The sequence below is a fragment of the Triticum aestivum genome, chromosome 6A (assembly GCF_018294505.1).
Source record: "Triticum aestivum cultivar Chinese Spring chromosome 6A, IWGSC CS RefSeq v2.1, whole genome shotgun sequence".
Taxonomy (NCBI): Eukaryota; Viridiplantae; Streptophyta; class Magnoliopsida; order Poales; family Poaceae; genus Triticum; species Triticum aestivum.
Window position 1 is genome coordinate 242,574,330 of NC_057809.1, and position 72,089 is coordinate 242,646,418.

General features: G+C 44.0%; 1 pseudogene; it reads right to left on the reverse strand.

The window, feature by feature from the left end:
• Positions 1-4,965: 4,965 nt before the first annotated feature.
• Positions 4,966-59,337, reverse strand: LOC123129584 (uncharacterized; annotated as a pseudogene).
• Positions 59,338-72,089: the final 12,752 nt, after the last annotated feature.

Below are 72,089 nucleotides of genomic sequence, written 5' to 3' on the forward strand. Positions count from 1 at the left end.
TGTAGTTCCCAAGTTTCATGTTACCTTTGACAAGAATAATTAGTATCCCCCAAGGGCCGGCTCAATACAATGTGATGAGTCGGGTCTTCAATAAGGCGAGTTAAAAATGACCTTGCATTAGCCCCCAAGTGTCATGGTGCATGCTTGCAGCGACATGGGACTTCCATATTTGATATAATCATGATTTCAATAATGTGATTTCAATAATGTAGCCCCCAAGTGCCGGGTCATGTGCATGCAGCTACTCGGGACTATTCCTTCCATTGTAAAATAAAACCATATCCATTGTCCAGATGATGTTGCTGAAAGCCTTTGCATATTCAATATTGAACCATGCTCTATGCCACTGATCAAAAATTCATCTGATTAATCAGTTAATGAGTCAGTTAATCGCTACTCGTAAGGCGGCCGAATCGAATAACACCTATTCGTCATGTTAACTTGCGAGGTCGATTAATTGGCCTATTAGACAAATTAATCGGTTGTTAGGCTAATTAATCGCTGATGGACCATTAACTTGTGAGCAAACAAAGCCCAAAGTTTTGGCTCGTAACCCCTCAGATCCCCTTCTCGCTCCTCAATAGATAGGGTTCGACCAAACAATAGCATATTTTGGTATATTACATAGCTGAGAGCATGAGAGTATGCTCTAATACGTAAAAAATTAGATATATATATTAGCTAGTTCCTATTTAATCTATCAATTAATGGTCGAACGATTAATCCAGTTAATAGGTCGATTCACCGATTAATCGCTATTCCCAAGCAGGCCGAGTAGCTACCAGTTACCAGTTTCTTGAACAATGCTCTCTGTTGTGAGCCGGTGTTCTTGGATAAATAAATAATAGCCATTGCTCTGAAGCGCTTTGAAAACCTCAATCATAATATTGGTTATTGATAATCATAATAAAAATCCAGCCATGTTGGCTATTAAAGATTTAAATACTTTATCTGTTGACAAGTAAATCCGGAGTTAAATACCCGGTGGCTTTTGGCCGATGGCAACTTAATGCGCATCCATTGTACTCTGGGATTTTTGTAACCCGGCGGCTTATAGCCTTTGTAAACATCAAGAATTGATAACCCTTTATGTAAGCCATAGATCTGCCTGTTATGCACAAAGTTTAAACAACATATGCGCTGGCGACTTATCATCAAAAGCCAGGGCGGGTAACAACCCAAACATAATATTGTTGGGGAACGTAGCAGAAATTCAAAATTTTCCTACGTGTCACCAAGATCTATCTATGGAGAAACCAGCAACGAGGGGAAGGAGAGTGCATCTACATACCCTTGTAGATCGCTAAGCGGAAGCGTTCAAGAGAACGGGGTTGATGGAGTCGTACTCGTCGTGATCCAAATCACCGGAGATCCTAGTGCCGAACGGACGGCACCTCCGCGTTCAACACACGTACAGCCCGACGATGTCTCCCACGCCTTGATCCAGCAAGGAGAGAGGGAGAGGTTGAGGAAGACTCCATCCAACAGCAGCACAACGGCGTGGTGCTGATGGAGGAGCGTGGCTATCCTGCAGGGCTTCGCCAAGCACCGCGGGAGAGGAGGAAGGAGAGGGAGGGCTGCACCAACGAGAGAGATCTAATCGCGTGTTATGAGCAGCCCCTATGCCTCACTATATATAGGGGAGAGGGAGGAGGGTGCGCCCCCTCTAGGGTTCCCACCCCTAGGGGGGGGGCGGCAGCCCTAGATGGGAAAGGGGAGGCGGCCAAGAGGAGGTTTCCCTCCCCCCCAAGGCACCTAGGAGGTGCCTTCCCCTTGTGGGACTCTTCCCTCCTTAAAACCCTAGGCGCATGGGCCTCTTGGGGCTGGTGCCCTTCGCCCATGTAGGCCAAGGCGCACCTCCCACAGCCCATGTGGCCCCCCGGGGCAGGTGGCCCCACCCGGTGGACCCCCGGGACCCTTCCGGTGGTCCCGATACAATATCGATGACCCCGAAACAGGATTTCCTATATATAAATCTTTACCTCCGGACCATTCCGGAACTCTTCGTGATGTCCGGGATCTCATCCGGGACTCCGAACAACATTCGGTAACCACATACAAGCTTCCTTTATAACCCTAGCGTCATCGAACCTTAAGTGTGTAGACCCTACGGGTTTGGGAGACATGCAGACATGACCGAGACGTTCTACGGTCAATAACCAACAGCGGGATCTGGATACCCATGTTGGCTCCTACATGTTCCACAATGATCTCATCGGATGAACCACGATGTCAAGGACTTAATCAATCCCGTATACAATTCCCTTTCTCTATCGGTACGATACTTGCCCGAGATTCGATCGTCGGTATCCCGATACCTTGTTCAATCTCGTTACTGGCAAGTCTCTTTACTCGTTCCGTAACACATCATCCCATGATCAACTCCTTGATCACATTGTGCATATTATGATGATGTCCTACCGAGTGGGCCCAGAGATACCTCCCCGTCTACACGGAGTGACAAATCCCAGTCTCGATTCGTGCCAACCCAACAGACACTTTTGGAGATACCCGTAGAGTACCTTTATAGCCACCCAGTTACGTTGTGACGTTTGGCACACCCAAAGCACTCCTACGGTATCCGGGAGTTGCACAATCTCATGGTCTAAGGAAATGATACTTGACATTAGAAAAGCTTTAGCATACGAACTACACGATCTAGTGCTATGCTTAGGATTGGGTCTTGTCCATCACATCATTCTCCTAATGATGTGATCCCGTTATCAACGACATCCAATGTCCATGGTCAGGAAACCGTAACCATCTATTGATCAACGAGCTAGTCAACTAGAGGCTTACTAGGGACATGGTGTTGTCTATGTATCCACACATGTATCTGAGTTTCCTATCAATACAATTCTAGCATGGATAATAAACGATTATCATGAACAAGGAAATATAATAATAATCATTTTATTATTGCCTCTAGGGCATATTTCCAACAAATATAGTCTTATGCAATTATGGAAAAGACTAGAATTAAGGCCATCAAAGTCAAAATATACTGGCGACTTAAAGTCCAAAGCCAGGGCGGGTTATCAAACCTTGCATGTTCATATAACAATTAAAAACATACTTGTAGGATTGACTCATACTGCCGTCTTACATCACCATATGTAGTGAGGGTGATAATCCAAATATTAATAAGCGCGCGATTCCAATGGCGCAATCCAAAGTATATTGGCGACTTATCGTCCAAAGCCAGGGTAGGTTATCAAACCTCGCATATTTAAAAACATACCTGGAACATTGGCTCAAATCATCGGCTTACATCGCCACATCGAGTGAGGATGACAACCCAAGTACTCATAAGTGCATAATTCCAATTGCGCAATCAACATATACTAGCGACTTAACGTCCAAAGCCAGGACGGGTTATCAAAACCATAGATATGCTCAAATATGAGTCATAAAGATTAAGCCTACATGGCCTGAATTGTGTTAAACCATATGTTAATATGGAACAAGGATATGAATCCAAACAATGTTCAGAGAAAATAACAAATCAGAAAAACAAGGCTTTCATAGGCCGCCACGCCAAAATTTCAAGTGCTTTCATGGGTAGCACAATCACTAAGTTAATCCTTCATTCAAACCTCTAAGCCGGGCCTCGCATGACCAACCGCCATTTTAATTTTGACAAGTTTAGGGTCTTTATAAGATTGACTATCAAGAGTACCGCGGGTCATTCCAGGATTACCTGGGCGGAGTGGCAAGCATACAAGTCAGGATAAACCGGATTTTTGGTGAATACACCTGGCATCCAAGTCAATCACGAGGGTAAACAAAGCTTTGTTCATTGAATAGAAAGCCCCCAAGTAACCCTTAATAAGCCATTAAGGCAGGATACCTATGTTTGAACTGCGCACTGCAGCAAGTTCTCTTTGGTAACCATTTAATTTGGGTAAAAACCCCCAAGTAATTTGCAATAAGGCATATAAGACGGATCAAAAGGGTAGTCATAGCTATGCTCAATGAGCAAGAAGCCCACCATGTAATTTGTAACAAGGTGTGCAAGCCGGATCAAGAGGGTAGACACAGCTATGCTCAGTGAGCAGGAAGCCCCCAAATGACCTATAATGTGATAAGCCAATAAGGCAGGATGCCTATGTTTGAACCGCGCACTGCAACAAGTTCTCTTTAGCAACCTTTAATTTTTCTTAGAACTCAAACTTGCGAGAGATGAATTCCTCCTGAACTAGATGTTGAGCCGGATATTGAGAGTTCAAAACATTGTGAGAGAGAGATTTCCCTTGAACTGGATATTGAACCGGAATCTTCTCTGATAACCCGGAACGCTTCCATTGAGCCGAAACTTTTAAATTGCGAGGCATTTTTTAAGCCGGAAATTTTCTGACGGCCTCTAAATTTTCATCCATGTAGCAGTAGCCCCCGAGACCGGGTTACTTCCCTCCAATTGACCCGGGGTTCTTGAATTTGCTAATGCTGGCAGGATTTGGTAAGTCATGTCTGTATAGCCCTCAAGTCTTAAGACAACTCGAGGAGTTGTCTTGAGATTCTCCATACTTGATCATGATATAAACCTGGTATGAGTCATTCAACAACTCAGGGACATAACGGTCCCTTTTGCAGTAGACAACTTGTCCTGATATGTCAGGTCGAAAATTATTCGCCGCGAAGTTGATGATCACTACGGTGAAGCTGAAATCGATCACGGCGAGTCGGCTGTGGGAGCAGACAAATGATTCAGCCGCGGTGTTGTAAGCCGGTGCAGACAGGCGAGTCAATCACAATCATGGTTCCGGTGAGTTGATGTAAATCGGGCCGCAAGGGCGGCGGTTTAAGCTTGTCCATGGAGCAGCACAACACTGATAAACATCTGTGCAGAATAATGCTGTCGTGAGCTCCATACCCGCGGTATTACACCACTCTGGAGTGAATAACCATCCTGATGTACTTAGACAACAGAAAATCCCGTCATGTCTGCCATGAACATGGATCAATTTACCCTGTGGATAAAAACATTAACAGCACCGCAAAAGCATGTCCCCCTTCGGTCTGCCGGGTCAACCCCTTTTTTGTATTTTTTGTCGGATGAACACGGATACCAGTGCTTGCTTTTCTAGTCCGCCGGGTCAACCACCTTTTTCTTTTGTTTTCCAACATCGGGTGGTCTGAGAATTCTCTGTGTTCCAATATCCAGAGGTCAAATCCACACACGAACGGCACCGCAAAAGCGTGTTCCCCTTCGGTCCCATACAAATTTGTGGTTTTTACTCCTCACGTAGAATGACCAATAGGCAGCAATTTTCCATCTTTGGGTATAGTCTGCTGTTTTATATAATCCATCATTATAGATACCCTCCTCCAGGTAATGGTCAAAATCCCAATCATAGCCAATGATCAGCTCTAGCAATCTTCTATGGTTGCGGAAGGGCATTCTTGCCAGCCAAATAATCCATGGGAAACATTTTGTGGACCTTCCCCAAAAATCCTCATAGTGCACTGACTGGGTTGACTTATTTGATCATATAATGATGGTCTGTGGCTACTCCATCAACCTTAGAAATTTATCTGCAACCTCCTCAAAACTACTCCCTTCATTCGAAAAAGTTTGTCCCTCAAATGGATGTATTAGTATCAAGTTAGTGCTATAAGTACATCCATTTAAGAATCAAGCTTGGGACAAGATTTTTCGGACAAAGGAGTACTAGTTAATGAGGCATCAGTGACAAGTTCTGACTTGGAGGACATGTCAGACTTGGTGCTAGTTGTAGCTAGTTCTGATCCACGTGTGCTAAGGCCTGCACCACGCAACTCAACAATCCATGTATCAAAACCCTTGTGTAGACATAAGACGAGCAAAGATTGAATCCCACCGCATTAATGTCTATTCCGGACAGTAGCATCGGTGGGTGGTTTCTCTCTGGCGCCTCCAAAGCACGAACCGCCACTCAGTGCCCAGCATGAGCGTGCAGTGCAGCTCGTCTGCCGTGCAAATCGCGGGCTTCACCCCCGCATAATCACACGCCACGGCCGCAGCTTACGGCAGAAGCGGAGCGAGGCGGAGGCACCGTGGAGGCAGCTCGGGACTGCGGGGGAGAGGTCGCGCAGCAAGGCTTCAGGACCGGCCCGAAGCAACGCCCTGATGATGGCGGCTCATAAACGGCAGGCGGCTCAAAGACAGCCGGCAAAGGCGACTTGCGGCGGAGAAGGCGGGTCAGCAACCAGGGCGGCTCATCAGCCATAATAGACAGGTACTGAAAGCGGGAAAGCGACAGCTTGAACCAAGCAAACGGGGACGCGATGACGGTGAAGCGGCTGATTCGAGGCAGGGACGTGAAGACGACCACGACAGAGGCGGGCCACCGCGAAAACGGCCGTGAAGGCCGGGCAGCTCACGACGCATGGCGGCTCGCCAGCTGCTCCAGCGGGATGAAACCGTCGAGGCGGCTCTAATGCGTGGGCGTGCAGCGGTCCAAGACGGATAGCGTCTCTCCTATGCGGGACGACCCAGTGGACAACCAGGCGGCTCAGGCGACTCCAGCGACTCTCCGGCGGTGGCTCACAGCAGGTTCAAGGCGGGCGGTGACTCGGACGCGGGCTCGATGGCGAGGCCGGCGGGACAGCGGGCCAGTCCGATGAGAACGAGGCAGAGGCGGCGACTTTTTGCGAGGTTGAAGCGGCTCACAAACTTGAAGTAGGAGCGGCTCTCCTATGCAGCACTTTAGGAGGCTGCGGAGGAGGGCGGCGCGGTCGTGCCGGCGAGCTCACAGCGGCGAGGCACGGCTCACGGCGGAGACTGACAAGGCACGGAGGCGGAGCAGAGGTGCCTCGAGGCCGGGCAGCTCGGAACGATTTCGAGCAGAAGTAGCCGGTTGTGGTGGAACGTCAGTACAAGCTGGCTAGGCCAAGGCAGAGGCGAAGCCATGGCTGTGGAGGTGAGGGTCAGCCCAAAGCGAAGCTGCAAAGGGCGATTTCAGAGGCGACGGAGGTGGCACAAAGCCGGACCAGATCCGGTTGACTCTCTGCTTCATGAGAGGGAAGTGGCCACTTCTGAAATTTTTGCTTAAACTATGAACCGTTGTGTCGGCTAATTCTGATTGGAAACAACTCTTCAGACTTGATTTTTGCATATCTTCGGATTGGACGCATCTATTTCGGCGAATCCCTGTTGATTCTGCAGAAAGCGCACATGCCGGGAACGATGGCAATGTTAAGTCCCCGGGCCGTACGAAAATAACCTTTTCATGATCTGTTTAACTAAACACACACGACGTTGTTCCGCCGGATCATGGTGTTTCTCGATGGAAATCCGGTCGGTTTCACCGACGCGCAACTGCTTTAAAAATTGATATAGGCTTCCATTGGATTGTCTGTCCATCTTGTCAACTCAGCAATTTTGCAGTGACGCACCCGACGTAAGCCTAATCTCTTTGAATTCTTCTTTATCCAATTGTTCATGAGCTTCTCGATCCTTGAAAAAAACCCCTTCAAAAACTCAACACCACCGTGCGTAGGTTCCACGATGGGCGTCAACTATCATGAATTTGTCACGGCAGATGTCCTTAGTGTGAGGATGTAATGTCTCGGATGAAACATTCCATAATTGTAACTTAAACTCTTGCCATTTCCAGCAATGTTATATGTTATATCCTTCATGGTTGGGTTTTGTCCTTGTTTTGCATTTTGTTCATGTCATGCATTTCATCTCTTATCATCATGTGCATCTCATTTGCATTCGTGTTCGTCTCATGCATCTGGTCATTTTCCCCGTTGTCCGTTTCGGAATCCGACACTCACACATGCGTCCGTTGCATCTCTCAGATCTCGTCTCGTGAGCGGGAGAAAAACGTTCTCGGAATGGACCGAGATTTGTCGAGTGGCATTGGTACATCACCGGTAGGCTTCCTGTCAAATTTCGTTCCATCTGAAGGTCGTTTGATGCCCCAACGGTTAACCGTGTAACCGCCAAAATCCCTCTCTCTTTACAGCCCAACACCCCTTCATAAAAGCCCACTAGCCCATCTAAACCCCCTCCTTATTATCCGTCGTTGGATCATGATCGTGTGGGCGAAAACTGCACCTCATTTGGACTCTCCTAACTCCCTCTATCTATAAAAAGGCCTCCCCCGTCCAAATTTCGGACGAAACCCTAGCCTCCTCCTTCCTCCCGCCGCTGGATGTGTCCACCCCGTGTCGGACATGTCCGGCCGCGCCGCTCGAGCCAATCGTGGCCTACAACATCGCCCCGCCACCGTCTCCCACCGCGCGCCGCCGCGGGCCCGCGAGCCCAGATTCGGCCCGAACCGTCCTGCGCCCACGCGCCGTTCACCGCCGCCCGCATCTCCGCCCCACCTCTCGGCGCGCGCTGCTACCTCTTGAGCACTGCATTGGTTTTCCCTTGAAGAGGAAAGGGTGATGCAGCAAAGTAGTGTAAGTATTTCCCTCAGTTTTTGAGAACCAATGTATCAAACCATTAGGAGATCACGCTCGAGTCCCACGCACCTACACAAACAAATAAGAACCTCGCAACCAGTGCGATAAAGGGATTGTCAATCCCATCACGGTCACGTACGAGAGTGAGATCTGACAGATATGATAAGATAATATTTTTGGTGTTTTTATGATAAAGAGAAATAAAGATGCAAAGTAAAATAAACGGCAAAGGAAATAACTAAGTGTTGGAAGATTAATATGACGGAAGATAGACCCGGGGGCCATAGGTTTCACTAGTGGCTTCTCTCAAGAGCATAAGTATTACGGTGGGTAAACGAATTACTATCGAGGAATTGATAGAATTGAGCATAGTTATGAGAATATCTAGGTATGATTATGTATATAGGCATCACGTCCGCGATAAGTAGACCGAAATGATTCTGCATCTACTACTATTACTCCACACATCGACCGCTATCTAGCATGCATCTATAGTATTAAGTTCATAAGAACAGAGTAATGCTTTAAGTAAGATGACATGATGTAGAGGGATAAACTCAGGCAATATGATATAAATCCCATATTTTTATCCTCGATGGCAACAATACAATACGTGTCAGTTCCCTTTCTGTCACTGGGATCGAGCACCATAAGATTGAACCCAAAGCTAAGCACTTCTCCCATTGCAAGAAAGATCAATCTAGTAGGCCAAACCAAACTGATAATTCGAAGAGACTTGCAAAGATAAACCAATCATACATAAAAGAATTCGGAGGAGATTCAAATATTGTTCATAGATAAACTGGATCATAAACCCACAATTCATCGAATCTCGACAAACACACCGCAAAAGAAGATTACATCGAATTGATCCCCAAGAAGATCGAGGAGAACTTTGTATTGAGATCCAAAGAGAGAGAAGAAGCCATCTAGCTAATAACTATGGACCCGTAGGATGAAGTAAACTACTCACACATCACCGGAGAGGCCATGGAGTTGATGTAGAGGCCCTTCGTGATCAATGCCCCCTCTGGCAGAGCTCCGGAAAAGGCCCCGAGATGGGATCTCTTGGGTACATAAGGTTGCGGCGGTGGAATTAGGTTTTCGTGGTGCTCCTGGATGGTTCGGGGATACGTGGATATATATATAGGAGGAAGAAGTACATCGGTGGAGCATCGAGGGGGCCATGAGGGTGGAGGGCGCGCCCGGGGGGGGGGGGGGGTAGGCGCGCCCCCTGCCTCGTGCCGTCCTCGATCGTTTCTTGACTCCCACTCCAAGTCTCCTGGATCACGTTTGTTGAGAAAATCACGTTCCCGAAGGTTTCATTCCATTTGGACTCCGTTTGATATTCCTTTTCTTCGAAACAATAGGCAAAAAAATAGCAATTTGGGCTGGGCCTCCGATTAGTAGATTAGTCCCAAAAATGATATAAAAGTGTAAAATAAAGCCCATTAACATCCAAAATAGATAATATAATAGCATGGAGCAATCAAAAATTATAGATATGTTGGAGACGTATCAAGCATCCCCAAGCTTACTTCCTGCTTGTCCTCGAGTAGGTAAATGATAAAAGAAGAATTTTTGATGTGGAATGCTTTCTAACATATTTTTCAATGTAATTTTTCTTTATTGTGGCATGAATGTTCAGACCCAAAAGATTCAAGATAAAAGTTTAATATTGACATAGAAATAATAATACTTTAAGCATACTAACTAAGCAATCGTGTCTTCTCAAAATAACATGGCCAAAGAAAGTTATCTCTAAAAAATCATATAGTCTGGCTATGCTCTATCTTCACCACACAAAATATTTAAATCATGCACAACCCCGATGACAAGCCAAGCAATTGTTTCGTACTTTTGATGTTCTCAAACTTTTTCAATCTTCATGCAATATATGAGCGTGAGCCATGGATATAGCACTATATGTGGAATAGATGGTGGCTGTGGAGAAGACAAAAAGGAGAAGATAGTCTCACATCAACTAGGCGTATCAACGGGCTATGGAGATGTCCATTAGTAGATATCAATGTGAGTGAGTAGGGATTGCCATGCAACGGATGCACTAGAGCTATAGGTATATGAAAGCTCAACAAAAGAAACTAAGTGGGTGTGCATCCAACTTGCTTGCTCATGAAGACCTAGGGCATTTTGAGGAAGCCCATCGTTGGAATATACAAGCCAAGTTCTATAATGAAAAATTCACGCTAGTATATGAAAGTTATATCATAGGAGACTCTCTATCATGAAGATCATGGTGCTACTTTGAAGCACAAGTGTGGAAAAGGGATAGTATCATTGTCCCTTCTCTCTTTTCCTCTCATTTTTAGGCCTTCTTCTTTTTTATGGCCTTTCTCCCTTTTTTTCGTCCGGAGTCTCATCCCGACTTGTGGGGGAATCATAGTCTCCATCATCCTTCCCTCACTGGGACAATGCTCTAATAATGATGATCATCACACTTTATTTACTTACAACTCAAGAATTACAACTCGATACTTAGAACAAAATATAACTCTATGTGAATACCTCCGGCAGTGTACCGGGATGTGCAATGATGCATGAGTGACATGTATGAAGAATTATGAACGGTGGATTTGCCACAAATACGATGTCAAGTACATGATCATGCAAGCAATATGACAATGATGAAGCGTGTCATAATAACGGAACGGTGGAAAGTTGCATGGCAATATATCTCGGAATGGCTATGGAAATGTCATAATAGGTAGGTATGGTGGCTGTTTTGAGGAAGGTATATGGTGGGTTTAAGATACCGGCAAAAGTTGCACGATACTAGAGATGCTAGCAATGGTGGAAGGGTGAGAGTGCGTATAATCCATGGACTCAACATTAGTCATAAACAACTCACATACTTATTGCAAAAATCTCTTAGTTATCGAAACAAAGTATTACGCGCATGCTCCTAGGGGGATAGATTGGTAGGAAAAGACCATTGCTCGTCCCCGACCGCCACTCATAAGGAAGACAATCAATAAATAAATCATGCTCCGACTTCATCACATAACGGTTCACCATACGTGCATGCTACGAGAATCACAAACTTCAACACAAGTATTCAACGCACTTCTATGAAAGTTTTTATATTACAGCAAATTTCCATGTTGTTCTAAAGGAATCTCAAAATAATATAAGATAAGCATGAGATATCAATAGTTTCTATAAAACAAATCCACCACCGTGCTTCAAAAGATATAAGTGAAGCACTAGAGCAAAAACTATATAGCTCAAAAGATATAAGTGAAGCACATAGAGTATTCTAATAAATTTCAAATCATGTGAGTCTCTCTCAAAACGTGTGTATAGAAAGGATGATTGTGGTAAATCAAAAAGAAAAGACTCAAATCATACAAGACGCTCCAAGCAAAACACATATCATGTGGTGAATAAAAATATAGCTCAAAGTAAAGTTACCGATAGACAAAGACGAAAGAGGGGATGCCTTCCAGGGCATCCCCAAGCTTAGGCTTTTTGGTATCCTTGAATTTTACATTGGGGTGCCATGGGAATCCCCAAGCTCAGGCCCTTGCCACTCATTGTTCCATAATTCATCAAGACTTTACTCAAAACTTGAAAACTTCACAGCACAAAACTCAAAATAGAAAATCTCGTGAGCTCCGTTAGCGAAAGAAAACAAAACACCACTTCAAGCCACTGTAATGAACTCATTCTTGATTTATATCGGTGTTAAACCTACTGTATTCCAACTTCTCTATGGTTTATAAACTCTTTTACTAGCCATAGATTCATCAAAATAAGCAAACAATAGACGAAAAACAGAATCTGTCAAAAACAGAACAGTCTGTAGTAATTTGTAGCTAACGCAAACTCTGGAACCCAAAAAATTCTAAAATAAATTTCTGGACGTGGGGAATTTATCTATTAATAATCAGAAAAAGTAATTAACTAAATAGAACTTTCCAAATAAAAATGGCAACAATTCTCGTGAGCGCTAAAGTTTCTGTTTTTTACAGCAAGATCAAAAAGACTTTCGCCAAGTCTTTCCAACGGTTCTACTTGGCACAAACACTAATTAAACACAAAAACACAACCAAAACAGATGCTATATAAATTATTTATTACTAAATAGGATCAAAAAGCAAGGAATAAAAATAAAATTGGGTTGCCTCCCAACAAGCGCTATCGTTTAACGCCCCTAGCTAGGCATAAAAGTGAAGATAGATCTAGGTATTGCCATCTTTGGTTGGCAATCCATAAGTGGCTCTCATAATAGATTCATATGGTAATTTAATTTTCTTTCTAGGGAAGTGTTCCATGCCTTTATTTAATGGAAATTGGAATTTAATATTCCCTTCCTTCATATCAATAATTGCACCAATTGTTCTAAGGAAAGGTCTACCAAAAATAATAGGACATGAAGGATTGCAATCTATATCAAGAACAATGAAATCTACAGGCACATAGTTCCTATTTGCAACAATAAGAACATCATTAATTCTTCCCATAGGTTTCTTAGTAGTGGAATTCACAAGGTGCAAGTTTAAAGAACAATCATCAAAATCACAGAAACCTAGCAAATCACACAAAGTTTTTGGAGTCGTGGAAACACTAGCACCCAAATCGCACAAAAGCATAACACTCATGATCTTTAATTTTAATTTTTATTGTAGGTTCCCACTCGTCATAAAGTTTTCTAGGGACAAAAACTTCCAACTCAAGTTTTTCTTCATAAGATTGCATCAAAGCATCAACGATATGTTTAGTAAAAGCTTTATTTTGACTACAAGCATGAGGGTAATTTAGCACGGATTGCAACAAGGAAATAAAATCTATCAAAGAGAAATTATCATAATTAAATTCCTTGAAATCCAAGATAGTGGGTTCATTGCTATTTAAAGTTTTGAACTCTTCAATCCCACTTTTATCAATTTTTGCATCAAGATCTAAAAACTCAGACTTTTTGGAAAGTCTTCTAGGTAAAGGTGACTCATCTTCAGTCCCATCATTATCAAGATTAATATTACAAAACAAAGATTTAATAGGGGACACATCAATAACTTTTAGATCTTCATCCTTATTATCATGAAAACTAGAAGAACACGCTTTCACAAAGCAATCTTTCTTAGCACGCATCCTAGCGGTTCTTTCTTTGCACTCATCAATGGAAACTCTCATGGCTTTGAGAGACTAATTGATATCATGCTTAGGTGGAATAGATCTAAGTTTCAAAAAATCAATGTCAAGAGAAATTCTATCAACGTTCCTAGCCAATTCATCAACCTTAAGCAATTTTTCTTCAAGCAAAGCATTGAAATTCTTTTGCGAACTCATAAACTCCTTAACACTAGTCTCAAATTCAGAGGGCATATTATTAAAATTTCCATAAGAATTGTTGTAGGAATTACCATAATTATTAGAGGAATTACTAGGAAACGGCCTATAATTAAAATTACCTCTATACGCGTTGTTACCAAAATTGTTCCTACCAACAAAATTCACATCCATAGATTCATTATTATTATCAATCAAGGTAGACAAAGGCATATCATTAGGATTAGTTGGAGCACTCTTATTAGCAAATAATTTCATAAGTTCATCCATCTTTCCACTCAAAACATTAATTTCTTCTATCACATGCACTTTTTTACTAGTAGATCTTTCGGTGTGCCATTGAGAATAATTAACCATAATATTATCTAGGAGTTTAGTACCTTCTTCTAAAGTGATTTCCATAAAAGTGCCTCCCGCGGCCGAATCTAAAAGATTTCTAGAAGCAAAATTCAATCCGGCATAAAAATTCTGTATAATCATCCATAAATTCAAACCATGTGTAGGGAACTTACATATCATTAATTTCATCCTCTCCCAAGATTGTGTAACATGTTCATGATCAAGTTGCTTAAAATTCATAATATCATTTCTAAGAGAGATGATTTTATCGGGAGGAAAATACTTAGAGATAAAATTATCTTTGCACTTATTCCATGAATCAATACTAGTTTTAGGCAAAGACGAAAACTAAATTTTAGAACGATATCTAAGAGAAAACGGAAATAGCTTCAATTTAACGATATCATTGTCCACGTCTTTCTTCTTTTGCATATCACACAAATCAACAAAATTATTTAGATGGGTAGTGGCATCTTCACTAGGAATGCCGGCGAATTGATCTTTCATGACAAGATTCAACAAAGCAGCATTAATTTCACAAGATTCAGCATCGGTAAGAGGAGCAATCGGAGTGCTAAGAAAATCACTGTTGTTGGTATTGGTAAATTCACTCAATTTAGTATTATATTGAGCCATCATGACAAACAAGCAATCCAACACACAAGCAAACAAGAACCAGGCAAAAAGGCAAATAGAAAAAGAGAAGGGGAACGGAAGGAGAGGGCGAGAGGAAAAGACGGCGAATAAAACGGCAAGGGTGAAGTGGGGGAGAGAAAAACGAGAGGCAAATGGCAAATAATGTAATGCGAGGGATAAGAGTTTGTGATGGGTACTTGGTATGTCTTGACTTGTGCATAGACTCCACCAACGGTGCCAAAAATGGCTCGTTGTTAAGAGTCAAATCTTGACTTGACTTGGCGCGAGTCTCCCCTTCAACGGCGCCAGAAATTCTTCTTGCTACCTCTTGAGCACTGCGTTGGTTTTCCCTTGAAGTGGAAAGGGTGATGCAACAAAGTAGCTTAAGTATTTCCCGCAGTTTTTGAGAACCAAGGTATCAATCCAGTAGGAGATCACGCTCGAGTCCCACGCACCTACACAAACAAATAAGAACCTTGCAACCAACGCGATAAAGGGGTTGTCAATCCCTTCACGGTCACTTACGAGAGTGAGATCTGATAGATATGATAAGATAATATTTTTGCTATTTTTATGATAAAGAGAAATAAATATGAAAAGTAAAATAAACGACAAAGGAAATAACTAAGTGTTGGAAGATTAATATGATGGAAGATAGACCTGGGGGCCATAGGTTTCACTAGTGGCTTCTCTCAAGAGCATAAATTATGGTGGGTAATCGAATTACTGCCGAGCAATTGATAAAATTAAACATAGTTATGAGAATATCTAGGTATGATCATGTATATAGGCATCACGTCCGTGACAAGTAGACCAAAACGATTCTGCATCTACTACTATTACTCCACACATCGACCGCTATCCAGCATGCATCTACAGTATTAAGTTCATAAGAACAGAGTAATGCTTTAAGTAAGATGACATGATGTAGAGGGATAAACTCATGCAATATGATATAAACCCCATCTTTTTATCCTCATTGGCAACAATACAATACGTGTCGGATCCCTTTCTGTCACTGGGATCGAGCACCGTAAGATTGGACCCAAAGCTAAGCAATTCTCCCATTGCAAGAAAGATCAATCTAGTAGGCCAAACCAAACTGATAATTCGAAGAGACTTGCAAAGATAAACCAATCATATATAAAAGAATTCAGAGGAGATTCAAATATTGTTCATAGATAAACTGGATCATAAACCCACAATTCATCGGATCTCGACAAACACACCGCAAAAGATGATTACATCGAATAGATCTCCAAGAAGATCGAGGAGAACTTTGTATTGGGATCCAAAGAGAGAGAAGAAGCCATCTGGCTAATAACTATGGACCCGTAGGTCTGAAGTAAACTACTCACACATCACCGGAGAGGCCATGGAGTTGATGTAGAGGCACTCCATGATCAATACCCCTCCGGCGGAGCTCCGGAAAAGGCCCCAAGATGGGAACTCTCGGGTACAGAAGGTTGTGGCGGTGGAATTAGGTTTTCGTGGTGCTCCTGGATGTTTGGGGGATACGTGGATATATATAGGAGGAAGAAGTACGTCGGTGGAGCATCGAGGGGCCCACGAGGGTGGAGGGCGCGCCTAGGGGGGGGGGTAGGCGCGCCCCCTGCCTCGTGCCCTCATCGATCGTTTCTCGATGCCCACTCCAAGTCTCCTGGATCACGTTTGTTGAGAAAATCATGTTCCCGAAGGTTTCATTCCGTTTGGACTCCGTTTGATATTCCTTTTCTTCGAAACCCTAAAATAGGCAAAAAACAGCAATTTGGGCTGGGCCTCCGATTAGTAGGTTACTCCCAAAAATGATATAAAAGTTTAAAATAATGCCCATTAACATCCAAAATAGATAATATAATAGCATGGAGCAATCAAAAATTATAGATACGTTGGAGACGTATCACGCGTCGCCCTTCGCCGCCGCCCGCTCCACCGTCGCCGCCTTGCGCCGCCGCCTCCGCGCGCCGCCGAATCCTGCACCGCCCAAGCCGGCCGCCGCCGCCACCGCGCCACCCCACTGCCTCGCCACCGCCCGACGAGCTCACCAGCCGCCGCCTCGCCGTCGTCTTCTCCGACGAGATCCATCAGAGGGTGGATCAGATCCACTAGGACGCCATACAAACGTCGCGCCTGTCCCGAATCTCCTCGTCCCGCACTGCTTTGTCCGCATTGAATTTTTGCGAGGTTGCTTTCTTCCAAGTCCCCAGATCTGTTAATCCATGTGTGCATCTTTGAGTGGCCCTAACTCCATGCTTGTAGCACCGTTTTGCGTGCATAATATACCGAAATGTTCATCTCGTGATGCTCTACATGCTAGTGTCATTTGCATGCATGTTACTGTCCATATTGATGCCCTAATCTTCGTTGCAAAAGTGCTAAATGATGTTATCTGTTGGAACTATCATAACTTGCTGATGTGTCTTTTCCATAGCATTTTGTGTGTTCATCTTTTGAGCATCATGTCTACGTGTTTTAGGAGCATCTTCATGCCATCTTTAAAGTGGTGCAAGCCTTGTATTTTTATGTTCCCTGTGGTGACTAGCACAAGCATGCCAAGTAGGTCACTTGATGTTGTTGTTTTCAGCCACTTAGTTTTTTTGCCGAGTCTTTTCCTGTCACATTAGGTTGTTATGTTGACTTGTTGCCACAAGTAGATCCATGCATATTTTGGTGAAGTTTAGTAAGAGTGTTTTGAAGATATGGTTATGCTCTTTCCATTCATGCCTTTGTTTATAATTATGGGGTACTGTAGCTTGTCATTATCATGCTCTCCTTTTGCTACATATTGTTGTTGTTAGTCTGTTAACAGGAAGTGCAATTTTTCCATGTGTTTTTCTAGTGATCCTTGTACCCTATGACCATGCTATTGCTATGTTTAGCTTCATAAATGTGTCTTCTTACTGTTAGTTGCTTTGTGATGCCCTGAAATGCTTTGTGATGAGTGGCACAAGCTTGCAAAGTCTGAAACTTGTTTCATATCACTTGCCATGTTTGCATTGAGGCTACCATCTTTTCTGTGCATCTTTGGCTCACGTTCAGTAAGGGAGTTTTGTTCATTGACTTTAGTACTAGCATGCCATGCCCTTATTTGCCATGATATGTCCCTATAGCATCTGGTTTACTAGCTCTAAACATTGCTACCCGATGCTGTTTTTGTCAAGATCAATGAAAAACTGCAAAATCTGTAAACTGATTGTCAGTTGCATTTTTGCCATGCTGTTTTAAACTTGTTCTAGTGAGTTCTAGAAGGACCTCAGTGTTCATAATTTGTAGAGATTCACCTGTACTTCACTGCTATGTGTTTTGTTTTTATGTTGGAGTGTTGTAGCATGTTTTCATGATGCATCTTAAGTGCTATGGTGCTGTTAAGCACAGTTTTGCATTGTTCTTGTTTTGCTCGTCATTTGCAAAACGTGCATCGGTTTCTGGTGACCCTTATATCGATTTCGGCCGAAATCTCCTAACCTATCCAGTGGCATGCTAGATTTTCCAAGTTAATGCCATGATCATCTTTTTCCTTCCAGAGTACCCATATGCATTGCACATCATATCTTGCATCACATGTCATGTCTTGCATCAAGTTGCTTGTGCATTGCACCCTGATTGATTGTTGTTCTGTTGCTTGTGTTCTTTCTTTGCGTAGAGCCGGGAGACAAGTTCGTGAATGAGGATCCTATTGAGTACGTTTACGAGGATCAAGCTTTCAACAACTCTGAGAATTTTGCAGGCAAGATGATCATTACCCCCGATATCACTTCTATTTTTGCTTGCTAGTTGTTCGTTCTATCGCTATGTCACGCTACCTACCACTTGTTTACCATGCCTCCCATATTGCCATGTTAAGCCTCTAACCCACCTTTCCTAGCAAACCGTTGTTTAGCTATGTTACCGCTTTTGCTCAGCCCCTCTTATAGCGTTGCTAGTTGCAGGTGCCTTGCAGGTGGTTCCATGTTGGAGCATGGATATGTTGGGATATCACAATATCCCTTATTTAATTAATGTATCTATATACTTGTTAAAGGGTGGAAGGCTTGGCCTTTTCCTTGGTGTTTTTTTCCACTCTTGCCGCCCTAGTTTCTGTCATACCGGTGTTATGTTCCTTGATTCCGCGTCCCTAACACGGTGAGGGTTTATGGGCCCCTCTTGATAGTTCGCTTTGAATAAAACTCCTCCAACAAGGCCGAACATTGGTTTTACCATTTGCCTAATAACAACTAAAAACTTGCATAGGGACTTTCCGGACCCCGTGGACTTAATCAACAACCCGGGCAAGTGCTCCTCATGAGTGTTGGTCCAAACCGAGTAGACCGCGGGGCCGCCTCGGGGAAAATCGAGGTATTTGGTATATACCTGTAGGCTGACCCATCCGGTGTACCCTGAGAACGAGATACGCGCAACTCCTATCAGGCTAGGTTGGTGCATCGGGAGGTCTTGCTGGACTAGTTTACCATCGTCGAAATATCTTGTGCACCGGGATTCCTGCTACCTCTTGAGCTTGCGTTGGTTTTCCCATGAAGAGGAAAGGGTGATGCAGCACAGTAGCGTAAGTATTTCCCTCAGTTTTGAGAACCAAGGTATCAATCTAGTAGGAGACTACACGCAAGTCCTTCGTACTTGCACAAACAAACAAGAACCTCGCAACCAACATGATAAAGGGGTTGTCTACCCCTTCACAGTCACTTACGACAGTGAAATCTGATAAAAATAATAAGATAAATTTTTTGGTATTTTTATTGTATAGATTGGGAAATAAAGATTGCAAAATAGAAATAGCAAGTTGATTGGAAAATAATATGATGGATGATAGACCCGAGGGCCATAGGTTTCACTAGTGGCTTCTCTCAAGATAGCAAATTCTACGGTGGGTGAACAAATTATTGTCGAGCAATTGATAGAAAAGCACATAGTTATGAGAATATCTAGGCATGATTATGTATATAGGCATCACATCTGCGACAAGTAGACCGAAGCGATTCTGCATCTACTACTATTACTCCACACATCGACCGCTATCCAACATGCATCTAGAGTATTAAGTTCATACGAACAGAGTAACGCATTAGGCAAGATGACATGATGTAGAGGGATAAACTCAAGCAATATGATATAAACCCCATCTTTTTATCGTCGATGGCAACAATACAATACATGCCTTGTTGCCCCTGTTGTCACTGGGAAAGGACACCACAAGATTGGACCCAAAGCTAAGCACTTCTCCCATTGCAAGAAAGATCAATTGAGTAGGCCAAACCAAACTGATAATTCGAAGAGACTTGCAAATATATTTAAATCATGCATAAAATATTTCAGAGAAGAATCAAATATTGTTCATAGATAATCTTGATCATAAACCCACAATTCATTAGATCTCGACAAACACACCACAAAAAAATTATATCGAATAGATCTCCAAGAGAACCGAGGAGAACTTTGTATTGAGATCCAAAGAGAGAGAAGAAGCCAAGCCATCTAGCTAATAACTATGGAACCGAAGGTCTGTGGTAAACTACTCACACATCATCGGAGAGGCTATGGTGTTGATTTAGAAGCCCTCCGTGATTGATTCCCCCTCCGGCAGAGTGCCGAAATAGGCCCCAAGATGGGATCTCACGGGTACAGAAGGTTGCGGCAGTGGAAATAGGGTTTCGTGATGCTCTTGGATGTTTTCGGGGTATATGGGTATATATAGGAGGAAGAAGTACGTCGGTGGAGCTGCGAGGGGCCCACGTAGGAGCGCCCTCCTGCCTCGTGGCCTCCTTGCTACTTTCTTGACATCCACTCCAACTCTCCTGGATCACGTTTGTTCCAAAAATAACTCTCCCGAAGGTTTCATTCCGTTTGGATTCTGTTTGATATATCTTTTCCGCGAAACACTGAAATAGGCAAAAAAACAACAATTTGCACTAGGCCTTTGGTTTAATAGTTTAGTCCCAAAAATAATATAAAAAGGTATGTTAAAGCCCATTAAACATCCAAAACAGGTAATATAATAGAATGGAACAATAAAAAAATTATAGATACATTGGAGACGTATCAAGCATCCCCAAGCTTAATTCCTGCTCGTCCTCGAGCAGGTAAATGATAAAAACAGAATTTTTGATGTGGAATGCTACCTAGCATAGTTTGTAATGTAATTTTCTTTATTGTGGCATGAATGTTCAGATCCGAAAGATTCAAGACAAAAGTTTAATATTGACATAAAAATAATAATACTTCAAGCATACTAGCAAAGGAATCATGTCTTCTCAAAATAACATGGCCAAAGAAAGTTATCCCTACAAAATCATATAGTCTGGCTATGCTCCATCTTCACCACACAAAATATTTAAATCATGCACAACCCCGATGACAAGCCAAGCAATTGTTTCATACTTTTGATGTTCTCAAACTTTTTCAATCTTCACACAATACATGAGCGTGAGCCATGGACATAGCACTATAGGTGGAATAGAATGGTGGTTGTGGAGAAGACAGAAAGGAGAACATAGTCTCACATCAACTAGGCGTATTAACGTGAATAGGGATTGCCATGCAACGGATGCACTAGAGCTATAGGTATATGAAAGCTCAACAAAAGAAACTAAGTGGGTGTGCATCCAACTTGCTTGCTCATGAAGACCTAGGGCATTTTGACGAAGCCCATCATTGGAATATACAAGCCAAGTTCTATAATATGAAATTCCCACTAGTATATGAAAGTGACAACATAAGAGACTCTCTATCATGAAGATCATGGTACTACTTTGAAGCACAAGTGTGGTAAAAGGATAGTAACATTGTCCCTTCTCTCTCTTTCTCTCTCTTTCTCTTTTTTTCTTTTTTTCGTCCGGAGTCTCATCCCAACTTGTGGGGGAATCATAGTCTCCATTATCCTTTACACACATGGGACAATGCTCTAATAATGATGATCATCACACTATTATTTACTTACAACTCAAAAAATTACAACTCGATACTTAGAACAAAATATGACTCTATGTGAATGCCTCTGGTGGTGTACCGGGATGTGCAATGACTCATGGGTGACATGTATGAAAGAATTATAAAGGTGGCTTTTGCACAAATATGATGTCAACTACATGATCATGCAAAGCAATATGACAATGATGAAGCATGTCATAACAAACGGAATGATGGTAAGTTGCATGGCAATATATCTCAGAATGGCTATGGAAATGCCATAATAGGTAGGTATGGTGGCTGTTTTGAGGAAGGTATATGGTGGGTTTATGGTACCGGCTAAAGTTGCGAGGTACTAGAGAGGCTAGCAATGGTGGAAGGGTGAGAGTGCGTATAATCCATGGACTCAACGTTAGTCATAAAGAACTCACATACTTATCGCAAAAATCTATTAGTTATAGAAACAAAGTACTACGCGCATCCTCCTAGGGGGGTAGATTGGTAGGAAAAGACCATTGCTCATCCCCGACCGCCACTCATAAGGAAGACAATCAATAAATAAATCATGCTCCGACTTCTTCACATAACGGTTCACCATACGTGCATGCTACGGGAATCACAAACTTTAGAACAAGTATTTCTCAAATTCACAACTACTCAACTAGCATGACTCTAATATCACCATCTTCATATCTCAAAACAATCATCAAGTATCAAACTTCTCATAGTATTCAATGCACTTTTTATGATAGTTTTTATTATACCCATCTTGGATGCCTATCATATTAGGACTAATTTTATAGCCAAAGAAAATTACCATGCTGTTCTAAAAGACTCTCAAAATGATATAAGTGAAGCATGAGAGATCAATAATTTCTATAAAATAAAACCACCACCGTGCTCTTAAAGATATAAATGTAGCACTAGAGCAAAACTATCTAGCTCAAAAGATATAAGTGACGCACATAGAGTATTCTAATAAATTCCGATTCATGTGTGTCTCTCCAAAAGGTGTGTACATCAAGGATGATTGTGGTAAACTAAAAAGCAAATACTCAAATCATACAAGACGCTCAAAACACATATCATGTGGTGAATAAAAATATAGCCTCAAGTAAAGTTACCGATAGATGAAGACGAAAGAGGGGATGCCTTCCGGGGCATCCCCAAGCTAGGCTTTTGGTTGTCCTTGAATTTTACCTTGGGGTTCCTTGGGCATCCCCAAGCTTAGTCTCTTGCCACTCCTTATTCCAAAATCCATCAAATCTTTACCGAAAAACTTGAAAACTTCACAACACAAAACTCAACAGAAAATCTCATGAGCTCCGTTAGTATAAGAAAACAAACCACCACTTCAAGGTACTGTAATGAACTCATTATTTATTTATATTGGTGTTAAACCTACTGTATTCCAACTTCTCTATGGTTCATACCCCCCGATACTAGCCATAGATTCATCAGAATAAGGAAACAACACACAAAAAACAGAATCTGTCAAAAACAGAACAGTCTGTAGTAATATGTAGGTTTGGGATACTTATGTGACCCCAAAAATTCTTAAATAAATTGGTGGACGTGAGGAATTTGTCTATTAATTATATTAAAAAATAATCAACCTAATCGCACTCTCCAGTAAAAAATGGCAGCAAATCTCGTGAGCGCTAAAGTTTCTGTTTTTTACAGCATGATCGCAAAAACTTCCCCCAAGTCTTCCCAAAGGTTCTACTTGGCACAAACACTAATTAAAAGCATAAAACTACATCTAAACATAAGCTAGATGAATTATTTATTATTAAACATAAACAAAAATAAAATTGGGTTGCCTCCCAACAAGCGCTATCGTTTAACGCCCCTAGCTAGGCATAAAAACAAGAATAGATCTAAGTATTGTCATCTTTGGTAGGCAATTCTTCAATAGAACACTTATAACCCTTAGGAGTTTCCTTGTTTTTATTAATGATCATGCTCCTAGGCAAGAAATCAAGAAAATCTTTTGTAGCAAAAGCTTCCTTAATGATAGTAAAAAAGTTGGGATGAGCACTTATTGCTTTGAGGTCCGCATTTTCCTTACTAGAAGATTCACCCTTTTTATTTTTAGGCACATACATAAACTTGGAAACTCTAATAGTAGGAGGATTTGGAGTATTTTTCACGGAAGAAAAGGCAGACCCCAAGTTGGCAATAATATCCTCAAGTTTATCAATCCTTGTGGAATCTTGATCTATCTTTTCGTTAACTATGGGTTCTTTTTCTTAAAAAAATCAGAGTAACTCCTACCTTAGATCCATATTGGGTAATCTCGTTGTGGATCTTTTTATCCAAATTCTCAACCAACTCTAAAGTGGCAAATTTATTTTCAATAATTTCAAGCATTTGCATCACATGTTCCAAAGTTAAAATAGTTCCATTAACCAAGAGTGGTGGTGGCCCAAACAAATCAATCATAACATTATAAGAATCAAAAGTATGGCTACCCAAGAAATTCCCTCCGGTAATGGTATCAAGAATATATCTATTCCAAGGGGTGATGCCTACATAAAAATTGCGAAGAAGAATGAAAGTGGATTGCTTCCTAGTGGATCTATTCTGAGCATTGCAAATTCTATACCATGCATATTTTAAGTTTTCTCCCTCCCTTTGTTTAAAATTGAGAACTTCATGATTGGGAGTACTAACAATGATAGAAGGACTGGCCATGATAGCAAAAACCAAGGACCTAACACACGGACACACAAGAAGCAAGCAAAAAGAGACGGGCGGAAAAGAGGCGGACGGAAAAGAAGGCGAATAAAACGGCAAGGGTGAAGTGGGGGAGAGGAAAATGAGAGGCAAATGGAAAATAATGTAATGCGAGGGATAAGAGTTTGTGATGGGTACTTGTTATGTCTTGACTTGTGCGTAGATCTCCCCGGCAATGGCACCAGAAATCCTTCTTGCTACCTCTTGAGCTTGTGCTGGTTTTCCCTTGAAGAGGAAAGGGTGATGCAGCGCAGTAGTGTAAGTATTTCCCTCAGTTTTGAGAACCAATGTATCAATCCAGTAGGAGACTACACGCAAGTCCCTCGTACCTGCACAAACAAACAAGAACCTCGCAACCAACGCGATAAATGGGTTGTCAATCCCTTCACGGTCACTTACGAAAGTGAGATCTGATAAAAATAATAAGATAAATATTTTTGGTATTTTTGTTGTATAGATTGGAAAATAATGATTGCAAAATAGAAATAGCAAGTTGATAGGATAATAATATGATGGAAGATAGACCCGCGGGCCATAGGTTTCACTAGGGGCTTCTCTCAAGATAGCAAATTCTACGGTGGGTGAACAAATTACTGTCGCGCAATTGATAGAAAAGTGCATAGTTATGAGAATATCTAGGCATGATCATGTATATAGACATCACGTCCGCGACAAGTAGACCGAAACTACTCTGCATCTACTACTATTACTCCACACGTCGACCGCTATCTAGCATGCATCTAGAGTATTAAGTTCATAAGAACAGAGTAACGCATTAGGCAAGATGACATGATGTAGAGGGATAAACTCAAGCAATATGATATAAACCCCATCTTTTTATCCTTGATGGCAACAATACAATACGTGCCTTGCTGCCCTGCTGTCACTGGGAAAGGACACCACAAGATTGAACCCAAAGCTAAGAACTTCTCCCATTGCAAGAAATATCAATCTAGTAGGCCAAACCAAACTGATAATTCGAAGAGACTTGCAAAGATATTTAAATCATGCATAAAAGACTTTAGAGAAGAATCAAATATTGTTCATAGATAATCTTGATCATAAACCCACAATTCATCGGATCTCGACAAACACACCGCAAAAAAATTACATTGAATAGATCTCCAAGAGAATCAAGGAGAACTTTGTATTGAGATCCAAAGAGAGAGAAGAAGCCATCTAGCTAATAACTATGGACCCGAAGGTCTGTGGTAAACTACTCACACATCATCGAAGAAGCTATGGTGTTGATGTAGAAGCCCTCTATGATCGATTCCCCCTCCGGCCGAGCACCGGAAAAGGCCCTAAGATGGGATCTCATGGGTACAGAAGGTTGCGGTGGTGGAAATATGGTTTCATGGTGCTCCTGGATGTTTTTGGGGTATATGGGTATATATAGGAGGAAGAAGTATGTTGGTGGAGCTGCGAGGGGCCCACGAGGGTGGGGGCGCGCCCTCCTGCCTCGTGGCCTCCTCGCTTCTTTCTTGATGTCCACTCCAAGTCTCCTGGATCACGTTTGTTCCAATAATAACTCTCCCAAAGGTTTCATTCCGTTTGGATTCCGTTTGATATTCCTTTTCTGTGAAACACTGAAATAGGCAAAAAAACAGCAATTTGCACTCGGCCTTCGATTAATAGGTTAGTTGCAAAAATAATATAAAAGGTATATTAAAGCCCATTAAACATCCAAAACAGATAATATAATAGCATGGAACAATAAAAAATTATAGACATGTTGGAGATGCATCAATGCCGAGTCTGATCGGAGGGTCCCGCGATGGAGGATTGTCTCCGCGGGTTGTGAGCTTGTCATGGGCTAATTTGGGACACCCCTACAGGGTTTAAACTTTCGAGAGCCGTGCCCACATGTTGATGCTCGAAAAGGGCATGATCGCAAAGAGTAACTTGAGGATATAATGAGATGAGGTTAAAATTATGAGTTCATGTCACCGTTTGCTGGCTCTCTTAAAAATGATCAAAATAAATATGGAGATGGTCCAAAACGAAGCTCACACCACCTGGAACACCACAGCGTAATGGTGTGTCCGAAGATCATAATCGTACTTTATTAGATATGGTGCAATCTATGATGTCTCTTACCGATTTATCACTATCGTTTTGGGGTTATGCATTAGAGATAGCTGCATTCACGTTAAATAGGGCACCATCTAAATCCGTTGAGACGACACTATATGAACTGTGGTTTAGGAAGAAACCTAAGCTATCGTTTCTTAAAGTTTGGGGCTAAGATACTTATGTGAAAAAGTTTCAACCTGATAAGCCCGAACCCAAATCAGAGAAATGCGTCTTCATAGGATACCTAAAGGAAACTGTTGGGTACACCTTCTATCACAGATCTGAAGGCAAGATATTCGTTGCTAAGAATGGATCCTTTCTAGAGAAGAAGTTCTCTCGAAAGAAGTGATTGGGAGGAATGTAAAACTTGATGAGGTAATTGTACCTTCTCCCGAATTGGAAAGTAGTTCATCACAGAAATCAGTTCTAGTGATTCCTACACCAATTAGTGAGGAAGTTAATGACGATGATTGTGAAACTTCAGATCATGTTACTACCGAACCTTGTAGGTCAACCAGAATACGTTCCACACCAGAGTGGTACAGTAATCCTGTTCTTGAGGTCATGTTACTTGACCATGACGAACCTACGAACTATGAGGAAGCGATGATGAGCCCGGATTTCGCGAAATGGCTTGAAGCCATGGAATCTGAGATGAGATCCATGTATTAGAACAAAGTCTGTACTTTGATTGACTTGCCCGTTGATCGGTGAGCCATTAAGAATAAATGGATTTTCAACAGGAAGACGGACACTGATAGTAGTGTTACTATCTACAAAGCTCGAATTGTCACAAAAGGTTTTCTACAAGTTCAAGATGTTGACTACGATGAGATTTTCTCACTTGTAGTGATGCTTAAGTCTGTCCGAATCATGTTAGCAATTGCCACATTTTATGAAAACTGGCAAATCGACGTCAAAACTGCATTCCTTAATGGATTTCTTAAAGAAGAGTTGTATATGATGCAACAAGAAGGTTTTTTCAATCCTAAAGGTGCTAACAAAGTGTGCAAGCTCCCACGACCCATCTATGGACTGGTGCAAGCATCTCGGAGTTGGAATATATACTTTGATAAAGTGATCAAAGCATATGGTTTTATACAGACTTGCGGTGAAGCCTGTATTTACAAGAAAGTGAGTGGGAGCACTACGCCATTTCTGATAAGTATATGTGAATGACATATTGTTGATCGGAAATAATGTAGAATTTTCTGGAAAGCATAAAGGAGTGTTTGAAAATATTTTTCAAAGAAAGACCTCGATGAAGCTACTTACATATTGAGCATCAAGATCTATAGAGATAGATCAATACACTTGATATATTTTCAATGAGTACATACCTTGACAAGATTTTGAAGTACTTCAAAATGGAAAGGTCAAAGAATGAGTTCTTGCCTGTGTTGCAAGGTATGAAGTTGAGTAAAGACTCAAAACCCGACCACGGCAGAAAATAGAAAAAGAATGAAAAGTCATTCCCAATGCCTCAGTCACAGGTTCTATAAAGTATGCTATGTTGTGTACCAGACCTATTGTGTACCTCACCATAAGTTTGGCAAGAGGGTAAAATAGTGATCTAGGAGTGGATCACTGGACATCGATCAAAAATATCCTTAGTGGAATAAGGAAATGTTTCTCGGTTATGGAGATGACAAAGAGTTCATCGTAAAGAGCTACGTTGATGCAAGCTTTGACACCGATTGGGATGACTCTAAGTCTTGATCTAGATACATATCCAAAGTGGGAGCAATTAGCTAGAGTAGCTCCGTGCAAAGCAGTGTATACATAGAAAATTTGCGAAATACATACGGCTCTGAATGTGGCAGACCCATTGACTAAATTTCTCTCACAAGCAAAACATGATCACTCTTTGGGTGTTAATCACATAGCGATGTGAACTAGATTATTTACTCTAGTAAACCCTTTGGGTGTTAGTCACATGGAGATGTGAACTAATCACATAAGGATGTGAACTATTGGTGTTAAATCACATGACGATGTGAACTAGATTATTGACTCTAGTGCAAGTGGGAGACTGAAGGAAATATGCCCTAGAGGCAATAATAAAGTTTTTATTTATATTTCCTTATATCATGATAAATGTTTACTATTCATGGTAGAATTGTATTGACCAAAAACTTAGTACATGTGTGAATACATAGACAAACAGAGTGTCCCTAGTGTGCCTCTACTTGACTAGCTCGTTAATCAAAGATGGTTAAGTTTCCTAGACATGGACATGTGTTGTCATTTGATGAATGGGATCACATCATTAGAGAATGATGTGATGGACAAGACCCATCCGTTAGCTTAGCATAATGATCGTTCAGTTTTATTGCTACTGCTTTCTTCATAACTTATACATGTTCCTCTAACTATGAGATTATGCAACTCCCGAATACCGGAGGAACACCTTGTGTGGTATCAAACGTCACAACGTAACTTGAACCTTAACATGTGAATTGGTTGCTACTTTAACATGACAAAATTTTATAAGAAAGAATTGATGTTATGATGCTAGGAAAAGTGATTGAAATTATCATTGATCAAACTTGTGCACTTTTCTAGCATTCACACTTCATAAATTATTTCTTTGATCATTTACCTACTCGGGATGAGTAGGAATTAAGCTTGGGGATGCTGATACGTCTCCGACGTATCTATAATTTATGAAGTATTCATGCTGTTATTTTATCATTCTTGGATGTTTTACAATCATTTTATATTGCAAGATCATCTCTGTTGACGTGAAATCTCTCGTGACATCCTTTAATATTCCGTAGTTGCATTTCAAACTTCTAGGTTTCAACATCCTTCGCATGAACCATGGTCTAGTTCCTGACGAATTTCCGGTTTCTCGAGGTTTTGCTCCTCCAGCTTGGCTACTCTCATCTTGAGGGTCATGAGTTCCTCATGAAATACTTCCTTGTCAAAATACTGCTTCTTGTAGGTCCATCTTAACTTCTTGATGTAACACTCCAGATCCTGGTGATACACTTAGCTAAGGTTAAAACTTCACCTCTTGCTGATAGATGCTCCATCAGCCTTCTACCATCCAATCCTTCCATGCATATGCATGCTTAACTCAACACGGTGACAATAGCATAAGTGGGCCATAACATCATGGATGGCTGGGTTTATGCTCTTGTCATTTCCATGAGCTATCTCTCCATAGTTGATATCTCCTGCCTTAGGGTTTTCCTTGACAAAACTTTAAGTTTTTAACTCTCCATGCTCCAGTCTTTCTCCGATACACCCTGATCTCGGGCATTGACAACTTCCATAATCTGTCAAGTTCCGTAAGGGTAGCCTTCCTAGGTCATACAAATCTAGGGATTCTTCAGAGCCTTCAAATTCTCCTAGTCTTCGGAGTCTTCAACCGTTGTAGTTTCCATTATTCAGATGCATAGTAAAATTCTCTTCATTCCGAAGTGGTCTTAGTTGTCCAATATCTTGTACTTCTTGGAGTGGTCTCATCCTTGAATTTTTGAGTGATCCAAACGGAAAGGGGTATGGTCTCACTAAAAGGGAATTTTTGAATAAGCTCCAAAGAGAAGAGAGGTAAAAGATCTTTTTGAAAGGGAAAGTTGTAGAGAAAAATCTTTGCTATGGGCTTGCCAGTTTCTAGGGTCACGTCCTACAGTCCACATGTGCTCTGATACCATCTTGTAGCGACCCGACTCGAATGGATCAAGTCTCTGTGCTTAAGTGTCATCCCTGGATCGGTATGCTAACACACACAGTACTCGAGGATTTATAACAGAGGTAAATCACATGTATAAGTAACATAAGATACTATTACCTCAATCCAAAATAGCGGAAGTAACAAGGTTGTGGATTCCCATCAACACCAACGGCAAAGTTGAGTGTAGAAATCGTAACCCTAACGTATCACTCACTTTTCGTAAGATATCCTGCAACATGAGACGTTGCAGCCACAAAGGGTCAGTACATTGAATGTACTGGCAAATTCACACCAGAGGTTAATGATGAATAAAGGGTATCACTACATGCATATTTGGCTGGTGGAAAGGCTCTGGGGTTATAATGTTTTTGCGAAAAGCCAATTTTTCCCTACTGCAAAGGAATACATTTTAATTTAACTATCATGGTGGTTGTTGAACATTGAGAATGATTGACAGCATTCTCAATCCCAATTAAGTAACATCATTAAACCCAACAAAATTTATTTAAAGTAACATGATGAGATTCACATGATAATCCAAGTACTAGATACTCAAAACTTCCATAACCGGGGACATGGCTAATCGTGATTAGTTTATACACTCTGCAGAGGTTTGCGCACTTTTCCCCACAAGACCCAATCTCCTCCGTTGGATTTCTCGCACTACAAGGTGTTTGAGAAACGGATGACTGAGACATAGTCTTTCAGAAGCATTTGCACCTTACGATGGGTAGACCGTTCCACCTACAACCCCTACATCTGCTAGTCTACCACTGTAAGAGTTCACACGACTTAATCAACTCTGCTAGAGCCCATAATAGCTTGTGGCTGCACACGGAAGTTTCTAGTATGAATAATCTCATGATCCCTTTGAACCTGGGTGGCGGTCCATAAAAAAACAGGCAATCCTGGAATACCCAGGTGCCTAGACAGGCAATCGCTGGAATACCCAGGTGCCTCAATCCACCCAGATGTGTGTTAAAGTTGCCACCTTAAGTAAACCATTAATTAACAATCTCACATCTGTCATGAATACTCTCAAACCCAATCAACATCTACGAGCATAACATGGGAATATAAGCATAACGTAATAGTAACTCCCAAGGTTTGAATGCAGGGCAATAGGTTCCTACCTCATCAACTACTTCCCAATACCCACATGTTATCAATCCTACTCATGCAATGTTTGAGGGTGAAACTAATGCATAAAAACTAGGTATAAAAGGAATATGATCAAAGTGTGAACTTGCCTGCAATGTTGATGAAGATGATTCGCACTCAAAACTCTTGATAGCTCTACTCGTCACACTCTGGTCAATCTATTGTAAGCAAGCAATAGTAACCACACATAAGCAATCACTCAAAAGATCAGAAAGATCGAAGAAGACAATTCGGAAAACATCAAAACCAAGAAAATAACTCTTGCAACATAAAACAATTTGTACCTGTACCAAAATTATATGAATTTGGCCTTATCAGAAAGTTTAGGTCAAGAGCTTCGATTTGCAAAAAGAATCAACTCAAACGGAGCTACGAAACTCAAGTTATGATCAAACAAAGTTTGAATTCAAATCTGATCTAATTCAAATTTTAAACTTTTCAAAAACTTGTTTGAGTTGGATTACTGGATAGAGGAGACCGTAACGAAGAAGTGAGCATTGGTTTCGTTGGATCTGGACTAACGAGTAAAAAGTAGTGATCGTTTAAAGAACAGGGGCTAAACTGTAAAATAAAACAACTACAACTAGGTCCCTGGCGTAAATAACCAGAAAACGAAAAGACTAAATAACGAAAGCTCGTTTATAAGATCTAAACAGTGGACATTCGCTGTTTAATAAAACTCAAAAAACAGATCTAGTCTAGGGTTTTTTTTGAAAAACCGAACCTAAAGAAAAAAAGACCGGGGTCGGTTTATACCGGTTCAACAAATAAAAATGGCAGCAGCGGCGAACGGACTCCGGCGAGGGCGGCGAGGCTCTGGTGATGTGCAGGCGACGGCGGCTACGTGAGGCGGTGGCGTCAGCGGCGCTGGGAGATGCTGCGCGTGGCGGTGGCGCGGCGCGGACAGCAGCGGCGGCGATGCGGCAACAGCAGCAGCAGATGCGGCGGCAGGTGGCGGCGAGATGCGGCGGCGGCGCGGTTGTGCGGCGGCGGCGAGAGGAGCGAGAGGGGATGGGGGTCCGGGGCGGCGACTTATAGGGGAGGCGAGGCGGTGGCTTATCGTTCGCGAGCGGCAAGGACGAGGCCGTGGCGACCACGGCGAGCGGCGGCGGAGCTAGGGACTCCGTCCCGAGTCAGGGCGACGAGCGGCTGGGCTGGGCCGTGGCCTGGCGAGATGCTGGGCCGGGCCAGTCGGCTGGGGGGGTTTTTTTTAAAACATTTTCCAGCTAATTAAAATAATAAAAACAAATTAAATGAATTTCTTATATAGGCATATAATATATCAAAATTTTCAGAAAAAGATTTTCTACAACATGGACATTTTCATAATGCCTAATAAAATCCACACAAATCCAGATAATTCAAAGAGTGTTACTGGTCTAATAAAATCCAATAAAAATCATTTTAAAAAAACCAAAATGATTTCAAATAAATTTTTCTCTAATTTTCTATTGTAGGGAATCATGTACCCTATTTTCCATGTATTTTATTTTTGGAGAAAAATGATTTGAATAAAATCCAAATAACTCCAAATTGAAAAAAAATTCCAAAAGACTTTGAATTTGATCCTTTGAAACTCCCAACTCATATTTCATATAATTTGAAGAAGTCATTTGATCTCCTCTCGTGAAAATCATTGAGTTGCATAAAGTTTCAGAATTGGAAATATTTTCCAAATAAAATTCAAATATTTTCAACACCCCTTGTCATTTAAAAAAATGGGAGAAGTCATGTTATCTTCTCTCTAGGGTTTCGTGTTTGAAAAGAATTTGAATTCACGAAGATCAAAATGCAAAAGGTGAAAGTTTGGGAAAGTCCTTTTATTCCCTCTCATTTAACTTTCAAAAAGTTTCGAATTTCACTCAGTCAATCACACAATAATCAAACAATCAATCAATCTATCTATTTATTATAACATTCCAACATTTAGAATTTTGGGATGTTACACATCAAGATCATGACATCTCAAAAACACGAGAGAGAGAGAGAGAGATTAAACACATAGCTACTGGTACAAACCCTCAGCCCCGAGGGGGGACTACTCCCTCCTCATCATGGTGGCCGCCGGGATGATGAAGATGGCCATCGGTGATGATTTCCCCCTCCAGCAGAGTGCCGGAACAAGGTCTAGATTGGTTTTCGGTAGCTACAAAAGCCTTGCTGCGGCGAAACTTCTGATCTAGGTTAACCCCGAGGGTTTCTGGAATTTTTGGGAATTTATAGGGTAAAGAGGGGGTGCGGGAGGCCACCGAGGTGGGCACAACCCACCTGGGCGCGCCTGGGCCCCCAGGAGTGCCCTGGTGGGTTGTGCCCCCCTTGGGGCACCCCAGGTGCTTCTCTGGCCCATCCTGGGTGTTCTGGTCCATAAAAAATCTCCAAAAAGTTTCGCGGTGTTTGGACTCCATTTGACATTGATTTCCTGCGATGTAAAACAAGCAAAAAATAGCAACTGGCACTAGCACTGGGTCAATAGGTTAGTCCCAAAAAATAAAATAAAGTTGATATAAAATGATTGTAAAACATCCAAGAATGATAAAATAACAGCATGAATACTTCATAAATTATAGATACGTCGGAGACGTATCAGCATCCCCAAGCTTAATTCCTACTCATCTCGAGTAGGTAAATGATCAAAGAAATAATTTATGAAGTGTGAATGCTAGAAAAGTGCACAAGTTTGATCAATGATAATTTCAATCACTTTTCCTAGCATCATAACATCAATTCTTTCTTATGAAATTTTCTCATGTTAAAGTAGCAACCAATTCACATGTTAAGGTTCAAACAATGAATTCTTCTATCTACGTTCCTCTGGTCTCTTTGATATCGTACGATCATCTCTCGTCTTCTTCCTCCAGTGCCACCGGGACCACCTGCTCCCGCCTCCTGCTACTAGCAGCTCTGCTTAGCACGCTTCGCTGTGAAGCGCTACTCCACCATTGGCCAGGCCATCCCTCCACCCCCCACACCTCCTGTTCTTCTCCACCGACTGCCGAACCACACTCCACCGGAATCAGTTAACCCTCGTACACCTCTTCGTCTGCGACTCTACTCTTGCGTCTTCCCTTCTCTGGCTCGTTGCTATCCCAGGCCTCGCCGTCGTCCACCACCTTGGATGCGCTCGGCGCGGAGTGGCTAACGTGGTTAAAGAACGACACCATCGGAAGTAGACTGTGCGTGGAGAGGCTGAACGCTTGGTCCATGGCCGCATGTAAGGAAATGCCTCCTTATTACGAGCAAAATAATGATTCCTCCACCTGACTGCTGGGACCCACCGGAAGGGCCTCCATATTTCGCGAAAAAAACGTTCCCACCACTGACATGTCGGACCCACCAGCAATATCTTCGCACTCAAGGAAGTGCCTCCTTATTACGCACAAAAAAATGAATACTCCCCCTGCTAGTTGGTACCACCTTGGTGGGAGGCTGACTTGTGGGCCTACTAAGTTGATGGGGACGGAGTGCTTTGTCAACTTAGTCAATATGAACGATTCTAGCTCTAGTGACCGTACGATGTCCATCCAACAGCCGTAGTGCTTCTTTAACCTCTGGTCTTCTTGCTCCAGCCGCCCAAAGCAGCGCCGGTCGTGCCGCATGCTCCTACCTCCCGTGGCCGGCTGTGCAGCCGCGGAGGCCTCACCGCCCCTACTATTCCCACCGCCGGCCAGGCCCAGCGGCAACGGCAGCCTCACACCGTAGCCGAACCAGTGAACCCTCGTACTCCTCTCCGCGCGGGCTTCCACTGCCGCGTCTTCCTCGGCTCCGCGTCGTCCCCTTCCTAGGCCTCACCATCGTCCATCGCCCTGGTGCTCTCAACGCGGCGTGGTCAACATGGTCAAGGAACGGCTTCCATCGGACATGGACTGTACATGGAGAGGCTGACAATTGGGTCCACGGCCGCAGCAAGGAAGTGCCTCCTTATTACATGCAAAATAATTATTCCTCCTCCTGACAGCGGGGACCCACCGGATAGGCCACCGTATTTCATGAAAAAAACATTTCCCCCTGACTTCTGGGACCCACCAGCTACATCTTCGCACACAAGGAAGTGCGTCCGGGCAAAAAAAATGATTCGCCCCCCTGAGTGCTGGGACCCACCAGCTACATCTTCGCACGCAAGGAAGTGCCTGACAGTTAGGACCCACCTAGTCGAAGCGTACGTACCGTTGTCATTCTGGTCACGAACATGTACGTACATACTAGTCGATGTAGAGGCGCACACGTGTTGTAGTAGAGACGCGCACGTAGCATGTACACGTACATACAACGGCCAGTGGGCAAGAAAGAAAATACGGCCACGTATGTACATATGGGCAGGGTCTCGAACGCCTACTCGCTCATACGTACGGCCAGGGCTCGTGTACATGGCTGGGACGGAACAACCGATGGAAACAAGGCCTGGGGTACAACAGAATGGAGGAAACGGCCTTGTGTACGACAGGCCATGTTCGAAACGAGATCCTGTTCATCGGGAGGGGTCTGGCGTACCGCAAAAGGGTGGAAACAGAACTCCTACGGTTGAAACGGGGGTCCTGTTGATCAGGAGGGGTGTGGCGTACTGCAAAACAGAGGAAACAGACTTGTGTTGGAGCACTATGGTCGAAACGGGGGTCCTTTTTATCGGGAGGGGTGTGGGGTACCGCAAAACAGGAGTCCACGGGTTACGGTTCATCTCCACCGTCGACACCCTCCAGCCTCCACGAGCTATTGTTCATCCACCGTCGACCTCCTCCAGCCTCCACCTGCGACTATTCATCCACGGGATCCTGTTCATCCAGCCTCCACCCTGCGCTACTCCACCGTGTGCTACTCCACTGGCTACTATTCAACCAGCCCTCTCCACGGGCTCCTGTTCAACCACCCCTCCACGGGCTACTGTTCATCCAGCCATCCATCGTGTACTGTTCATCCCGCCCTCCACGGGGTGGTCCTGTTCATCCAGCCCTCCACGGGGTCCTATTCATCTAGCCCCAACCGGCTCCATTGATCGGGGGTCCTGCTCATCCAGAGGCAACACCACGGGGTCCTGTTCATCCACCCCCATAGGGAACTATTCATCCAAACCCCCCAGCAACGCTCACTGTTCATCCAGAGGCAACACCACGGGGTCCTGTTCATCCACCCCCACCAGGAACTGTTCATCCAAACCCCCTAGCAACGCTCATCGTTCATCTAGAGGCAGCATCGATCGGCTTCAGTTAGCAGCAGTAGCAAAGGAATCACTCGATCAGGTTCAGTTGACACCCATCGATCAATCGCTCGGGTTCAGTAACGCGTAGCTTGCAGTGCAATCGCCCGGGTTCAGTTAAAGCCCAACGCCTCGCTTGGGTTCATTTAGAGCCCAACGCCTCGCGTGCATGTACAAGAGCAATGCGGATGGCTCGGCCCCGACCACCGACCGTAACCGGGAAGACCCCGATATTTTCCTCGCCCTCGCTTCTACCACGGTTTTTTCCGTCATGGATGGCCCAAAGAATGTCAACCTACTGCGTCTCCGGCCTGCCCAGGATGAAAAGCCCAGTTTGTGTCATAGAAGTAGGACCCCACCACATCTATGATGATACCGGGTTTTGTCACAATTATCGTCATAGAAGTGTCATACGTATGGCAGCAAAAATTCCGTTCGGCCCAAAATGTCACGGATGGGTCTTTTTTGTTTGTAGTGCTTGGATCTCACTACTATCTTTGCTATGCTAGTTGTCTTGATGCTATCGCTATGTCGCGCTACCTACCACTTGTTTATCAAGCCTCCCAAATTTCCATGATAGCCTCTAACATTTCTCACCCTTCCGAGCAAACCATTGTTTGGCTATGTTACCGCTTTGCACAGCCCCTCTTATAGCATGGCTAGTTGCAGGTTGTTCCATGTTGGGACATGGATATCATGGGATATCACACTATCTCTTACTAAATTAATGCATCTATATAGTTGGTAAAGGGTGGACGGCTCGGCCTTATGCCTGGTGTTTTGTTCCACTCTTGCCGCCCTAGTTTCTGTCATACCGGTGTTATGTTCCTTGATTTTGCGTCCCTAACACAGTGAGGGTTATGGGGCCCTCTTGACAGTTCGCTTTGAATAAAACTCTTCCAGCAAGGCCCAACATTGGTTTTACCATTTGCCTAATAACAACTAAAACTTGCATAGGGACTAGCTAGCCCCCGAGGACTCTTAATCAACCCCTGGGCCAATGCTCCGCATGAGTGTTGGTCCAAACTGGGTGATGTCCAGCGCCCCCTGGGCAACCAGGGTCTCAGCCAACCCGACGTCTGGTCCATCCAGTGTACCCTGAGAACGAGATACGTGTGACTCCTATCAGGCGAGGTCGGTGCATTGGGAAGTCTTGCTGGTTTTGGTTTACCATTGTCGAAATGTCTTGTGCACCGGGATTCCTAGTATGATCGGAGGGTCTCCACGGATCGTGAGCTTGTCATGGGCTAAGTTGGGACACCCCTGCAGGGTTTAAATTTCGAGAGCCGTGCCCGCGGTTATGTGGCAGATGGAATTTGTTAATATCCGGTTGTAGCGTGTAACATCCCAAATTTTCAATTTGGAATGTTATGCATAGAACATCATTCATGCATATCATATTTTATTGCATTTCGTTTTGCGATCCTAAAAATCCTAAGCAACTCAAGGACCATGAAGAGAGTTGGGGATTTCACGATTTTCATATTTGAATTTTTATCAAATATTGAAACGAGGATCATTTTTGGTTTTAATTATTTTTCTCTCCAAAAATATTTCATATTAAAATATCTGAGAGGGGATAATATGACTTCTCCAAAATAAATAAAATATTGGAGGAAAATATTAAAATCAAATAAATAATTTTATTTGGATTTTATTGCTATTTTATTCGAATTAGAAAAATGTGCATGTTTCAAAAGTGCATTTTAGTCCAAGAAAATGTTCACTTTGTTCGAAATATTCTATTTAGACGATGAAAAATTGTTTTGGCATTTTCAGATTTTTATTTTAATTTCGAGTATTTTTTTCGGCGAAATCTGTTTAAAAAAGTCAATACCCCAGTGGGCCGAAGGTCCAGCCGAGCCAGGCCGGCCCGCACCTCGCCACCACCTCCGCCGCCGTGCCCGAGTCCGGGCGGGACACGGGCGAGCCGCCGTCACCGCCCGGGACACCTCCCGAGGCCGAGCCCCCCCCCCTCCTTAAATAGTGCCGCCCGCACCCCCCTGGACCCCAAGTCACCGCCGCCACCGCCCCTCGTCGTAGCGCTACCGCCCAAGTCACGCCGCTGCCGCCGCAAACCCCGCCGGAACCGCCGCCGTTCACCAGATCTCGCAGGAATCCGACGCTCGGTTTTTTTGGTTTAGGTAAACCGATCAGATTTTTTAGAAACCCTAGATGCATTTTTTTTATTTTGTTCGGTTCGTTTTTCTCGTTTCAGTTATTTAGCGGACGTTCGTCCATTCATTCATTTTAACGAATGTTGTTCATCAATTAACCGCAGACAGCGAACGTTCGTTCATTGGCCTGTTCGTCTCATTTTATTTTCCAGGGTTTTTCTGCGATTATTTTCGATCGTGATTTCTGCCATGATCTTCGTTTTAGTTTATCTTTTCGCTCGTTTATCCAAATCAGGTGAAACAAGCGCCTAGATTTTCGTCTTGGAGCCCTCTTTCTGTTTAACCAACTTGAACAAGATTTTGGTACTGTAAAATTTGACTTTAGTCCAGATTAGTAAATGGATCTTGTTTCTTTCGTAGTTTGAGTTTCGTTGCCCCGTTTGATTTGATTCTTTTTGCAAACCGGAGTACTTTAGTTGAACTTTCTGGTTAGATCTTCTTATTTGAGTTTTACCCGTGCATCTTTGATTGATTGCTTATGTATGCTATTGTTTGTTGCGATAGAATTCCCAGAGTGTGAAGCGTGATACAACGAGTCTTTAGGATTTGCAGATCGTCAACAAGGCAAGTAACACATTGATCATACCCCCTTTATTACCCAGTTTTTATGCATTAGTTACAATCCTCGCACATTGCATGAGTAGGATCTCTTAACATGTGGGTTTTTGGATGTGGTGGATAAGGTAGAACCTATTGCCTGTTTTATCATCAAATCCTTGGGAGTTACTTCTACCCTATGCTTATATTGCCATGCTATGCTCATAGACGTGGATTGGGTTTGAGTGTATCCATGAAGGATGTGATTGGTTAATTAATGGTTCAACTTAATGTGGCAACTTTAATACACATCTGGGTGGATTGCTTGTGGGCACGTGGAGAATCCAGTGTTGTCCTAGGATATCCTGGAGTACCTGTGTGATCATCCTATGGTCCGCCATCCAGGCTCAAAGGGATCATAAGATTATTCATGCTAGAAACTTCCGTGTGCAACCACAAGCTATTATGGGCTCTAGCATAGTTGAGTAGGTTGCATGATCTCTTTCAGTGGTGGGCTAGCAGATGTAGGGGAAATTAGGTGTAACTGTCCACATAGAGTAAAGAGTTAATGTTTCTGAAAGACTGTGTCTCGGTCATCCATTTCTCAAACACCATGTAGTGTGAGAAATCCAACGGAGGAGATTGAGCCTTGTGTGGAAAAGTGTGCAAACCTCTATAGAGTGTACAAACTAATCATGGTTAGCCGTGTCCCCGGTTATGGACATCTTGAGTATTTGGTACTTGAATTACTAATTTGATCTCATCACTATAAAATTAATTTGTTGGGTTGTAAATGATTACTTTAATTGGGATTGAGTTGGAGGAACCTTCTCAATGATGTTTCAACTACCATGATAGTTAAATAAAATATATTCCTTCGTTGTAGGGAAAAATTGGCTTTTCGCAATACATTATAACCATAGAGCCTCCACCAGCCATATATGCATGTAGTGATAGCATTTATCTGTTCATTGCTCTACTATGTTATATTGCCAGCATATTCCATGTGCTGACCCGTTTTGGGCTGCAACATATCATGTTGCAGACTTTTCAGACGAGGAGTAAGGTGCGCTAGGTCGTTTGTCATGCACTCAGCTATGCCGTTGGAGTTGATGGACTCACTTTATCTTCCAAGCCTTCCGCTGTTATATTATTTAGATGGCCTTAAGCCATATTTGTTGTAATAAGTTCTCTCTTGAGACATTCGATGTAATAAGTGTGTGATTTCTACTCTGTTATAAATCCATTCGAGTACTGTGTGTGTCAGCATTACTGATCCAGAGATGACACTGAAGCACAGAGACTTGACCGTCTGAGGTCGGGTTTCTACAAGATGGTATCAGAGCACACGCTGAATGTAGGACACGACCACTAAGATGAGCCATAGGTCACTCTTCTCTACTCATTTTTGACTCCTCTCCATTTTCTACTCTTTAGGATGGCGGACTCAAGGAACAAGTTTGCTCAACCGGATGAAGACACACCCTCTGGACGACACTTGAAGGAAGTCACTAGGTATTTGAACATCGGAATACCAAGCTTCACCGGGACCTACACTGCCACACTACCAGAAGAGGAGCGTTGGATGATTCGAGTTCAAGTTCCAGGAAGGACATTCACACCAGTAACTGAGTCCATAGAGTTTTCCTTTGATGCACCAACCTAGAGTCTAGGAACGAGCATGGAAGCCCACATCGCCATAGGACGCATCGGAGAAGTTTATCACAAGGAGCTTAAGGACACTATCTACCAGATATGTGGGCGCCGAGATGAGCAATGGCAGATAGTCAGCACTAGGAAGGACATGTCCATTGCAACCTTCATCCAGGAGTTAAATCATCACATTCGTCGCTAGGAGAACCAGATGTGCGCAAGCATGATAGATCTGAAGAAGTTGATGACTAGGAACATGGAGATGGAAGAGGAACTCAAGTCTACACGTGATGGATATGAAGAGGAAATGACAATACTCGTGGAGAAGAATGACGACCTAACAAGGAAGCGAGGAGTTTTTATGGGAGACCCCGCGCCAGGAGGAAAAGACAACGAACCTAAGGAAATTTGTTCTGAAGACTACATCATCATCGATGACACTGACTCCGACCCTGATGGTAGTGATGATGATTATGAAGACGAAGCTAGAGCAGATATCATGGAGTCTTCTACAGATCAGAATTTCTAGTAGACCACCATATTATTAGTAGTATTCCCCCATGTATATACTAGTAGCCCGAGCACTATAACGATAGTTAGATCGATTGTATGCCCTTGATTGGTTTTGTTTTGGAGTGATATTGATTGTGTTTGTCTCATGTGCATATGGGTAGTGCTTTCTCATTAGACCTCATTCTATTCTAATCTCTCCCCTCTAAACCCATCAGATGCCTCCGAGACGTGACCCCGGATTTGCCTTCCCATCGGAGCTCACTAAGTTGATCCAACAGCAGAATACACTAATGTAGTTGCTAGTTCAGAATCAGGGCAACAACAACAACAACAACAATAACAACAAAAACCCTCCGCCACCACCTCTAGTTGACAACTTAGCCCATTTTCTGAGATTACAACCGCCGGTGTTTTCTAGTAGCACTGAGCCCATAGTTGCAGATGACTGGATACACAGGATTGGAAGGGAGTTAACCACTGCCGGTTGCATAGATGCTGAGAAGGTGTGTTTTGCTGCACACCAATTGGATGGACCCGTAGCCGCATGGTGGGAGAATTACGCAACCACTTTCCCAATAGCCAATATTACTTGGGAGCAGTTTTAGCAAGCATTCCGCACTGCTCATGTCTCAACTGGAGCTATGAGCATGAAGAAGCGTGAGTTCCACAACTTATGCTAGGGCAACCGTACTATAGGACAGTACGTGGAGGAGTTTAGCAAGCTAGCTCGTTACGCCCCGGATGACATGGCCACCAATGCCGGGAAGCAGGAGAAGTTTATGGAAGGTCTGAATGATGAGATGAGTATGTAGTTGATTGTGGCAACATTCAACAACTACCAGGAGTTGGTAGATAAAGCTCTTATGATTGAAGGGAAGCAACAGCAGATTGAGAGCCGCAAGAGGGAGTATGGACAAGGGAAGTACAATTAAGGAGCTCAGTAGAAACCCCGTTTCACTCCGAATCCGGGAGGATTTACCCATAACCATGGAGGCCATAACCACAATGGAGGAATTCCGCATAACCACAATGGCTCTAGGAATGTAAATGGGAGTGGAGCAAGCAGACAAAACTGCTCTAATCCTGCCACCCCCGCCAAGAAGGACCTAAGTCACATTACTTGTTTCAAGTGCGGGAAAACTGGACACTATGACACTTAAGCACAGAGACTTGATCCATTCGGGTCGGGTCGCTACATGATGTATCGCGGGCTTTGTTAATATAGTCAGATCATATGGTTTTTCCCCTCTCTATCTTGTTGTGATGAGTTGAGTTTTTCCCTTTGAGATTTCTTTGTTATCGGGTTGAATACTTTTATGGATTTGAGAACACTTGATATATATATGTATTGCAATTGAATACTCGTGGTGACAATGGGGTATCGTATTGATTCACTTGATATATGTTTTGGCACTCAACTCGCAGATTCCCGAGGTGACATTGGGGTAATCTATGCATAGGGGTTGATGCATGTTCTTGTCTTTGTTTCTCTGGTAGAAATCTTGGGGCACTATTTGAAGTTCTATGTGCTGGATTGAGTATTATGAATCTGAATTTGCTTTGGTGTTATTTAGTACAAACTCTTGGTTAGATCGATCAGAAAGAATAGCTTTGTATTATTTTAGTACGAACTCTAGGATAGATTTATCGGAAAGAATAGCTTTGAGGTGGTTTCGTACCCTACAAACAATTCCGTCTTATGTTCTCCACTAGATAGGTACTTTGGAGTGATTCTTTATCGCACTTTGAGGGGTGGTTATATGATCCAATTATATTAGCATTGTTGAGAGATTGCACTAGCGAAAGTACGGACCCTAGGCCTCACTTTCAAGCATTGCAATACCGTTTTTGTGCCCGTTTACTATTTTCTAACTTGCTGTTTTTATTTATTCAGAGTATAAAAATATATTTCTACCATACATATTACACTTTTATCACCATCTCTTCGCCGAACTAGTACACCTATACAATTTGCCATTGTATTGGGTGTGTTGGGGACACAAGAGATTTCATGTATTTGGTTGCAGGGTCATTTGAGAGAGACCATCTTCATCCTACACCTCTCACGGATTGATAAACGTTAGGTCATCCACTTGAGGGAAAATTGCTACTATCCTACAAAACTCTGCGCTTGGAGGCCCGACACGAGTCTAGAAAAATAAAGTTGCATAGTAGACATCACTTAACAACCTTAACTAAAACCAGTAGGGGCACTTAACAACCATAGCTGAAAGCAGTATGAGTACTTACACAGGTTCAACCATACAAAGAACGCCTCGAATAGTGCTACTTTGCCTAAAGTTAACCAAGGGTGAGGCCACCAAGCCCGAGGACAAGGCCCAGGCGCCACCCCACGCATCCACAACCTTCTGAAAGCGGCCGCATCTCACAATGTGGTCAATAAACATGATATTTTATTTAGAGCGATGGAAAAGCATGAACATAACATTCTGTCGTATTCTCCAAGATGTATGGGCTTTCATATTTGGGACCACCCATGAATAAGTATCTTTTCACCTCCAGTGGGAATGGAGTAGGTCGACATAAACATCATGTTGTGACCAAGCGCAAGTCTGACCCAACCATGGTTAGGCATCTGTATAGGAAAAATAGAACTGGGCAGTTTATGTTTCAAGAAGATCACAGTTGTAAAACTGTGTATAAGCAAGAGTTTATGAACAACATATATAATAGAAAACAGCTCGTACCATAAGTTTCTCGACACAGTTGGACCTGTTCAACGAGTGCAACAGTGGCACACATATCCCACGTGGCCTTCCACCATTGAAACGCCCCACAAGGACCTCAAGACGATCAATAAAGTGTAGGAAGTTGTGGATGTCGTCCTAGTCAACTTCAGTGCCATCAGTAACAGTCGAGTTCTTATAGAATAACAAACGAGTAGCCTGCTTAACTTTGAAAAAACCTACACATTCCACCAATTATAAGAAATATTAGTTAGAAGTAGCATCTTCATGAGAGATTCGTTGCTACTTCTAAAGTTAAATTGTGATTAGTTAGACATAATAGGTGGATTAAGAAGTAATCGAGGCAACAAGCAAGAACCATATATAAAAGTAACATGTATGAACAATTGGAATGACGTCGGGGTGGAAGATCACAGTGAAGATGAGGCAAGTTTCTGCTATTTCCATCAATATTCGTGCGCCAACTTTCAGTCTGTAACACTTCAGAAAGATTATCCAAGTTCGGCCGTAAAAAGCAGCGATCTTCTTAGTTCATGAACCCACCTCGGAACTTATATCCATGGCTTGTCTTCAATGTGACCATTAAACTGGTGTATTCAGTTATGGCAAGGCCGACCATCTTGAGTACATGTGTTCTGGCAGAGCAAGGAATGCACTACAGGAAAAATAATATGAGAACACAATGTATTCCCTATCCAAATCTAGAAATAATTTCCTCCTTCACGTCAGTGTTGACCATGGTACTAGTACCTTTTATCCAAATATAGCAATCCAAATTTCCAAATTAGTCGACAACATGTTCAAAAAACCCCATCCTCCCGGATAGAAAAGAGGATTCTAGGAACATACTGTGCGTGTTTTAAAATCCTGTGTTAGGATGAGAAGGAACAAGTGTGGCGTCTCGCCGAGGGCGCACAAACCTGTAGGGTCCTCGCCCTTTGTGCACTGCAAATGAAACACACTATATTCAGTAGGAAGAAAAATGCATCAACGGCGGCGGCTCCCATCCTAGGATTACCCGCGATGAAGGGACTTGGATTTATCGGGGATGGATGAAGAATTCATACCTGGTTCTCCATGAGAAAACCCTATGCACTCCCAAGAGGGAGTTTTCTTTGAACAAGCAAATGAGGGAGAAGGGGATTCAGGCCCAGTGAAATATTGCTACTTCGTCCATCCAGCTTAGTGCTAAAGCTGGAAAGGTGGGGTTTTTTGTGATTTGACGGCTCATTGGGCATTATTGCGGTGCTACGACCGGGGTGAGTCTACCGTGCAGTTGTGCACTCTAATTTGGTGCATGGCACGTGGACCCCGTTGTCGGATGCCGCAGATATCAACAAAAGGAAGTAGAAAGGCAGGAGTAACTAGTTACACATAAATATATTTTTGACAAAGAGATACTCCCTCTGTAAAAAAATATAAAAATCTTTTATATCACAACTTTATACATGAGAAAAATCAAGGGAAATATGTATATATATATAACATTTATTATTATAATTATAAAAAATAGAGTTGGTGATGATGGTGTGCCTGCCATCCTGCAATATAGGCCGTCCGATTTATATCTGACGGATAGGAAGGAAACTATGGCAATTTTGCAAAAAGGTCCCACACACCTCTCCACATTCGCAAATAAGGCCTTACCTTGTTCATCCCTTTCTCTCACAAGATAAACTACTCATACAAATGCATCTTGATGTTACGTGCAACGCACGGGCATCTTTCTAGTATAACATAATATGGGGGTTCAGTTGAGAATATAACACTCAGACATGCTCACGGTTTTGGACTTTGGGCCACAGGCTGGTGGGCCTGCATGTTTGGGGGCCCATGTGTTCTACCTCAGCGCTTTTCATATTGCACGTGATCGGTATGGCGCTAGTTTTAGATGCTGTCGCAAGGCGAATACACAAAATTGAATAAAGCACGACAGCTGTTAGAATGAAATCGAATGACACTTCCTAACCGGCAGATTATTACATCATGATACTTATACACACAGGCCACTTGTTTTCATGCTACTTATACACATAGGCCACTTCTTTCACCATGCCAGATTATTACATCAAAATCTCTCGGAGGATAGATCAGTTCGATAGTTGCGTGGTGCTACTGAAGAATTTCAAAGTTGATTTGGACTAGCTCTCCTTGCCGAGAAAGTTCGATTTTGACATCATCCCCTACCACAAGATATGATTTAGATTCGAACCTTGACCATCATTTAGTATCAATCATCATGCGACCATCCTTTATACTTATATTGAGCAGGTTCATCCACACCCAGGTTGCGCATGGTAAGAGAAACTTGGCCACGGTCACGCAGATTGTTGAATGACTCCATCGTTGTTCTAGGAATTCTCTGTTTGCAGACAAAAAGACATACACAAAAGTTAGATCAACATAGTGAATCATGTGAAACAACATGGAAATAAAAAAGAACGAAGCACTTGGGCGGCCAATGCTTACCAAGAAGGTGGAGATGTCGGTTTTTGTAAGGACTTTGGTATATGCAGTGTGAACTACAGCCTAGTCTGTTGCTGGTGCAACTGCTGGTTCCGTTGGTGCTGGACGGGCCGGAGTAGATGTGTCACAGCCTGATTTTGGGCCCTTTCTTTTGTTTTTCTGAGATTTTTGCTTGAGTTTTCTTTTTCCGTGGCTATGTGGTCTGGAAACGGAAGAAGATGACCTATTCTTTCTTTCCAGAGTGGCTTGTCATCCTCAAAAACCTTCCCAAGACCTTGCCATTTCCATCTTGGACCAAACCCCAATATTCTTTTTCTTGGGAATATTCCTTTTTCTGTTAAAGGAATAACCCAATTTTCCCTAGGTTGTGAAGCAACCTATATTTCCATCACTCCTAAAATTCCCAAATAATTCTCATAAATTGTTTGGGTCATATCTTTCTCAAATATGGCAAAATATTTCATTTTCCATGTTTCCCATCATGCTCAATTAACTATTTTCCAATTCTGTCCTGAATGGCAGATTGTGAAGGAAGTGCCATTTATCTTTTCCCAATTGACCCCAAAAATTTTTGACACCTTTTCATGTCCAAATAATTGCCTCATGCCAAATTTCAACTTAATTTTCCTAGTGAATATTCCTGAGCAATTTTTCAAAGTTCCTGTCTAAGGGAATTGGTTGTGAAGGAAGGACTAGCTAGGATGATCCAAATGAGTTGAAATTTTGCATGGTCCTTCATATCATCTAATAAAAGCCTCCTAAAGATTTGAGCTCATTCAATGCATCCATATGAGATGAGCATCAATTCTTTGGTTCTGTCCAAATTTTTAGTTAGTGAAGCAAGAATATTTTATATTACTCCATTAGTGCTGAAATTTTTCCTAAGCCTTCTCCTACCCATATAACTTATCTCCACAAGATTTGGTATCATTTCATCTGGCCATTTTCCCTCAGGATTTTTCCTAAGTTTTTGTCCAGAGGTGCTGTATGAAGGAAGTGCCATTTTGGCTTGGCCAAATGGCATGAAATTTTTGTGGCACACTCATATGACCAAATCATTTTGACATGCCCATTTTCAGCTCAATTCATCACTCTATGTGAGTGCCGCTTCCTGTTCTTGTTTCTGGACCAGTTTATGTAGTTGTAAAGCAACTATATAAAATATTTGTCCAAATCATCTCATAATTGACAAGATTATAGTCCTTCCTAACCTAAACACCCCAGACATCTAGGTTGCCTCTTAACCTCACTCTATTGATCACTGCATAATGATTCAGTTTGATACAGTAAACTTTAGAGCTCAATTACCATTTAACCACAGAGTCTTTAACCGAGCTACCACCGCAGTTGAAACCGTCCCTGGAAGGACTAACACCCATACATCATTTGGCATAGCTTGTGGCATTGTCTACACCAGTGCACGCGGTGACCACCGCTTTGGCGTGCAATGGCCGCGTCCAGAATGTCGCCTAGCTCCGACCCCTCCCTCTCTCGCAGTCTTCGCGCTTGAGAGTGTGTCCAACAGGTTCCCCGTGCCGTCGCCTTCCTCCTGGAGCCATCTCCCCCTCAGGCAGCCCCTCCGCCAGCGCTCGTCACTGCACGCCCACGGGCCAGCTGTAGCCGACATGCATTAATGGCACTTGGCTGCTCCTGCGCCCTCGACCTCTTCTGCCCCATGAGCTCTGCGCCTCATCTGCTCCCCCTTCTTCGTGATCCCGCGCCTCCCCGTGATCACTGCGCATCGCCAGAGCCTTGGCCGAGCTCGTGCGGCGGTGAACGGCTTGGTCTCCCTCGCCCCGGCTATATAAAGACCATCCGAGCCCGTTCCGAGCACTCGATCGTCTCCACTACTCTCCCAGCTCCCTCCCAAACCACTCGCCCAAGCTCGAGGAGTTCTCCTCGTCTCCCATTACCGCCATGGCCACCGGTCTCCTCCGCCTAAATTGGCATAATGCCGGCCTTCCCTCTCTCAACTGACCTCACCTACGTCTTCCCCGTGCTCCGGTGCTCCTCTCCATCACCTCATCCTCTCGCCGGAGTACCCCTGGCCGTGTTTCCCCGGGTTCGGCCACCGCTGCCAGAGCCTCTGTTGCCTGGCGCCACGGTCGCTCCTCTCTTCCTCGGCGCCGTTCCTTCCTAAGGATGAGCGTGGCGCAGTCATCCGAGTCCGCTGGTGCCTCCCGTTTGACCGGAGACAGCCGGAGCTGCCCCGACCATCGCCAGTGTCGCCGCTCGCCTGTCCCGTCCTCTGCTTCGGTCGGGCCAGCGGGAGGAGGGGGAAGACAGGGCCAGGCGGGCCCCACTCCTCTTCCCCGACCCACCAGTCAGCCACCCAGGAGCCGACCCCGCCGTTACATTCATTGACCCGGTCGATCGACGTGGATAAGTGAAGGGCCCCACCCTGCGGGACGCGCACGTCAGCGACCCCAAAGCCGCGAGCCTAGCCACTTAATTGGAAGCGCATTTTGCGTAAGTGCGTGTTCTTTTAATGAAAGCGCCTTTTGCTCTCATTCGGTCCAAAATACATTTTCTCAGCTCCAAAGGTGTATTTCTCAGAATGTGCTTTCTCTTTTTCAGCTCAGCTGGCCGAAGTAGTTATTTTGTGAACATTCACTACTTTAGCCCTTTTCTGCCTAAAAAGTGAACGGCCACAACTTTTCACTCGTAACTCCGTGAGGTGAATCCAACGCCCACATCTTTGTCTCATCGAGCCCGTTCTGTTGGTGTCACTTTCATTATGGTTTGGCATAATGTAAATGACCACTTTGCCCTTGCCCGTAAACAACCCCCTCCGAGAGAGAACTTTTCTGGCAAATCTTTTCGCGGCTTCACCGCACTTCTACCTGGAGCCTTCTTCATCCCCAGGCAAGCCACAACCACCATTTGCATGATAGCCGTGCAGTAGCATTGGTTTTCCAACTTGAATCTTTAATAACTGTATGTTTGTTTTGCTACTGTTGTCGTTATTTCGGTTATGCTTATAGATCGGTGATTACCGTGATGCTAAGTTTTCTTGCACTCGATTATCATGTTCTACCTGCTAGTATTAATTTCGTATTGGTCATGTTTGGTAGTAGTACATGTAGGATTGGTCATGTTCTTCGATGCATGACTAACGTTAGTTACCGAGTACCGTTGATATGCACTGTTCCTTTGTTGTTAGTTGGTTAAGTGTTTACTGGTCATGTTATTATGTGTTCCTGCATGGTACTTATTATAGCTGTGATGCCCCAAGTCCGGAGCTTCAGTTTCCTTCCAGGGTTTCCGGGTTTCGTTGTGTGTTTTGTTTCGTCTGTTGCATTCATCTTTGCATCGTGTGCATTGCATCATGTCATCATGCCATCATGTCATTTCTTTTTCTTAACTCAACTGAATAAATTGCATGGATATTCGGTCCATTTAAAATCGAGGGAACTCACACGGTGATTTCTCTATATAACATATCCTCCCAATATTATTAGGGAACTATAATCAATATTCCATTCTTATGGAATCAACCAAACACAATTACATCTTTCTTTTGCCACCAAATCCCCCTTCAAGTTGAAACCCTATCACTAGCTTCTTTCTTTGAAATTCAACCATCCATTGTAGGTGACATTTTTCTATCACATAAAAATGTTCACCTTTTCTGTATAAATCATACCCCATGCATACCACCTCCGTGTCAAATTTCAGCTCATTTAGGTTTGGTTTGGTTGGGTTCAAAAATGGCTCAAGTTTGAATTAAATTCAAACTTGAATTATTTTTCTATCTCTAAAAAATTGCCAAACCATTTTATTCTATTTGTGCAAAGTTCCAGCGCTCCAGGAATATTTTATTTTCTGAAATATTCTACCTCTAGCCCCTCTTTCTTTTCTCCACATATTTCTGTCGGAGGGAATTAAGAAAAGAAAGATGGGTTAAGAGAGAAGGAGTCCAACAGAAGCCCCCTCGATCCAGCCCATTTTGTCTATCCTTCCCCGCAGCTGGGCCGGCCTCCCAGGCCCACCAAAGCCCCTCTCCTAACCCTAGCGCACCCCTAACCTGTTCGATCCCATCTCCCTCGTCTCCCCTTGCGCCGCCAGGGTCCTGCGCAGCCCGACTCCTTCCTCCCTCGACACCTCTCCCCTTCCTTCGTTCCTCTCGTCCGTGACCCATCTCCACCCGATCTCCACCTCTCCTCTTCCTTCTCCTCACAGAGCCCCCATCGCCCGCTCCTCCCTCGAACGCCGACGAGCCTGCTCCGCCGCCTCCTTCTCCCACCAGCGACGCCATCCTTCTCCTCCACCGCCAGCCATACGCTGGAGCCCTTCCTCCGCCTCTGCTCCGGCCTCCTACGACAGCCGCGCCGGCGCCCCAAGCTCTCCTCTCCGCCTTGCCTTCCTCCATCAACCTCGCGCCCGTCTCCTCGGCCGGGCGACCACCTCGCCGGTGACCAAACACCTGCCGCCGAGCAGTTGCGCGCCTCTGTCGGCGACCAGCGCCCCTGTCGGCCCTGCGTTGCTCCTTCCCATCCTTTTCGCTATGCCTCTCATGGCCTCGCAGCCCGGCCTCCTGTCCGGCGCCCAATCTCCTCCGCGCCCTACTGCCGCTGCCCTTCTACAACGCCGCGTCCACGACCAGCAGGAGGCCGCCGCTCGCCTCGCACCTCTGCTGCCGACGACCGAGGCCGCTGGGGCATGCCCACAGTCACCCAGCGCCACCTTGCGCCGCTCCTCTCCCTCGTGTTGCCCGACGACCCTGCTGGCTTCGCTGGAGTGCTCTGCCGCGCCAAGTCCTCGCCGACCTTCCTCTGCGTGCCCGCAAGCTCCACCAACCGCGTGTGTGCCTTTCGCTGTCGGATATGCCAAGAGCGCCCAGTCCAAGACCACCACAAGTCCGTCTACACAAAATTGCCAAGTGCCTCTACCTATCGGATGTCGACAAGTACCACGATGCCTTTGGGAGACCCGTGAACATCAAGCTCCTCTGCCACAAACGGTTATAGTGCTGTGGATCCGACAAGTACCCTCTATGGACCGCCAAGTTCCTTTACCGGTGACTCGAACGTCTACGGAACGTGTACGCCTACCGTTGTCGAAGGCCATCGAGTGAACGACTACCGATGTCGTGTTTTTTTCCACCAAGTTTGATGACGACCTCCGAAGAACTCGGAAATGCCAAGTACCACTATCGTCGACCCGCAAAGACCTCGTGTACGTCAAGTTTCGTGTCGTGATCCCGAACCTCTAGGAAAACGTGCGACTACTTTCGTGGCCGAAGACCCGTGTACAACTACCGTCGCCGTGTTCGACTACCTCCACTATCGAACTTCCCGAGAATGTCTACTTCCCCTACACCGCATCGAACTTGAACCCCTCCGATAACGCACGCTTTGAAGGTATAACCATCGAGACGACACCCGTGGATGAATGCTTGCGATGTATGAGTTGCACCCTATGTTTGCACCGTGTCCGAGTTGTCACTTGCTCGGTCCTCCTTGTTGCCATGCCATCCATCCGTGGGAACCCAGAATCCGGGATCACCCCACCATCTTTTGCATGCTCCCATACCTTTTCCTTTTGCACCGGTATTTTCATTAGCTACCGGAACCGTTATCGTTGTCGTGGCACTCCCTTTCTTTCCACCATGGTGACAAAGGCTTCTTAATGCTCTTGTCAACTTTGAATAAAAAATGCATAAATTTGAACATGTCATCCGCATCATGTTAATAACATTTAAAATGTTTAAAATTGTTGTTTGCACTAAATTGCTAATGCATATGGGGTTTTACCGGAATTGTTGTTTGACGTTTCCGGCCCCATTTCCAATACCAATGAAGCTCAGGCAATAAAGCAAAGGCAATTTCCAATTATGTAGTGTAGTCGCTCTCATCCCCAAAAGGAAAGAAGATTTTTGGATTTCACCCACTATTCTTTAAATTGCTTAGATTGTGTAGTTTTCTTATGCTTCACCCTCTTGCCATGTTTAAACAACATTTATTATTATTGAGTACCTAACCGAGAGAGAACTAAATAATTGATGTGGTGTTTCTTCAATATGCATCCCGATGCATATTGAGCTCCACTTAAATTGTAGTATTGTTTGTTGCACTTTGCCATGCCATATATCTTTAAATCGGACATGCATCATACTTGATTGTGCATCATGCCATGTTTATGTGGTGGTTGTTTACCATGTTGTTTGATTCTTTCCGGTGTTGCTTCCTCGGGTTGTTTTCCGATAACGTCGCGTTTGTGAGGATTCGTTCGACTACGTCCATTTGTCTTCTTCATGGACTCGTTCTTCTTCGTTGCGGGATTTCAGGCAAGATGACCATACCCTCGAAATCACTTCTATCTTTGCTTGCTAGTTGCTCGCTCTTTTGCTATGCCTATGCCGCGATACCTACCACATGCTTTATCATGCCTCCCATATTGCCATGTCAAACCTCTAACCCACCTTGTCCTAGCAAACCGTTGTTTGGCTATGTTACAGCTTTGCTCAGCCCCTCTTATAGCATTGTTAGTTGCAGGTGAAGATGGAGCGTGTTCCATGTTGGAACATGGATATTTGTTCGGATATCACAATATCTCTTATTTAATTAATGCATCTATATACTTGGTAAAGGGTGGAAGGCTCAGCCTTATGCCTGCTGTTTTGTTCCACTCTTGCCGCCCTAGTTTGCGTCATACCGGTGTTATGTTCCTTGATTTTGCGTTCCTTACACGGTCGGGTTATAACGGGAACCCCTTGACAGTTTGCTTTGAATAAAACTCCTCCAGCAAGGCCCAACCTTGGTTTTACCATTTGCACTAACAACCTATCACCTTACCTTGGGTTCTGCAGACTCAAGGGTCATCTTTATTTTAACCCCCCGGGCCAGTGCTTCTCTAAGTGTTGGTCCGAACTGAGTTGACTGCGGAGCCACCTCGGGGAAACTTGAGGGTTGGTTTTACTCGTAGGATGTCTCATCCGGTGTTGCCCTGAGAACGAGATATGTGTAGCTCCTATCGGGATGTCGGCGCATTGGGCGGCTTTGCTGGTTTAGTTTTACCATTGTCGAGATGTCTTGTAACTGGGATTCCGAGTCTGATCGGGTCGTCCTGGGAGAAGGAATATCCTTCGTTGACCATGAGAGCTTGTGATGGGCTAAGTTGGGACACCCCTGCAGGGTTTTGAACTTTCGAAAGCCGTGCCTGCGTTTATGGGCAGATGGGAATTTGTTAGTGTCCGGTTGTAGAAAACCTGAATCTAAACTTAACTAAAATGCATCAACCGCGTGTGTAGGCGTGATGGTCTCTTTCCGGTGGAGTTCGGGAAGTGAACACGGTGTTGGAGTTATGCTTGAACGTAAGTAGACTAGGATCACTTCTTGATCATAGTTTCTCGACCGTGCCTTGCCTTCTCTTCTCGCTCTCATTTGCGTATGTTAGCCACCATATATGCTAGTGTTGGTTGCAGCTCCACCTCATATACCTTTTCCCTACCTATAAGCTTAAATAGTCTTGATTGCGTGGGTGTGAGATTGCTGAGTCCCCATGACTCACAGATACTTCCAAAACCAGTTTGCAGGTGCCGATGATACCGTGCAGGTGACGCAACTGAGCTCAAGGAGATGCTCGACGAAGATCGTGCTTGTTATGTTGTTCCGTTTCCAGTTGATCAGTAGTGGAGCCCAATTGGGACGATCGGGGACCTGTAGCATTTGGGGTAATCTTCTTTTATTTTGGTTCCGTAGTCGGACCTTGATTGTATCTGGATGTTGTAATGTTATATTCATGTATTGTGTGAAGTGGCGATTGTAAGCCAACTATGTATCTCTCTCCCTTATGTATTATATGGGTTGTGTGAAGATTACCTCACTTGCGACATTGCTTACAATGCGGTTATGCCTCTAAGTCGTGCTTCGACACGTGGGAGATATAGCCGCATCGTGGGCATTACAAGTTGGTAATCAGAGCCTTCCCTGACTTAGGAGCCCCCTGCTTGATCGAATCGTTGGCGTTGTTGAGTCTAGAAAAATGTTTTGAGTCTTATAGGATTATATATATCGGAGAGTAGGATTCTTTTTACTCCTCAGTCCCTTCGTTGCTTTGGTGAGGCATCCTGACATAGAGTTTTGACTCTTCTCTTCTCAAATTTCACTAAATTTTTTTTAGGATCACGCGGGTATCTTGGAAACGTTCCGATGGTTTTGTGACGAGAACATTGTTCTTGATGCCTCCTGACATTTAGGGGTTGTGGCAGTGTCCCGGGGAGTTGAGCTCCGAGGTGTTGTTGTCACAATTTTATCGTTGCAGTTCTGGAATACCTGAGTTTCGCCAACATCAAAAATCTCTTTTATGCAGTTGTTGGTGAGATAACCTCGATGCCACCCAGTACTGGGGCGGGAGTTTGGGAGTATTGCCATAACTTGTATAATGGATGCTTTTCGAAGGTTGAGGTAAATGATTTCTTGGTTATGTGTTGAAGGATGGATACAGCTGGATGTAGGATTTGATAGTTTTGGGTGAGATATTATGCTTTCCCTGTATCCCCAACACCTGATTGCATAACGGGAAAGTTTCGGGAGTTTATAAGTGGGAATTCAAGTAGCCCTTAGGATATCTTTCCAACAGATGCATGATATGAGATTGGGGTTCGACGTCTAGTGGTCCACCTATCCACGGTTGGTTTTACAGTGGTCTCGTTGTGTCTTAAAGAGTCCTTGGCTATGCTGACTCGGGGACGCTTCGTATGTCATGTGCACTACATTGTACATGATGGTGCTGTACGATCGAGCCCGTGTAGGCCCCACCATGAAAACTTCAGACGAAATCTCTATCATATGTTTGTTCCGGCTTATTTTGCAAGCCAATCTTTTGTTTTTGCTTTTGTTTTGAGTTTGTGGTATTCGAGTTGCTTCGAAGTCACGTATTGATTCCATACCTTTCCCAAGTGGTGTTCTCATATTCCTATGTGAATACTAATCCCTCACGATAATCGAGATTGTCATGTCAATCCTTTTCAACCGGCGTGTTTTACTCTTCAAGTGGATCCGATCACTTCAACATTCGCAAGATCGATTATCTGTTCTTCTCAACGGTGTTTGTTTCATTCGTCTCCAAGTTGCCTTTGTTTTCCCGCCCACCCACCCCTTTTCTTCAAGGGCTCAGATTTCTGAATCAAGTATCCATCTTATTGTTGTGAAGTCTCTTCATCCTTTTCAATCAATGTTCTTATCTGGTGATTCTCATGAAGATTCTAAGGAAGTTTCAAGTTCATCATTCGTCATTCTTTTCTTCTCCGGTGGATTCAAGCCAAACTTTGTTGATCATATCCTTTTTCCTCGTTTCAAATACCTTCTCATGTCGGTGCACCACTTAATCTTCCACTCGCTCGCTATTCTATTGTTCCGGAGTGCTCAAGATATCTCGAAGATTCGTGTTTCCACTCTGCTTTGATTCAAGCTCTTCGAGATTGTTATCTCATTCAAGCCATTTAATTCAACCGGTGTAATCTCCCTCTTTAAATAGTTCAACAGTGTTTCTTTTGAGTGGGCCCTAACCCACAGGTCTTTTCCTAGGATCTTACCTGACTCTTCTTATTTTCCCGGAGCTATCCTCAAATTTCTTTTCGAAGTTTGACGTAAGAATGATTTATCATCATTAAAATGTCTTTCTCCAAGATCTTTCAAATTTTTTGCATAGTTGGCTCAACCTCTTCGCTTTTGATTCTTCCGGAGTGTCTAAATAATTCATGGTGGTGTTTCTCGTCATCATTCTCAGATTTTGAAGACGAAGAAGAGTTTTTCCTCTAAATCTTGCTCCATTCTCTTCAAGATTCATGGTTCTAGCTTGACGCCATCCTCTCATTATTTTTTTTGATTGTGCGAATTCTTTTCACCCATCCGGAGCAATTCAGGAGTCTTTTCAGTTTGATTCTCCAGAGACCATCACCTCAGAAGTATTCATTCTCAGCTTTCATCTCTCTTTCTCTAAATCTTACCGGTGCATGATTCAAATATCCTCTAATCAGTTCATGGTCTCTTCGTTCTCATGTATCTAAATTCCCTTAGGTATCTTCATTCGTTTTCCAATTCTTCCCGGTGAATTATGCTTTTGCTACTTTCATGTTCAATTCTTATGGTATTTCGTTCAAGATTTGTATTCCTTCGTTATCATATCAATTCATTCGTTGTTTCTAAATCCTACCATTGGTTCACTTAAGACCTTCTCAAGTTTGCATTATATCTATCTTAATATTTTCTACGAGAATAAGTAATATGCCAAATCCATTGCTTGTCATCAATCCAAATTGGTGAAGGATAAGCATAATGTAATTCTTATTCTTGTTTCATCAACTAAATTCAATTCCTTATTCCAGAGGTCCATCAAATTCTTGATTCCATTTGTTCATCTTTCTTTTCCGGAGTTCCAAGTTTTCACTTTATCTCGTCGCAAAGATTCATCAAAATCATCGCAAGGCTTCACCTAGTGTTCTCTACTTCACTTCCTTTCATTTGATCATCCTTTTGTTTACCAAAGTTCTTCATGGAGGCTCTACATGATGGTTCATAAAGGTTTTAATTCCTTCTCGAAGTTTTCATCAAGATTCTTTATAAGGAGATCAAGTTTTCTTCATCTTGCAATCCGGAGTGCAATTCTTTCTACCGTATCATTGGAGGTGGTGTTATGTCATTCTTGACAATTTTCCTTCGTGTTTCATGATTCACAAGTTATCAAGAATGAGATATTTTAAATCCATCAATCTCGTAATTGGAGTTTCCTTGGGTTATATTTCACCTAAAGCTTTCCCTGAGGATTGTTGCTATTTATCATGCTTATAAATGATCCAAGTTCTTCATTTATCCTCCCGATGAAATAAGTGTCTCGTCTCCTTGTTCATATCAATCCAATCTATCGTTTCCGTTAGTGGCGGAATTTCACCTCATAGTTTTGGGATGTCTTCCATAAGTCCACATCAAGCTTATCTTTTCATTGTTGGTTTTCCAACAACTCCGTTCGACTCTTCTCCTAAGGATGCCTTTTCAAACTCTTTTGTGGTATTATGTCATTTTCTTCTCAGCTCTTTCCTTTCCAACGTTCAAACTTCTATTCTTTTGTTCTGGAGGCATTGTGATGTTGCTCTCTTCAAACCCATCTTCTTGTTTTGTCAGATCATGTTCTTTACTTTGCTTAGCCATTTAACATGAGTGTTGTGTCCTCTCCTAATGTTCTATTCATCTTATAAAGTTTCTTATCATTTTTTAATCGGAGTGTTGCCCGAATTTGTTCTTCCTTGTTACTCTTCCTTATCGAAGTGCTTTCAATTTTGTTCTTCTTCGTTGCTTTCTTTCTTTCTATTTGTTCAACCTCCCAAGGTTCGTGGTTTCACTCGTTTTTCATAGAAGCAACTTAGTTTTACCTCTACTCTTCCTCTTTCGTTTTCCCTCCGGTGCCATCCTAGATCTTAGGACGAGATCCTCTCGTAGTGGTGGAGTGTTGTGACGCCCCAAGACCGGAGCTTCAGTTGCCTTCCAGGGTTTCCGGGTTTCGTTGTGTGTTTTGTTTCGTCTGTTGCATTCATATTTGCATCGGGTGCATTGCATCATGTCATCATGCCATCATGTCATTTCTTTTTCTTAACTCAACTAAATAAATTGCATGGATCTTTGGTCCATTTAAAATCAAGGGAACTCACATGGTGATTTCTCTATATAACATATCCTCCCAATATTATTAGGGAGCTATAATCAATATTCCATTCTTATGGAATCAACCAAACACAATTACATCTTTCTTTTGCCACCAAAATCCCCATTCAAGTTGAAACCCTATCACTAGCTTCTTTCTTTCAAATTCAACCATCCATTGTAGGTGACATTTTTCTATCACATAAAAATGTTCACCTTTTCTCCATAAATCATACCCCATGCATACCACCTCCGTGTCAAATTTCTGCTCATTTGGGTTTGGTTTGGTTGGGTTCAAAAATGGCTCAAGTTTGAATTAAATTCAAACTTGAATTATCTTTCTATCTCTAAAAAATTGCCAAACCATTTTATTCTATTTGTGCAAAGTTCCAGCGCTCCAAGAATATTTTACTTTCTGAAATATTCTACCTCTAGCCCCTCTTTCTTTTCTCCACATATTTTTGTCGGAGGGAATTAAGAAAAGAAAGATGGGTTAAGAGAGAAGGAGTCCAACAGAAGCCCCCTCGATCCAGCCCATTTTGTCTATCCTTCCCGGCAGCTGGGCCAGCCTCCCAGGCCCACCAAAGCCCCTCTCCTAACCATAGCGCACCCCTAGCCCATTCGATCCCATCTCCCTCGTCTCCCCTTGCGCCGCCAGGGTCCCGCGCAGCCCGACTCCTTCCTCCCTCGACACCTCCCCCCTAACTTCGTTCCTCTCGCCCGTGACCCATCTCCGCCCGATCTCCACCTCTCCTCTTGCTTCTCCTCGCAGAGCCCCCATCGCCAGCTCCTCCCTCGAATGCAGACGAGCCTGCTCCGCCGCCTCCTTCTCCCACCAGCGAAGCCATCCTTCTCCTCCACCGCCAGCCGTACGCCGGAGCCCTTCCTCCGCCTCTGCTCCGGTCTCCTACGACAGCCGCGCCGGCGCCCCAAGCTCTCCTCTCCGCCTTGCCTTCCTCCATCGACCTCGCGCCCGTCTCCTCGACCGGACGACCACCTCGCCGGTGACCAAACGCCCGTCGCCGAGCAGTCGCGCGCCTCTGCCGGCGACCAGCGCCCTTGTCGGCCCTGCGCTGCTCCTTCCCATCCCCGCACGCGCCGGGGGCCGAGCCTTCTCGCCGTGCCTCTCATGGCCTCGCAGCCCGGCCTCCTGTCCGGCGCCCAATCTCCTCCGCGCCCTACTGCCGCTGCCCTTCTGCAACGCTGCGTCCATGACCAGCAGGAGGCCGCCACTCGCCTCGCACCTCTGCTGCCGATGACCGAGGCCGCTGGGGCATGCCCACAGTCACCCACCGCCGCCTTGCGCCGCTCATCTCCCTCACGTTGCCTGACGACCCTGCTGGCTTCGCTGGAGTGCTCTGCCGCGCCAAGTCCTCGCCGACCTTCCTCTGCGTGCCCGCAAGCTCCACCGACCGCGTGTGTGCCTTCTGCTGTCGGATATGCCAAGATCGCCCAGTCCAAGACCACCACAAGTCCGTCTACACAAAACTGCCAAGTACCTCTACGTATCGGATGTCGACAAGTACTACGATGCCTTTGGGAGACCCATGAACATCAAGCTCCTCTGCCACAAACGGTTACAATGCTGTGGATCCGACAAGTACCCTCTATGGACCGCCAAGTTCCTTTACCGGTGACTCGAACGTCTACGGAACGTGTACGCCTACCGTCGTCGAAGGCCATTGAGTGAACGACTACCGACGCCGTGTTTTTTTCACCAAGTTCGATGACGACCTCCAAAGAACTCGGATACGCTAAGTACCACTACCGTCGACCCGCAAAGACCTCGTGGACGTCAAGTTTCATGTCGTGATCCCGAACCTCTAGGAAAACGTGTTTGACTACCTCCGTGGCCGAAGACCCGTGTACAACTACCGTCGCCGTGTTCGACTACCTCCACTATCGAACGTCCCGAGAACGTCTACTTCCCCTACACCGCATCGAACTTAAACCCTCCGATAACACACGCTTCGAAGGTATAACCATCGAGATGAGGCCCGTGGATGAATGCTTGCGATGTATGAGTTGCACCCTATGTTTGCACCGTGTCTGAGTTGTCACTTGCTCGGTCCTCCTCGTTGCCATGCCGTCCATCCATGGGAACCCGGAATCCGGGATCAACCCACCATCTTTTGCATGCTCCCATCACTTTTCCTTTTGCACCGGTATTTCCATGAGCTACCGGAACCGTTATCGTTGCCGTGGCACTCCCTTTCTTTCCACCACGGTGACAAATGCTTCTTAATGCTCTTGTCAACTTTTAATAAAAATTGCATAAATTTGAACATGTCATCCGCATCATGTTAATAACATTTAAAATGTTTAAAATTGTTGTTTGCACTAAATTGCTAATGCATATGGGGTTTTACCGGAATTGTTGTTTGATGTTTCCGGCCCCATTTAAATTGCTTAGATTGTGTAGTTTTCTTATGCTTCACCCTCTTGCCATGTTTAAACAACATTTAATATTGTTGAGTACATAACCGAGAGAGAACTAAATAATTGATGTGGTGTTTCGTCAATATGCATTCCGATGCATATTGAGATCCACTTAAATTATAGTATTGTTTGTTGCACTTTGCCATGCCATATATCTTTGAATCAGACATATCATACTTGATTGTGCATCATGCCATGTTTATGTGGTGGTTGTTTACCATGTTGTTTGCTTCTTTCCGGTGTTGCTTCTTCGGGTTGTTTTCCGATAACATCGCGTTTGTGAGGATCCGTTCGACTACGTCCGTTTGTCTTCTTCATGGACTCGTTCTTCTTCCTTGCGGGATTTCATGCAAGATGACCATACCCTCGAAATCACTTCTATCTTTGCTTGCTAGTTGCTCGCTCTTTTGCTATGCCTATGCCGCGATACCTACCACATGCTTTATCATGCCTCCCATATTGCCATGTCATACCTCTAACCCACCTTGTCCCAGCAAACCGTTGTTTGGCTATGTTACTGCTTTGCTCAGCCCCTCTTATAGCATTGTTAGTTGCAGGTGAAGATGGAGCTTGTTCCATGTTGGAACATGGATATTTGTTGGGATATCACAATATCTCTTATTTAATTAATGCATCTATATACTTGGTAAAGGGTGGAAGGCTCAGCCTTATGCCTGGTGTTTTGTTCCACTCTTGCCGCCCTAGTTTCCGTCATACCGGTGTTATGTTCCTTGATTTTGCATTCCTTACACGGTCGGCTTATAATGGGAACCCCTTGACAGTTTGCTTTGAATAAAACTCCTCCAGCAAGGACCAACCTTGGTTTTACCATTTGCACTAACAACCTATCACCTTCCCTTGGGTTCTGCAGACTCAAGGGTCATCTTTATTTTAACCCCCCCGGGCCAGTGCTTCTCTAGGTGTTGGTACGAACTGAGTAGACTACGGGGCCACCTCAGGGAAACTTGAGGGTTGGTTTTACTCGTAGGATGTCTCATCCTGTGTTGCCCTGAGAACGAGATATGTGCAGCTCCTATCGGGATGTCGGCGCATCTGGCGGCTTTGCTGGTTTAGTTTTACCATTGTCGAGATGTCTTGTAACCGGGATTCCGAGTCTGATCCGGTCGTCCTGGGAGAAGGAATATCCTTCGTTGATCGTGAGAGCTTGTGATGGGCTAAGTTGGGACACCCCTGCAGGGTTTTGAACTTTCGAAAGCCGTGCCCACGGTTATGGGCAGATGGGACTTTGTTAATGTCCGGTTGTAGAAAACCTGAATCTAAACTTAACTAAAATGCATTAACCACGTGTGTAGCCGTGATGGTCTCTTTCCGACGGAGTTCGGGAAGTGAACATCGTGTTGGAGTTATGCTTGAACGTAAGTAGACTAGGATCACTTCTTGATCATAGTTTCTCGACCGTGCCTTGCCTTCTCTTCTCGCTCTCATTTGCGTATGTTAGCCACCATATATGCTAGTGTTTGCTACAGCTCCACCTCATATACCTTTTCCCTACCTATAAGCTTAAATAGTCTTGATCGTGAGGGTGTGAGATTTTTGAGTCCCCGTGACTCACAGATACTTCCAAAACCAGTTTGCAGGTGCCGATGATACCGTGCAGGTGACGCAACTGAGCTCAAGGAGGAGCTCGATGAAGATCGTGTTCATTATGTTGTTCCGTTTCCAGTTGATCAGTAGTGGAGCCCAGTTGGGACGATCGGGGACCTGTAGCATTTGGGGTAGTCTTCTTTTATATTGGTTCCGTAGTCAGACCTTGATTGTATCTGGATGTTGTAATGTTATATTCATGTATTGTGTGAAGTGGCGATTGTAAGCCAACTATGTATCTCTTTCCCTTATGTATTAGATGGGTTGTGTGAAGATTACCTCACTTGCGACACTGCTTACAATGCGGTTATGCCTCTAAGTCGTGCTTCGACACGTGGGAGATATAGCCGCATCATGGGCGTTACAATAGCTATGCTCGATCGTTACGTTATACAATGAGTAGTGTTGTACTTGTGATACTCATGCTTGTCATTATGCCATGCCCAGTTGGGTATGATTCATTGTTGGTATGGTTGATAGTTATGTTGTACCCTCATGCTCATGTTGATATCATGCTCATGCATTGTAATTGCATCATGTTATATTATCATGGCTCATCATATTGCATTCAAGTTTAACCAGATTAAATTGAACTTGAATAACTGTTGGTTGAGTCATGGTGCCACCATATCAAGCTGACCAGTGCAACCACACTTGCCTTTATGGAAGGGTCCTAACTGGGTCTATTGTTGTGCCTCTCGCCGGTGCCTCCAACAAGGGAAGGTTATGCGCGGGCGCTACCTTGGCCAGGTAGGACGACATAAGCCTTGTGAGCCCGAGTTTGGTTATGTGCACATGTCCCCGTTTTTGTTTTGCCACGACAGTGGCAGTTTTACCACGACGGTGGCCGTGATGCCTTTGGTAGGCACTGGGCCACCCAGGACTGAACCCCAAGGGGGTGTTGGTCATAGTGGCCGGGAGAGTGTCATGGCAGTAGGACAATTTTGTCGGACCACCGTTGGTCTACCCGAATGGGAGTGCGAGGCCATGGGTTCTGTGGTGTGGGTAAAGTGTGCTACCTCTACAGAGTGTATATTAAATCTATCGATAGCCGCGCCCACGGATAAGGGCCCAATTCGTAGTTGGTCACACCATGGGTCAAAAGTAATAATAATAACTTGCTTAATAACAACCATGGTTCGAGGATGAGAAAGAGATTGATTGTGATCGTGAGATGATCACCGTGGTATCGAGGATACCGGGTTGATGGACATTTGTGGTGTTATGCGAAAGTCAAGGGTGAAGATCAAGCTCCTTGTGGTCATGTAATGATTACTACGGTATTGTTAATACCAAGCTTGATTGGATCCCGAGATGATCGTATGATGTTCGTGTTGGTTACGAGGTAACTCGAATAGAGTAAGTTGGTGCATGATAACATCGTCATGTTGCATGATAGTGTCATCATGTTTATATGTTCATGACATGCTCGTATCTTTCTAGCTGTATCATGTTGTTCATGACATGTTGTTTTGATAGTATCATGTTAATCCTTGTTAATCTATAATTGCCATGTTGTTGTATGTCTTGATTGCTTTGCTTGCTGTGAGCTTGCAAGTACATTCAATGTACTGACCTGGCATGTCATGCAAGTTTGTAGGTCCTGCCGGATTAGATTACTTGTTTGCCGTGGATCCCTTGTTTGCGAGCTTGGATAAGCGTTCCAGCCAGAGTCCCTGCGGAGTGGAGTTCATCACCGTCATCGCTGTTCCGCTGCTAGTAGTAATTCCGCTTCTTCATGTTGTTTTGCTGTTTGCATGGGGCAACTGTGGCAGGCGTAGTGTCTCCGTGCCGATGTAATCCCCTTGTATCATTATCTTGTAATAAAGAGCTGATTTGTTCTATGCTAAGCAGTGCGTATTCCAGAAGACTTCTCCTCGATCTCTGGGCTGGAATATGGGGCATTACGGTTTCTCTGAGCTAGGGTGCCACAAGATGCAAGTGCAAGTGTTGGTGCAGGTGTGGGAGCCGTTGCTGTTGCCCGTGCGGGTGCGACTAGTAGTGCCACTGCTGCAGCCGGAGATGGTGCTTCTTCTAGAGCTGGTGCCGGTGTCGTTGCCCGATCCTCCAGTAGATCAGCCTCATCCGCTAACGCAGTCGGTGCCCAATCCTCATCTAGATCTGACTGGGCCACTGCCACTGTTAGTGCTAGAGCAAGTGTCGTCGGAGAAGGTGCCGGTGCTCGATCCGCTACTGAAGGTGGTATCGATGCGCGAGACAGCAGCGATCGTGTCTGGTCTGCTATGATCAACTTTCTAACTTGACTAGGCTCCGTGACCATGATCTAGTCTTTTTCTTCATTTCTTTTAAATGCGAGAAGGACTAATTGTGGCGTGTTTGTTAAACCAAAATGCAGTTCATCATAGGGATTCAGCTTGTACTCTGACAACAGACCGATCCAATTGTTTCCAGTAATAGAAGTGATGCACAGTGCCTTCCTTACTTACACGACATAAGAAGTGAAACCTGCAAAAATAACCATCGTAGAGCAAACCAAACAGTTTATTCTATGATGAATGTCACATGGCAAAACTTGCATCGTAAAATTGCAGCAAAAGTAAGAAAACATAACATTAAATCAATAGGATTTAGACAGTAAATCAATAAGATTTACTTGATGTGACACGAGTGAATCCTTACCAGGAAATCACTATGTTGAATTACTAAACAGAAGATTGATCGATCAACTACGCGTGGCATGCAAGGCCCCTGCCTACTCCCACAAGCAGGACAGTGGAAAGGTCATGAGAAATCGTATGGACCGAACATCCATGGGACTGGAAATCATATTGGGTGCGATAAACCCTACAATGCATACATATATTGGAGTGTGACCATAATTGATAAACCATCCTCAGAAACAAGATGATCTGGATACATCAGAATATACAAACTGAATTGAGTGGACAGACATTAACATAGACTATTCTTAGGACTCACCACACACCAAAAGTGGCACTACTAAACAATACAGGGTTCACACACACAAATGAAGTACTGAACAATAGTACTTACTATAGACAAGCAAAGTTGCACTAATTAAACTCTATAGACTATTTCTTGTCACCGACCTACAAGATGAACCCTGCATAACTGACTAGGCTATGGACTTCCTGAGAGATGTCTACGTGCACCATCACCATCTCGTCAACCTTCGAGAACCTAACAGAGTGGTCTTTCCACTCATAAACATGACGATGAAGATAGGTCGCATCAGATTTGTTGGGAAGCTTTACAAGAACCACACCCTTCGTAATTGAAGGCACTACCAGGAAATTGTTGTGCTCAGGTACAACCTCGAGAACATGCCCGACAACAATGCTATAGGAAAACACTAGTTCAGGACATGTGGCGACAAGGACACAACAGTTGGATTGTTTAGTAGTAGAACTCATACTTAGGTCTTCCAGTTCACACGACATGACTTTGAGAACTTCATCTCCACCGCGGACCTGGTTCTAATTTAAACAGAAACCAAATATTTTATTACTACCTCTGTTCAGAAATATTAGATGATTTTCCATATTTTACTCCATGTATGACTACATATACGCACAGAAATGAGTGAACAAAGACACTAGAACATGTCTTCAAAGGCATGAGAGCAGAGGGATTACATGCAATATCCATAACACAAGTTACTAAGGCAAATATACCCTCTTCGAAGGTAGCATTGATGTTCATAAAGTAGTTGAAAGTAATCTATAAGAAATTAGTGTCAACCTCTCACATGTTTTGGTCAAAAGAGGAATTTAGAACCGTCATTTCGCACACAAAAATCACATGCAAGATCACCTATAAAGTTGTATTACTAGTACTAGTATTGCGTGTTAGATGAAAAAACACGATCAAGATCGAGAAAAAGATTGTCAAGAAGAGATATTACCTGGACTTGCTTAATAAGGGATCCCGGAGAGGGGGGCTTGGACAGGGCGATGGCTTTGAGCTTGTCTGCGGTAGTCTCGGCGGGGTGCTTGCACTTCTTTATACCATGAGCCTCGACGGTTTTGGCTAGAGCCATAGGCATCACTTCGGCCGATGCTCCAACATCCATCAAGAAACTGTCAAATATAAAAAAAGAAATAAACCATAATCACAAACCCAAAAGAAGAACAGAGAGGGAGTTACAGGATCAGTATCGGGGTTGCAAGACCGGGCCTTGGCCAGAATCAACACCATTGATGCGCTCAACTTTCCTTCTTTGGGAGAGAAGAACAATGGCAGAAGCAGGTCGGTGTTTGCTTGAAGAAATGAGGAACACGATGAGGGAGAAGCGAGTTGGGGTTTTCTTCAAGAGAGGAAGCCGAGGGAGAAGAGTGAAATGATGGTTGCTTCATTCGTACAACTTACTGCTGGAAAGGAGGGGGTTTTGTGATTTGATGGCTCATTGGGCATTACTACTGCGCTTCGATCGGGGTAGTCTACTGTGTAGTTGGGCACTCTACTACGGAGTAATTTAGTGCATGGCTAGTGGACCCCGATGCTGGCTGTTCGACACGTCGGCGAAAGTGAGTAGCAAGGTCCCCAATAACCATCGAGGAGGATCCGCACGGTAGAGCATGCCCACTATTTTTCTGAAAAAAAATGATTACATCAAGCGTTTCCACTCTTATGATGGAGGAGTGCGAAACACGGCATCCACTTGAACTTACACAGTGCTCCTACTACTAGGCATGTGCAGTGGTTTATATGTCAGTACTACATAATCTTGTTGCTAGTGTAGAAAGATATGCCGATAACAAATGATGTTGTGTGCATGTAAACTATATGAACAGTAATGTAACATAGTACCTCTTTTTTAACTGTCCGGTCGAGAATGAATGGTGAGAACAACGTTAATAGAACTAGGTCTACAGCGCATGGAGACTACGGTGCTACAGTACTCCATGAAACATGAACCATATGAAGCACGAATTAGTGTTAGGCAGGGTGTATGAAGGGTGCACGGGATGGGAGCAAATGTTCTCTTCTCGACCCACTTTTTCGTGTTTGGCAGAGTGCATGAAGGGTGCATGAGTCCACACTAGTAGGTTAACACAGATACACTAGGAGCATGCATGAAGAGGGGTGTTGAGATGAGAATGCATGAAGAGGGGTGCTGAGATGAGCATGCACGAAGAGGGAACAACTATATTGAGATGAGAATGCAACCAAACACACCCACACTCTTTGTGCTATAGTGACTGATCTGCACCATCTGAGTTTGATCCAACGGTCATGTTGCGCCGAGACATGGACATGCCCATGCAGAGGATGCCTAAACACCACCAAAGTCCCTCTGCTTCTCGAGGCGCACGACAGGGTGCAACCGTCTGCAGAGCCCGCTCCTAGTCGACGGGAGCCAGCTCGTCAAAGACGGCGTCCAATGGCACAAATGGATTCCAGTGATGGAGCCCTGAGAGGATTTGCCTGGCAATGGCGACGACAGCCCGCAACCCCTCCTTTTCCAGCTCTGCCCCCACCATCACGTTGAGACGGCTCAGCTCCTCGGAGATATAGGTGAAGAAGGAGACCATGTCAGGAAGCCGCAACTCATTAAAGTTGACGGGGTGGTCGAACGGGTTTATCCCGATGGCCGACATGGTCGCGCTGGCATGATGGTAGGCATCGCGCAGCCGCAACACGTGTGTGGCAACATGGTCCACCAAGTGGCTGAGGCGATCCTAGACCTCGTCACGATCGGCCCGCTCGCGCTCCAGCCGGCTCGCCTGACGGCCTATCGTATCTCCCACTTTCTGCAACAACGCCACCGATGCCTCGAGCATCTTTGTGGTGGATGCCTACCACTTTTGAAGCTCCATGAACTCCCGCACATAAAGGAGGAGCATGGCACTCCTCTACTCCTTGAGCTCACGGAGCTCCACGTCCTTGGCCCTGAGCGTCGCATCCTTGGCCTGGAGCTCCTGTGTCAGGTGCGTCACCTCAGACTCTGTGATCTGCTGTGCCGCCATGGCACCAGGTAGAAGCAATGGGGAGAGGAAGCAATGGGGCGAAACGACTGAAAGGCAATGCAATCTACGGGAAGGCGGAGGGGGCCAGCCGAGGAGCGGAGTGAATCTTTTGGTTTTCACCATGGGAAAACACCAGTCAAGGACTTTTCACATCAGGGAGCAGTGGGTTTTATAGGCAGAGTCATCATGACTAATTGCTGCCGCGCCTGCTCCCGTCAACAAAAACAATGAAAATCCTACCGCGCCTGCTCCCGTCAATCAAAAAATTAAAAAATCCTGCCATGCCTGCCGCACCAAAGACCAGAGCAATGCCGCGGTGGATATTTAAATTTACCTGCCGCAAGGAGATAAAAAAGGGGTGAAAAACAAATGTGGTGTCAGCCTAGCTAATCGGTCGCACTAGCCAAACTAGCTAGCCACCGTGCTTCACTGATGTACTTGGCGGGAAAGGTGGTCTTTCATGATTTGACGACTCATTTACTTGCTTCGGTGCTACGACTGAGGAGGACCCAAAAAACGCATGGTAGGGCGTCCCACGTCTTGGCAAGGAAGAATATATGCGTGCACCACCCGGGAGGACCCCGAAACCACGTGGTAGGGTGTGCCACGTCTCGGCATGGAGGAAAAATGTGCGTGTAAAAATATACTGTATCAGACATACTGCCTATGGTTCGACCTCGGGACCCAGCCAGTCGGTCGAAAACACCCCACTGGCCACACAACTTCATCGTGCTAACGTGGCACGGAAGATAGGTGTGGTTAGCTCCGTCTCGACCAGCCACAACGTCTCTTGTTCTAGGCGATTCTTCTATTTTCCAAGCTTTTTTAGTTATAATAACACCACGGCAAGCTAGCGCTGCTCTTCGTGTGTGCCTGTGCGTCTAAAGGTTAGACAATAAAGAGGAGAGAGAGAGATCGCAGACCAGGGACCCACCAGTAAGTGAGTCAATGGTGATGCACGTGTTGATGAGGCACTCCCTCTACTCTACTCAACGTAATACTGTATAAAATCAAGTTATGGGACAAAGCCAACAACTGTTGTTGTTCCAGGCTATCGACTTATGCTTTGTTGTCTAGATTGCCAGTTCGAATCTCATCTTTCAGATTTGTTAGTTTTAGGTCCAAATTTGGTCAATGAGAAGTGGGACCGTCATGTGTTGTTCCGATATTTCAGTGTAGGATGGTTTTTTTGAACAAACACTTTGAACGGTTAGACAAGTAACGGCACGAGTTACACGTATTTTGCAGGTTTAGGAACAAAAATGACAGCGACATAGAATATCACATCCACCTGCAGCTTAAATGCTATGGTGATACGAGTTTTTACATCATTGGAATTGATATCCAATGGCTTGGGAGTAGTCTTTGTAATTATGCGCAATTTCCAAACTCTCCAAGTTTTTTTTGCAAATAAAACATTCATGCCTCGTGTGTGCCGCTGCATCTTGGATCCAACGGCTCCCCGTTGCTCACATTAGGTGCTCCCCGTATCTTAATTAGCCGCTATGGTGATACGAGCATCTAGGTCGTATGATCTGTGATCAGATGCCACATGCGTCATACTTGTACTTTCTGCGCAATTCCCAAACTCTCTCAGGCGTATATTGCAAAAACATTCAAACCTCCTACTGTGAGCCGTTAGATATCTGGGAACTCGTGTCACCATAGAGTCTATGGTGCGGGAGCACCTCATATTCTCCCGTGCGAGAAAACATCAGGTGCTCTCGCAGCTTGGGTGCTATGGTGATATGAGCTTCGAGGTCGTTCTATGTGAGATCCAATGGCATCTGAGCAGTCTTTGTGCTTGTAAGTAGTGGCTGAACTCTTTGGGGGCTTTTCTGCAGAAAAACATTCGAACCACCAAGGATTTGTTGGATTACAAATCCAACGGCTCCAAAGAGCTTGTATCACCAAAGCATCTAAGGTATGGTAGCACATGATATTCTTACATACAGGAGAATATGAGGTCCTCCATCTTAGATGCTACGGAGATACGAGCTTCGAGGTTGCTGGATATGGGATCCAAGGGCATCTGAGTAGTTTTTGTACAAATTGTGTGCAATTCTCAAACTCATTAAGGTTTCCTGTAAAAATATTAAGACATCTTGTGAGCTGCTAAATCTCAGATCTAGAATTTCCAAGCAACTCGTACCAGCATATAGCATCTAAGGTGTGGGGGCACATGATATTCTCCCAGGGAGGAGGGGGGTGCACAACCAATCGGTGTTTGGGAGGGTGGGGCCAAATATAATGTTCAAATAATACAATCTAAACAATCCTAAACAGCGCTTCAAAATTTTATCTAAGGTCGAGGGGTTAACCCCCGACAATCTACATAGCTCCGCCTAAACACAACATTTGCATGTATGCAGTACTAGACTTAATATTCATGTTTCAGTTTCCCATTCATTTTAAATATTGAATTGAGGACCATGCATGTCTTACATTTTACTCCCTTCGTTCCTAAATATTAGTCTTTTTAGAGATTTCAAATGCACTTCCACATACGGATGCATATAGACATATTTTAGAGTGTAGATTCACTCATTTTGCTCTGTATGTATTCACTTGTTGAAATCTCTAAAAGACAAATATTTAGGAACATAAGGAGTATTTTTGAATTTGTGTCATACATGCATGGTTTGGAAAAATAGATGCACTATACTTACTGGATTGTTATTGTATTCGTGTGTGTGTGGTCATATGCTTGATACATACAAAGTTTTCTCACCACCGTATCGTTCATCTTTTAAATTTGAATTTGCAATGAAAAACTTACTAGGGATAGCATGAAATGTGAAATCCACGTTGAGATCACTATATCACAAACTCACTGTAATTTAAGAAATCGTCATAAATGAATTACCACGTTGAGATTACTATTTGCAAGGAGAATACGGGCATTGTAGTACACATAGATTCGTTCGGCAATTTAAAAGATTCGTTTCGTATTCTCGAATGGTACGACCCAATGGCGTACCAGCTAGACCCTGGCTCGTGTTGATCCTCAAAAAAAAAACCGGGCTCGTGTCCTTCTGGTGGCATGCATGGTATGCACATTAGCTAACCCCAACCAGTCGTGCCTCCACGTTTCGAGTCAAAATATCTGGCGGCCAGAATTCCAGCCCTAGGAAATTCCCCTCATGTCCCCGGTCCATAATGACTACCGATGAACAATGGAGGGATGCTTTACTAACTAGACAACTTTACCTACCGTGCCGAGCACGGTTCAATTCTCTCGGTCGCCGCTACCCAAGGTCACCCCTCAACTCCATTGCCTAGTACTAATAGGAGTACTACACCAGGATGAGCACAGAATTGAGCCCGTTTGTTCGTGCCTACTACTTGAGTTAATATATCAGGCAATGCATTGGTACGGAGGGATTATCCTTTTACTCTGCATATATAACTTGTCTGAAGTCTAAGTAAGCAAAATGTTTGACCAAATCCTTTCTTAAGAAATACAACAGGAAAGATGTATCGCTTGAAAATTTATTGCATGATGCAGGTTATGATATTGTTTCGAATCATGGATTTTAAATTTCAGAAAATCCAAAAGTGACCGGAAATTCATGAAATTGAGCATGGTCTCGTGACATGGCACAAATATTCCTACGTAATTTTTTCTTCAATTTGAGACAAGCTGCTTATGAGAAGTTGCACAAATGAAGAGCTAAGGTATTTTGGAACAAAGACCTGTCATGTTAAGGCGAATGCTTTCACTATTGAAACCGTGGGCGTTTACGTGCCGCCACAAGTCGCGGTTCTCATCGGCAGGTGTCGTCCGAGCAAGCGTGTGAGTCGATGGGAGGCGTGCGAGCAGACCACTACGCTAGCTGACCGAGAGGCGTGCGAGCAAACCACTGCGCAGGCTCATCGGGAGGCGAGCCCTTTGACCAGCCTCCGCCGCCCACCTTCGTCCCAACTGCCCCCACTTTTAATGGCTCTGGTGCCGTAGTTTAAAATGAAC